General features: G+C 32.1%; 7 protein-coding genes and 1 long non-coding RNA gene across 12 annotated transcripts; 4 read left to right on the forward strand and 4 right to left on the reverse strand.

Annotated features, from left to right (window-relative positions):
- Window positions 1–4390: 4390 nt before the first annotated feature.
- On the reverse strand, window positions 4391–8087 carry LOC137810549 (protein neprosin). The gene is made up of 7 exons (XM_068611886.2): window positions 7777–8087; window positions 7602–7688; window positions 7184–7396; window positions 6490–6654; window positions 6215–6268; window positions 5947–6093; window positions 4391–5022 (listed from the first exon to the last, which is right to left on the reverse strand). The coding sequence occupies exons 1-7, from the start codon at window positions 7987–7989 to the stop codon at window positions 4645–4647; spliced, it is 1257 nt and encodes a 418-aa protein (XP_068467987.2). The 5' UTR covers window positions 7990–8087; the 3' UTR covers window positions 4391–4644.
- A 12080-nt stretch (window positions 8088–20167) lies between these two features.
- On the reverse strand, window positions 20168–30777 carry LOC137808986 (uncharacterized). The gene is made up of 5 exons (XM_068610131.2): window positions 29479–30777; window positions 29208–29399; window positions 29003–29127; window positions 20518–20542; window positions 20168–20266 (listed from the first exon to the last, which is right to left on the reverse strand). The coding sequence occupies exons 1-5, from the start codon at window positions 30775–30777 to the stop codon at window positions 20168–20170; spliced, it is 1740 nt and encodes a 579-aa protein (XP_068466232.2).
- On the forward strand, window positions 28022–28931 carry LOC150028975 (uncharacterized). Its single transcript, XR_016518417.1, has 2 exons — window positions 28022–28188; window positions 28642–28931. It is a non-coding gene; the product is annotated as an uncharacterized LOC150028975 (long non-coding RNA).
- On the reverse strand, window positions 30777–31838 carry LOC137833398 (putative protein FAR1-RELATED SEQUENCE 10). Its single transcript, XM_090299415.1, has 3 exons — window positions 31710–31838; window positions 30840–31635; window positions 30777–30796 (listed from the first exon to the last, which is right to left on the reverse strand). Exons 1-3 carry the CDS (start codon window positions 31836–31838, stop codon window positions 30777–30779), a joined length of 945 nt encoding a protein of 314 aa, XP_090155541.1.
- Window positions 31839–33805: 1967 nt separating this feature from the next.
- Window positions 33806–36714, reverse strand: LOC137809605 (Pectin lyase-like superfamily protein). Its single transcript, XM_068610718.2, has 8 exons — window positions 36335–36714; window positions 36112–36240; window positions 35633–35800; window positions 35479–35520; window positions 35185–35392; window positions 34748–34829; window positions 34527–34635; window positions 33806–34431 (listed from the first exon to the last, which is right to left on the reverse strand). Exons 1-8 carry the CDS (start codon window positions 36704–36706, stop codon window positions 34027–34029), a joined length of 1515 nt encoding a protein of 504 aa, XP_068466819.1. The 5' UTR covers window positions 36707–36714; the 3' UTR covers window positions 33806–34026.
- An 11415-nt stretch (window positions 36715–48129) lies between these two features.
- Window positions 48130–49011, forward strand: LOC137808988 (uncharacterized). The gene has a single exon (XM_068610133.2). It carries the CDS (start codon window positions 48130–48132, stop codon window positions 49009–49011), a length of 882 nt encoding a protein of 293 aa, XP_068466234.2.
- Window positions 49012–57543: 8532 nt separating this feature from the next.
- On the forward strand, window positions 57544–60896 carry LOC137810550 (cysteine-rich receptor-like protein kinase 3). 2 transcript variants are annotated; one of them, XM_068611888.2, is made up of 7 exons: window positions 57544–58415; window positions 58775–58888; window positions 58983–59122; window positions 59208–59418; window positions 59504–59735; window positions 60098–60240; window positions 60406–60896. In XM_068611888.2, exons 1-7 carry the CDS (start codon window positions 57653–57655, stop codon window positions 60744–60746), a joined length of 1944 nt encoding a protein of 647 aa, XP_068467989.1. In that variant the 5' UTR covers window positions 57544–57652; the 3' UTR covers window positions 60747–60896. The 2 variants fall into 2 exon arrangements, with proteins under 2 accessions (XP_068467989.1, XP_068467988.1); XM_068611887.2 differs by having other exon boundaries at window positions 60098–60242; window positions 60416–60593.
- Window positions 60897–65879: 4983 nt separating this feature from the next.
- On the forward strand, window positions 65880–71013 carry LOC137810551 (cysteine-rich receptor-like protein kinase 2). Of its 4 annotated transcripts, none has more exons than XM_068611890.2 (9): window positions 65880–66113; window positions 66256–66374; window positions 67611–68426; window positions 68553–68666; window positions 69127–69266; window positions 69341–69551; window positions 69680–69914; window positions 70042–70192; window positions 70314–71013. In XM_068611890.2, exons 3-9 carry the CDS (start codon window positions 67664–67666, stop codon window positions 70647–70649), a joined length of 1950 nt encoding a protein of 649 aa, XP_068467991.1. In that variant the 5' UTR covers window positions 65880–66113; window positions 66256–66374; window positions 67611–67663; the 3' UTR covers window positions 70650–71013. The 4 variants fall into 4 exon arrangements, with proteins under 4 accessions (XP_068467991.1, XP_090154331.1, XP_068467990.1 ...); XM_090298205.1 differs by having other exon boundaries at window positions 65976–66113; window positions 70309–70511; XM_068611889.2 differs by lacking the exons at window positions 65880–66113; window positions 66256–66374 and having other exon boundaries at window positions 67121–68426.
- Window positions 71014–71598: the final 585 nt, after the last annotated feature.

Here is a 71598-nt window from a genome sequence, read left to right on the forward strand (position 1 = left end):
TCCAGAGTTGATTAAAGGTGTAGTACTGATCTAGCCCAGGCTAGAATCGCTAGCTCAAGCTAAAAATGCACCGAAAGATCTAGCTTTAGCTAAATTGGCTAGCTTTAGCTAAAGTTCATTATATAAATTTTGAAACACAACTCAAAAGGAAGCGGTGGAAAAAGATTGGATTTTTATAGAGAGAGATTAGTGAGAGAAGAAGAAGAAACCTGTGTTCTTAGGAGAAGAACTTGCTCAGATCAGTCCTTCTTATGCAATCCAGATCAAGAATGAAGATTGGAGGAGCTGTCATGAGTGGCTAAGTGCTTTCTAACTTGGGATTGAATGTAATCTACTTTGATCAAATGTATTCTTGGTGATATATATATATATATATATATATATATATATATATATATATATAATATTCTCTTTTCTACTTGTTCTTGGTATTTTCATTTCATGCTTATTGCTTGATTCTATTTGATCAATGGAGTCTTGATTTTGATCCTTAAATTTAACTGGAAAGTACCTTTAAGGATGAATGATTTGTTAGATATCTGAGGGATCAGTATTTGAGAAATTATCTTATGAATTTCATATGTGAGGAATCAAGGTGAATAACTTTAAATTATGCATCAAGAATAAGTAGTTTTGAGTATTATATATTGTATTATTCCAAAATACAGATGATTGAGATAGGCGCAATTCAATCCCAAGTATCTTTCTCTATATTTTATAAGTTAATTTTGTTTTTGGTTGAATCAAACCCTAAATCTTTGAGTTACTTTTTGTGAGATCTTTAATTTGATTATGAACAAGTTCTCAACAATCACAATTATTTTCTACACTTTATGAGTTTTATAACAGAACTTCTTAATTAGAATTGTTCCTTGTGGGTTCGACATTCGTACTTTAAATAGTACTATATTACAATTGATTTGGTACACTTGCCGAAAAATATCAACAGAAACAAAAAAATAATTAGTTGCTATATTAATAAATATACTATTTTAGAGACTAAAAAAATTATTGACATCTAAATTAGTTTCTATTATTGATAAATAATTTATAAATTGGTATTTAATTAGATACTAAAGTTTTAGATACCAACTTTAGAATCTAAAATAATTGGTAGCTAAAACTCAGGTAGCTAATTAGAAACCAATTTAGAAACTATTTATCAATAATAGAAACTAATTTGGATACCAATAAATTTTTTTAGCCTCTAAAGTAGTATCTAATTTAGTCACTATAGAAACTAATAATTTTTTGTCTCTTAAATTGGTTTCTATTTAATGATTTTCTAGTAATGTGATTTCCAAATTGAACAATTTATAAGTTTTTTTATACAAAAAATTACTTTCAGATTTTGTAACCTGGAAGACACTCTTGGATTATACAATCTAGAGCACACTTACACATATCGAGAGACTTTTTATGAAAAAATTACTTTCAGATATTATGTAATTCAAAATTATAATAATATTAATAATTTAATAATATTAATAAAATAATAATTTTAATAATATTAGTTATATTATTAATATTATTTATAATAATAATAAATATAATTATAATAAAAATAATAATAATTATAATTATAATATCACAACAAAATTTGTTTGATATAATGATTAAATATTATTTGTTCGTTAAAAACACTACGTATGAGTCCATCAAGAGTTTATTGTTAATACTAATAATAATCATAAATTATGAACCTACAAATTTTCCTCTAACGAGTTATTTCTAGCATACTAAGTTAAAAATTAATCTCACATAAGTAATCTCACATATAATTATTTATAGTTGAACTAATGATTTTTACATATTAAATACGAGTTTCATGCTACATAAATCGTTACTAAAACATGTGAATATCTCTTTAAAAGACCTTTAGAAAAATGAGAATAATTCTCCTATATATAATTAAATCATTCATTTTTTTTTTACATTTTAAAACTTTATTTTTCATAGTTTTGTATATAAATTTTACTAAATAAGTTATTTTTAAATAATAAGGAAACCCAATCTCATTTTATTAAAATCTTGAATATGAATGTAATTTATTAAAAGTATAGAAAAGTGAATGTTTATTAAAAACTTAAAAGGATGAAAATGTCATTTTATTAACAAAATATAAAAAATGTGCATTTATTTTTAAACTCAAAGGGTAAGAATTATTTAACATTATTTTAACATTACTCAAATTATTAAATAATATTAATAATAATATAATTATTATTTAATTTGTTCCACTATTTTATTAACTAAATTTTAATTTTTAAAATTAAATTATTTATTTATTTAAATATTAGATAATATAATATAGTTTTTAAAATTATTCTCAGTAAAAAAATATATAAAATTTGTGATTTAATTAAATAAATTCAATCTAATTCAATGAAAGGTAAGTTGAGTTAAATGTAGTCTAAAAAAATTAATAAAAAACACAATTCAACTCAACTTGAATTTTATTTACTAGATGAATGGTAGATTTGTCCAAATTTAACATGTATATATATACCCTTGACCCTATGACTAAAATGTATAAAATAGTGTATTGATGCCTAGATCCAGCAATATTGTCCCTATAGTCCCTACATCTTCATATGCATTGAGTTTTTATTTATGTGCTGCTGCAGAGCTCATTTACTTCTTTGTCTATTAAGTCAATGATCATTATCATATCATTAATAGCTGGTTTTGTTTAGCATAATTAGTTTCATATTCATTAACATGGCTCTACATGCAATATTCTATTATAATTAATGACTATACTAAACTACAGTATTCATGACCTCAGTATACTATAACATGGATAATGTTTTATTACAGTTTATACAGAAGGAAGAAAGATACAAAAAAGAAAAAGAAAAGTGTAAAATAATATGAATAATTAATTATTATTATAGAGTTGGCGGTTCCACTAATTACGTATTTCCTTACTTGAATATATATAAAAATTAGTGTTGTTCTTATTGTATATTTGTTTAAAAATTAATTATAAAGTCACGAGCTATATAAAAGATGAAATAAATTATGCTAATTTTATATTTTATCTTTCTCATTTTTATATATAGTATTGACAATGTAAAAATCATATAATATTTTTAAAATATAAAACACATAGAGGATAATTATTTTAAATGCTTTGGAACATTCCAACTATTTTCTAATAGATTACACATTCTGTAGTTATGTATATAGCTTATAATTTTTTTAAATATTCTTAATGCATAATTAAAACTTATATAATACATAAACCCTCAAAATGCATGGCCTTTTTTTTTTAGATGTTTCTGTGCCTCTATTAACATATTTTCATTTAGGTAGTATAGTTATTGTAATTCACAACATATTTTCATTTAGGTAGTATAGTTATTGTAATTCACAACACAACAAGAAAAACACAACAAGAAAAACAAATATAAGCTAATGAATTTTTTTTTTTATAACATACTCAATATATGAAAATAAAAAATAAAAAAAAATCATATTAATCATTCATAAGAATTCCTTTAAATGTGGTATAAAATTCAATACAATTACATCCTCTAAATATACCACATGTAAATTTATTTTTCAATAACAATAATTTGATTTCATTTCAATCCACCATATACTTTGATTTCATTTTAATCATATTGATATATATATCTATCGTCTTCTAGAAGACTAATTAATTATGCCCCTACCAAAATACTAACATTTAATCCACACCTCTGGGATTAAAAAAACTATTGTATTTACAATAATTTATCATGAATAAAATTAAAATAATTTTTAAATTAATATTTAAATTATAATAATAAAATGTATTAAATAAAATTGAATTTAATACAGTAATATTATTTGATTAAGTAATACAAACCTCATTACATCCATAGTGCCATGATATTGAAATGACATCAAAATAAAATTCATAGGTATTATTAGACAGTGTAAGATTATATTGAAATGCTAATAAAATAAAATAACGTGTACAACTGTTCTTAGATACTCTAAAATCTAGGCCTTCAAAAGAATAATAAACGATATATTTGTAAGATATCAGTTGACTATTCCAAACTTTGATTGCGAAGGTGCAACGACGGCAAATCAAACCTCTAAACTTCGTATATTCAAATACTTCAAACTAAATGTTCTGCAACAACAATTATTAAAAATTTCCAGGAATGTTAGCATCTAAATCAAACACTTTTTAATTTTTTTTTTCCAAAATAACATTTCCATCAATGATATTCCTAAAATGTAAATTCTAAAAATGTAATATCATGAAACAAACGTTCTCTGAGAATAATTTTAACCAAGAGAATATTAGTTCAAATCAAAGGAAGAAACAAACTAGAAAAGAAGCAAGAAACGAGAAAGGTGATTTTAATGAGTTGATAAAATGAGGAAGGAATAGAAAAACAAGAACCGTAATATATTTACTATTTCTCTTTAAAGATTTACACAAGAGTCCAGGTGGTAATGGTATAATCAATGGGTGACTAGTTAGTAAAAAAGAAGAAAAAATAATCTTGATCAACAAACAAATGTAAATTAAATATAAGAATAAATGACCCCATGACCCAAGCTTCTTGAATGCCCTTGAGAAGGAAAACCAATGTCACCCAAACCCAAAAATGACCAAATATAAAAGAAAAAAAAAATCCCTTAGGGACATCTCACATTTCTCCCAGGTCCACCATAGTAAAAGTAATTCCCCCAAACATTATTAATCCCTCCTTGAATGTCATAGCAATTGGGGTGATCGGCAAGAACCCTAAGATTTGACAAGGGTACCAAGTTGTTGTCCCAATCCACAACTTGCATGTTCCGAAAATATGAAGCTTTTCCAAACCCTTCACTTGCAAAATGTCCACTACCCATTTGGGTAGAAGTGTGAGACCCTGATTGCCTTGAATTCACCACTTCTCCTCCAAATTGCACCATGCTTGCATGATCCCTTAGGTGTGTGAACAAGAATGATGGCCAATACCCGACTAAGATTCCGGATCCAAACTCAAGCCACCAATTCCCATGCTTTGGATCCTGCACAAAAAAAATGAAGCATTGCACCAAACCTTCAATGTCACCTTTTCTTGCAACTACTCAAAGATAGACATAATTATGAATAGCAACATGTTAGCCAGGTTGGTAAGTGAAACGGGTCAAAAAGAGGGGAAAAGAAAGGTGGCGAATGTTGGGGGAATAAGCCAGTTTTTAGGGTTTTGTTAGAATAATGGTAAAACGAAGAGGAAAAAAAAAGTGAAAGAGAATCTTGAAAAGAAGGGGAAATACAGTTCATTATTAGAATTCACAGTGCATGCGTGTAATGTCCCAAAGTATTAAAGTGAGTAAAGTGGCATGTTAACTAAGACATGACACTGTACAAAACTTTGTGCACCATCACTTTATTCTTCCTCTTTTTTTAGTTACTATGATCTTCAGTTTCATAAAATTAAAAACAATTATCATGCCATGAAATGCTTTAAATAATCTTCCCTTGCTTCTTCTACTACTCTATATCGCAAAACTCGATGCCATTTGCGACACTTCCCAAATATGGAGACCCCATCATCATTCTCTATTTTTTTAAATCCATTTGTTTTTGGTTCGTTTGGGCTTTTGACTACGAAACTTGAACACTTTTTTTAACCAACAAATATTCAAATCGAACGGTAGGAACAGTGTTCTGTCATCAAATCTTTTATCCTTTATCTGGGACCCTCAACCCATCATGTATGCCACAAAAAAAGATTAACCTAAACTAGGATATAAATAAACCCTAAGTGGCTTAATCCGTTTTATATGACAAAGTTTAGCTTTTTCAGTCAACAACAAAAACCGCGCATAATCACCAAAACAAAAACTAACATAAAGTAACCCAAAAAGAAACAAATCGAGACTTCTACATCAAGTTGTCGCTAAATAATTAGTTTTTATGATGAATTTCGTAATGAAGCACCAAATTACCTTCCAGATCAGCAAGCTGATATCAAATTGTCCACCACCATAGGAAGAAGTTGGAGAGATTGCAGCTCCAATAGCAATTCTATTGTTAGTTTGAACAAAACCAGAGCACAGTAAATTGTAGCATCCAGTTGCTTGATATGCATCACTCTGTAAATAATAATTAGAAATAAGAAAATAAAAAAAATTTGTTTGACTAAAAAATTGTACCATGATGAGAGGTTATTAATTTATGATCTGCGATACTTTTGTGTTGAATGAGTTTTCTTACCGTCCAATAAGTGAAGAATCTGGGGTAGGTGTCCCCATAGAGCTCAGGGCTGACCTGCAGCAAAATGAATTGAAATAAGTTTGGTTATCGAAAGCTGAAAATTAAATTGAGTGATGAAAATGAATGGTAGGTAGTTGAGCATGGTATCTGTGTTTTGAATGCTATTGGTAACGAAAAAGGATAGAGTGGTAGAAATTATTGAAAGAAAATGAGTGTGTTTGTGTAAAGAGAGAATTGATTAATTAAGGTGCAGTAATGGGTGAATTGAAACTTGCCTGCCAACCAGCTTCAATAGTGTTGAGATCATCCCCAAATGAACCAGATATGACCCACATTTGGGACAGGCTGAATTCATCTTGATTTGTCACACGGGGTGCCCACACGTTTATGCTAGCCTTTGCTCCGTAGTACTGTTCTCCACTCACATACCCAACTGCATGCTGTGCAGTGCACCAGCAAACACTATTGTTAGGTTTGCAAATATCTCAGGATCAAACTATTTGTTAGCTCAGTTTGAAGAGTTGCTAGAGGAAATTATATATATATTTTTTTCTATGTCAGAGTTTAATCTTGATGTTGAGTTAAGGTAAAGGTAGCTGCAACATACATACATACATACACAAGGATGAAAAGGCCACTTTCTTTGGAGTAAGTGAAACATTACTAGCTGAGGAACCATGGAATTCTGTGATTGCCATAAATAGGAAATGGTTCAAGTTTCACAATCGAAAGAAAGGAATGAAAATCCAGCTAATCAAAATTTATTGTTGGCGCTTTCATCACTATTCTTAGCTTCATGGTAAAGCATGGTGAAAAAAAAAAATATGCAAAGGTTGAAAAGCAAAACACTTTACTCCCTTGTGTTTGCCTTAATAGTTTCTGCTTGACTTGTTTGTTAATGCCTTCCTTTGGTTTGGTAAAGGAAAAAAAAGAAAGATAAAGAAAAGAAAAGAAAGTTTCAGTGCATACCTCATGACCATTGCTGTTGGTGTCCCTTCTAACACGCCTTCTTATTTTCCTTCCAAATCTGCTCACAGAACTAGCCCTTAACATGTCTTGTTCTGTTGTTCTTCTGATTGGAATTGTACCTTCTGGACATGACTCCCCTAACATGGTCCATAGCTGAAAATTCTCACTCAATATGTCCCTCTTGTTATGACCTTTAGGCCTTTCTGGAGGATCCTGCACATGAATCAACGTCTGCACTTTAATTCAAATTTCTCCCTAACTTCAAATGATAAATTCTGTGTAATTTAAATTTCTCCCTACTTCAAATAATATATTCAAAGAAACCATGTAGTCCCGAAGTTTGAGAGATTATTAGTATTTGACTATCCATTAATTAAAAGAAAAATCTAAGAAATTGTCTGAGACAATTATCAACTACCAGTGGTTTGTGTCCCTTCAACATAGGATGATCAAAAGCTGGTTGCTGATGAGACACCACACAGTCTATTACATCCCCGTCAGGACTCTGCAGGCAGCGGAAAGAACTTGAGCATGTTACGGTTAAAAACAGGGGAGAAAACAAGGGATGTGAAAAGCTAGAAACTTTGTCTGACCTGAATTGTCTTAACAGAGGGCTTGTTGATTTGCTGAAGACGAGTTCTTATGATGTTCATCTTGTGGACCTCTTCTTGCGGCTTAAGAGTCTGGTTGGCAACTGGTGTGTTGCCCATTTCTGAGGAACAAACAGGACAAAGCAAAGAAGCAACAAGAAGGAAATGTACAAGTGTGGAAATGATTGGGGAGCTCAAACACAAGCTAAAATTCATGCTTGAGAGATCTCTCTTCCTTGTTTCTATTGACAAATCCGTGTGAGTTTGTTCACATTGGCCTTGTCTTCTTGTTCTTGCATGACCAAAACAAAAGTGTGTGTTCCCAGGCTTTGATTCTGCCAAGGTAAACACGTCTCCCACCAAATCTATCCAACACATGGTGAGTATTCTAAGAAAGGCTAATTACTCCTTCACCATCTTCAATGTCTTGGAAGCACACAACAACTTCCTTCTATTCTCTCTCTGACTCTCTCTTGGAGTTTAGTGCTCAAGACTTGTGAAACTTGGGTTTTCTTACTGACAACTTGAGCTTCCAGGTGCTACCTGATTAAAAAAAATGCACAGGGTTGGGGTTTCTTCAAGTTTTGACCATGTGGGGTGGAGTACTTATAAATGCCAGAGTAGTGATGAAATCATGCCGAATTTAAAAATTCCAAGAAAGTGTGTGCGCAAGGAGGGTGCATGAATCATGGCTCATTAAAAAAAGTTGCGAGAGTTTTTTACACAGTTTTTTTTTTTTTTCCTTTAGTTACTATTTTGGTCTTTAAGGAACGTAATTATCACGGTGTCCATTAGTTTGGTTGTTCAATTGAATCAATACCAATAGGTTCATTAAAATGGTGGTTTAATGTCATTTTGAACATTAAATTAGTTCTTTAATATAATACCCGTGTTTATGATGAAAGGGCCAAACCATTGACTTTTTTAACATTGGAAAATTAAAATTAAGAGTTTAATGATACTTTTTTTGTTCAAAGTGAAAAAGTAAAGATTTTTGTTTTCAAGTAATAGGAATGCATTGGAAAGAAACTGCAAAACGAGGTTTTTTGAAATATAAGAAATGGGTTATGAGGAGCAGAATTTAATGATGTCATTTTGTGGTGGTCAATCATGAGGGTAGTTTATCTTTTACTGAAGAACAAATGGTGGTAGGGCGTTTCTATTTTGAAGTAAAAATATTGGAGAAGTAAGGTTGTATGAGAAAAGGTTAAAAAATTAGACAGAGAAAATGTACTTGAAGGTATCCAAATTGGTCATAAGACAGTTTGGTGGGAGGGAAAGAGAGGAAGAGATATCAAAGTCAGAGAGATATAAGAGGAGATGTTTCCGGTCTCCAATACAAGAACTGAAACTTTAGCTTTTGTGGTGTTAGTTTTTTGGGGCAAAATGGGACTGATGATTTCTGTTATTCTTTACTTTGTGTCTCAGGACTCAGAAATTACGATTGATTTCGGTTCTCTATTTGCTTTAAGCCACTTGCTTTCCCACTTCCCAAGATCTTCTATTATGACTCAGCTCGCTACTACATTTTTATTCCCTTTCATATACCCAAATTTCTATTCTCTTCAATTCACCCTATTTTGATAAGTTGCAACTTTGAAAACAATCTTCTATCTACTTACACCAAACTAGATAGATAGAGCGATTAATTATCTGCTAGATTATTTAGTATTTTTTACGTATCTTTATTTGAAATCATAGTATTTGAAAGTCGTATCATACTTTGATTCAACCCAGTTGAAGGAAATCAATCAATTTAAAAGAATACAACTTTTCAGCTGTTCATATATCTCTGATAATAATAATTCTTTATAAGTATTTTGAACATACGATGTTTGACTAATTTTCATATATTTTAATTAATTCAATTTTCTAATTTCAGTCAATGACACTGAAATTTATATAGTTTTAAAAGACTACAAAGATAATTTTTGTAATATTATTTTACAGATTTACAATCTTATTTTTAATAATTTATATATAGTTACATTTTAAATTTTTAAGCGTATACTGAATTAAATAAGTGAAGAGTAATTAGAACCCAAGTAGCTAAAAAATATAATTAAAGTTAACTTTCATAGATAATTCTATACTTATTCGAGTCTTATAACTAGTATTAAGATGGTATGATTCACATTTTGAAGTATCTAGTTAAAACTTTAATTTACGTGTTTTTATGTTCCATTTACAAGGCTTTTAAGGTAGTGAGATAGATTATTAAGCGTATGTTTATTTTACTCAAATTTTATTTTTCCGTATGTATTGAATGAAAGGTTTTTTAAGAGATGTCTTTGAAGAAGTTACCTATGACTTTGCATGAGTGAGAGTTGAATTGGTACTAGGAAGGTCCCCAACCTAATTGGCACGCGCAGACATGGCTTTGTGCACTACATGTTTAAGAACAAACTCATGAGAGGCATGCGTGTCATGGTTTGTCCATGGTTTTGGGGGCTCAATCTTTTGTTTGTCGTTAATTAGGTGAACCCCATCCAGAAAATAAAGCCACCACTAATAATGTTTACCAACGTAACTACCTTAATCAAGGACACTTAATCACCAAATTCTTCTTATCTTAAAGGGATGTTAGCTTCTTCCACTTTTATAGATTATAATCATTTTGTCTTTTCAGTTGTGTTATTACTATGGTGCACCCCTAGTAATCGAGTGGCTGGTCAAAATGCTAACCATCACTTTTAACTATCCTTGGTGAGAAGGAAAACATTAAGGAGAATGAAAATTTAATCATGAAAAAGCTATATTTTGCAGTTAATTCTATGAAATTTTTATGGGCAGATTGAATTACACGTTTCTGTAGGGTTAGTTTCCGTCATTCATAGATAATGGCTTACTTTCATTGAAAAAAATTGTACCACTGACGCTCTTCAAAAAATTCTGAATATGCTATTTCCATCACTGATATTTTCATAAGAAAAACTATTTTTTTTAATATTATTAATATTTTCGCATCTGAGATCTTTGTTTCCAAGCTCTGGTGTTAGAACTCATGACAATTATAATTAAAAGTATCCATCTGAATGTTAATATTTCTTGATTTTCTTATTGAGAAGATTGTTTCTCAATCTTATAGAACAACAAATGTGCACTTATGTTAATGATAATGATAATAGCAGACACATTATATTGAGTCCAAGGCAACACAATAACCAAAAAAAGAGGCAAGCATAACACAAATTAATGACCAAGCACTTGAGTGGAATTAAACAAATAGTTTCATTGGAGTAAAACATAGCTTAAGTTACTTACGGAACACATGTCCTCAATCAAAATGATTATTACCAACACTACATAATTGATTTGAGCTAAGACAGAGTATGCTACCCTTCCTAGGGGATGTAGTCCATAAACCTTTGTTAGACATTAGGGACTATGATCCAAGGCTTCATTGGCACCAACACTGTTGTTGTCTTTCTTTCAGAGTGTTTCTCTAGTATCTCCTTTTTGGGCTCTGGCAATGATACCTGCCTACCATTTTGCTAGCAACCTCTTTATTTGTAGCTCTGAATTTTTAAATCCTTTTCTTTTCTTACCTCTCAGAAAAGACCTGGCTCATAGTCACTAACACCAGCAACATAAAAAATTGGAAGCATATGGAGAATCTGGTCCCCTGTGAGTCACTCTCACTACAGCCAATTGGTCGGCATAATAAATTACATAATCTCAGTGAAACTAAAACTCATGTCTCTTACATCCAGAAACATTCAGCTAAGCACTTTACACAAGTTAGTTGAAGGTCAAGAATGAAGATATGTTTGGATAGTAACTATAAAACACAAAAGGCCAAATAAGCTTTCTTCTTCTGTTGTTTCAGTGAAAAATGAAAAGACCCCTCTAACTAACTCATGGACAATTCAAAACAAGGGATTAATTAATTTAATTATAGTCACCAGTTTAATGGATATTATGGACCATTGTACAGCCAAGTTTAGAATTGTACAGCCTTAAAAAGTTTCTGTTTATCTTTTGAGTTTTTCACTCACTATAAATTAAAATTTGCATGTATTAAGACAGTGGAGCCTTCTTTCTCAATTGATGGGAAGGGATGGAGACAGATGTTTTATTTGAGAAAACCGGGGCTTCCACTTGTTTTGATTGCTAATCCATGTTAGGTTTGAGTGCATGAAACATCAATTTGTCACCAAACTTTGAGAAATGGTGTATATATATTGAAAAGGGCAGATACTGAAAAGTTGGCATGTGTCTATATTTCTGAGGAAACAAATTAAGACAAAACATGCCTTAGACAGAAAAATGTAGTTCACAATGTCATGACTCATGAGCAAACAAAAACCAGTAGTGTGGAGTTATTATTAATGTAATGGAAGGCATTCTAGGTAAGAAATTGGTCAATAGTAGATAAGTAAGGAAAGCATGGGTAAATGGTGGATGAGTGTGCAGTGTGAGTGAGAATCCATCATACACAGTTATGGTCTAATTAATTTAATCAAGGTAGTTCAAAATTCTAAATTTGCAGTTGAGGTTACAATATAACACAAGAAAATACTAGTTGAAAGAGTAGAGAAAGAGGGAATATAAAAATATCAATTCCACTTGCAGCATTCACACGGTTTTCCCAAGGTAGACTTAAATATTTAATAGAAATGAATACATATATGTAACGAGGGATGCTAAATATGAATCTATATCAATGGTTGATCACACATTTTGTCAGAGAAGAACGTGTGTGGCTTTGTTTATTATATGTGATGGAATTCCATCATTTCACATCTTGATCAAAGAATGCAGAGTATGGTCATAAACAAAAATTGACTGAGGAAAATATGTACTCAGAATTCCAGGGCAGCAAACAAGAATCTTTGTTCTATTTTTCATATTTTATAAAATTCAAAACAACCTCATTTCTTTAGAAAAAGTTTTACAAAGATGAATTCTTTTTAACCATTTTTGGCTCAATATCCCATGCAGACATTGACATCCCATATGGTAACCAAAGGGAAAAAAAATTGTAAACCTCCGAGTGTGTCGTTATCCTCTGTTGATTTGAAAACTCAGTCACACATTACATCTCTTCTTTTCTTTCATTCCATATAAGGCGCCACATAAGTGACCTTTTTAATGCATTATGCAGTCAGCATTGTAGTGCTCATTAAGGTACTGAGCAACTGTACACTGTAGGTGGTGGACAAGTCAGTGAATCACTCACTTCCTTAACGCTTATATTCTTCTGAAATTCTTTGTGCAGTATTCTAATTGGGTCTAGGCATATAATGATGATGTCTCATAGTTGAAGCTATGAGATTAGGATGAAGCATATGGAAAAAGAGAAAAAGAGAGGCAAAAAGAGCCACTTTGTGTGGTATTTATGTGGCATTTCAGAGTGGCCAAAGCTCCTCTTTATTGACATTATTATATGCAGCTGGAGCGTTCCATGAATTTCTCAAACATATTAATTAGAGTGAGTGTTGTCTAATTATTGGTGAAACATTCTTAATATTAATATTGATATGTGAAGTTAATAAAGAAATTCTATTTACTTTTTACAAAGACAAAGATAATGTGTATTGTGAAATAGAGATTAATATTTTGGAATGAAATTAATAGAATAAATACATAAGAAGAGAATACACATTCATTATAAAAACAACATGAAAATCGACCGAGCGAGGAGATAGAACACTTCGACTCAAAACTGTGTTTCTGCTTCAATTAAATGCTGTTAGAAGCACATTTTTTGTAAGAACAAATTTCAACTACTAAATTAACTTTATATTTATTTATACAATGATTAATTAACTAACTATTAACGTGGCTTGTTTTTAACATGAGTGTTGATTTTTGCCTAAGGTATTGGAGAGGTGATTAAAATTGGTGAGAGAAGGGGTTGAATGTGTACTGAGAAAAGAACTGGAACTGAAAAAGTAAAAGCAGAAAGAAGGTTTAACAGAAATGTTTGTCGCAGAGTAGCCGACCCATGAGACACTTTGTCTAATGAAGACTGGAATGGCTTGACAAGTAACTATTAGGGGTGGTGTTGAATTGGTGAGAGTTCATAGATACCAACAATTTCAATGAGAAATTAAGGTCAGAAAAGAGGCACAAGTCCTAAAGCCAGTTGACCAAAGAATGCAATAATAATGGTCTTTGAAGGTAACATTGACCAATGAATCACCAAAACAACTTCTTCATCTAAGAATGCGTTTTGAGTGGCTCAATTTTCCTACAAAACCTCCAAAAGAGAGTGGCGCATTATGTGATGTGATGTGAAGTGAAGTAATGGAGGAATTCTAAGTTAGGAGAATCTTCTGTGCCTATAGTGTGTCAACATACTTTTTTTTATTAATATCTACTACACTCTCTTTAGAATCTAACTAGCCAAATCTTCCTTATTAAACAAATTACTTAATTTATTTTCGAACATTCAACTTCTTCTAATCTATATTATGGTGTTTTAATATTCTTAACTGTAATGGAAGTTATTTTAAATTTCTCTCACCTCATTTTATAATGTAAATTGACAAAGTAAAACTATCAAAATGTTTTTTTTTATCCAGACTGTTGGATTCCTAAACGTTGATTTATTTCACTTTCTATTTATTGAACTAAAAAATAATTCATAATTCATACAGATTTATCAAGAAAATAATTACTAATACAAGAGACCTTCTAGATTCATTTTATATATAAAAAATAAAATTCAACTTCTAATTTAATGCTTACAAAAATAACCGGAGAAAGTGTTATACTATATTTTTAAATAAATATGTACTGTAATATATAAGAAATAAGGAAAACATAAAAATGTAAGTTCTTTTTCAAATCTTTAACTACAGTAAATATAATAAAATAAGATGAAATTTTATAATTAAAAAAAATAAAGAATAAAAAAATAAAAAATATTTCTCATCTTTAACTTTCAATCTAATAATTTGTTAAAAAATAAAGACATTATTTAACATATTATTAACGATATTTTAATAAGAAATATTATCGATAATATACTATTTTTTATAAAGCACAAATAAATCAGTAAGACTTTTTTTTTATGGGGTACATATAATATTTAGTTTATTAAATAATAAAAATATTGTTTAAAATATTTGAAACAATAATGATGTTCATAAAATTGTATAATTTATTTATTTTTTTAATTTCATTTATAGTAGATTTTTATTAATTTTTCTCTCTCTCACTAATTAGTATATATAGAGTCATAAGATGTGCATACCAATCATTTTCCTCTTTTGAAAGTATATCCTTGCATTTTTTTTTCACTTGTTGAATTCTGATAAAACTGTTACTAAAATTTACTTTTCCAATTTTGAATTTCTCCTATATTTTTCATATCTCTTGTTTTTGGCTATGGGTTATTCAAATATTCAAGAAATAGGTCCCTTGTGATACCATTGTAATTCCTTGAATTTAGTGCTGTATGTAAGTTTGTTACGGCTTAATTTTTATTATAATTTATTATTATTTTTGTTTTGATTCTTTCAATTTTTTATGTTTAGTTTTTAAAATTATTACACTATCAAATTAGTTACATAACTTACTTGATGATTATTAATACACAAATTAACAAGTTAATTATACTTACAAATTAAGATGGGGCGAATAAATAAAACTATTTTACGTTATCAATACATAGTCTATTTTATGTCGTTGTAATCTGTACAAAACTGTAAAGTTCTGATATATATTTTTTTATATTAAAATTTTGTCATTCTGATCTCAAATACTTAGATAAGGTTAATTCTTTTAAAAACTTTGCTTGTTATGTAACCACACATAAACAAAGGAATGTGTACCTCAGGAACTAAAATTAAAAGGACATGAAACAGAAAAAAAAATTAAGAAAGTGAAACAAAAAACAATTATATACTATATAAATAAAGTATTTTTTTCAGTATATAAATAAAGATTATTTAAACCAAGTGCAATTTGCATGAAAAAAATGTCTTAATATGCGCTTCTGGAACTTTAATTGGTCCAAAAGAACTTGCATGTTCTTCTACATTATTATATCCACTCAAATAAAAATATTGTCTCAAAGTAACGTAGTGTGAGAGTTAAATATTTTAAAACAGGTTCCTAGATTTCAATGAAAGATTTTCTTCAGTCTTTTACCAAGGTTAAGATTATTATTAGTATAATCAGCTCCCTAACTTTTTTTAGTGAAAGTGATACAATGATGGTAAGATTTTTCGGGACATTTGCCTCATTTTCTAAGCTAAAAAGGAAGTCACAGAGCATTTTTAACCTAAGAGATACATGACAGTGCATGTCTTACAGATAGAAATGAACTTTTGAGTTTATTTCTACTGAAAAAGTGATTCTATAAAAAGAAGAGAATAAAATCATGAGAAACATTGGTAGGTGCTTAGATTTAAATGATGAATCTCTCTCTAAAATAAGGTTAACTAGACAAACATATCCTCTCTATGTGTGTATACTATTTTTAAAACGCAAAAGTTTCATGAAAGGGGCCAATAGAAATATATTAAGGTTTTCAAGCATGGAATAGTGATGTGTTAAGCAATGATTTTGTCTAAAGAGCTTAAAGGGCATGCAATGTAAACACAAGTAAATCATAGAGGTTGAAAATGTTGTGAACCATCTCATATTATCATGTACTATAAAACAAGTTCATAAACCATGATTTGGGAACGTGATGTGTAGTTCAGAAAGAATGTTTTTGTTTTTATTTTTCTTAAAACTTGTGGTTCTTATATTGCATCATTTGCATGCTAGCATCATAGCTTGACCAACCTGTCTATTAATACTGTACTGCATCATCATCTACACCATGATGATGTTGCTCCAACCATGCACATGATTTAAATAAGATGGTCTTTAAACTGATAGTGTTACGTGGTGAAATAATTATGATTAATCATATGCTTTATTCATGATGCACCTGTGCATACATGTAGAACTGCTACCTCTTTGCAGAAAGGTGTTCAGAAAGGTTGGAGATAGCAAAAGGTTTGGTTTGGAATACGTAAGAACTGATCAAATAAAGTGATAAGGAAGTCACAAAGCATATTGAAACCTCTGCATAAAAAGATTCACTACTGGAAATCAGATTTGAAATAATTAAAATTTATTCTGCTTTATAAACACATATAAGTTTAACTGGATATAAAAGTGAATAAGAGGAGGAGGTATATTGTTGGTTCCAATGAACACTATTTTTTTTAAAAAAAAACATTCTTCTTTAGAATTCTATGCATAAAAAATAATTATACATTGCAAAATTGATTTTAATAATATAAATATTTATTACAAAAAGTTATAAACATGTGACTATTAATATTTTTCAATAATAATTAAATTATTACTAGTACGGTTGTTATCAGTGTTATTGTGCTAATATTTTGAAATATTATTAAAATTAAGTTATTTTATGAGAAAAGTAATTATCACTATTAATTATATATAGCAACAACAATAAATTTTAGGTTTATAGTGATAAATTAGTTGTCACTATTATATTATATCTAATAATAATAATACATATTTTAATCCTTATTATATTTATGATAATATTTTAAAATCTCATTAAAATTATTTTTTGGTGTCGCTTCCAACAATTCTATGTAAGAGTGAACATATGTCAATTCTTTTTACAACAGTTATTAATTTTTTTTATATTGAATAGTATCATTATTATTGGAAATTATTTTGATGCTAAATTGTCGCATATTACTTCCACATCAGAGTAGATAGAGAAATTATTTTAAAATGTTAAAATAACTATCAATTAAAATAAAGAAAAAATACATATAAATATTAAAATATAAAGTATCTATTACATTTTAAATGAAAAAAAAAACACAATAAATATCTAACAATCAACCCCAGCATTATTATACATGAGACCTATTTCTACTTCAAAATATTTAAATCAAATATTTAATATAAAGTAATAAATGGTAGTATCTTTAAAGATTTTGATCAGGAAAATAAATAAAAAATAATTAATATTTTAGAAATATAAATATATAACTGTAAACATATTAATGACAAATTTTAAAAATAGCAAAAGAATATTTTCTATTTAATTTGATGGAATAATTGAAGAGTTATATCCTCCAATAAATGATAAATCTCCTCGTGGTAAAGTAACTATTTGAACTCTTCATCTCTCTTTTAATATCTTATTTCATTTGATTTTGTTGAGTTTTTATAATAAATTATTAACTCAATTAATTGACAATGAGATTACAATTCATTTTAATATTGAATATTCATCTCTTCTCATTTTTGGATAATGGTAGTCAACTTGATCACTTTTAACTCTAAATCATTTTTTTTTTTACATTTTTCACTTAATTTTGAACAAATTGCTTCTTGGTTATTTTATTTTATTTTGCCATTGATATATTGCACATACCTTGTGAATGATTTGGTTTTGTTCCAAACACAAATTCAAAGTATTTTATTAGTGGGACATGTCTTTTCGATTTCTTCTCCTTACACCTCATCCACAATCTTCAAATTGTCCTGTAAAATATTTAAAGAGAATAATTAACATTATGAGTATGTCATAACATCAAGATAAAGGTGTTATGAATATGATTGAAAATAAAGGTTCCAAACATAAAGTAAATTCAATGTTACTATGAAATTCAAAAAGTAACCACATAAAAAGACTATAAAAAAGCTCATAACATTCCTATAAAATACCTTCACAAAGTCACTCTACATATATTACTAGGACTTTGATAAACTAGATAGTCTACAACCTTGGTTTATTTTTGTCTTACCACCTTTTACATAAGAACAAATACAAACATTTGTATAAGTTGGTGTAAGTGAGTTTCTTACAACCTTTTACATAAGAAAAGATACAAACATTTGTACAAGTTGGTGTAAGTGAGGAAGTGAAGAGTTGTGGAACACTGTCCTATACAAAGACAAGAAATGCAAGAGGTGAACAAATCCAAATGCCTCATGGGTTCTGATACTCTAAAATAGTTCAAAGTATTGAAAGAAAAAAAATCCTCCCAACCTCACATAGTTCAAAGTATTCTAAGAAAAAAAATATTAGTTGTTTTGCTTAAAATATTAAAAAGATGATTTTATTTAAAATAAATTACCATTTAAAACATTTTTTTTTATCTTAACAATGTAATTATAGTAAATGAGGAATGAATCTTGGGAGAACATATTTTATAGAAATTTAACTCTAGTGATTTAGCTTAGAAATTCGTATAACATTGGGTTCAAAATGTCAATTATCCTCCCGTATGCCATATTTTTCCATTCTAGAAACTCTGTAAGTTAAAACTTGATGAGAAAAACATAACATCTCTGTTTCACAAATTGTATAGGATAGATAAACTCCCTCATATTTTCTCCAATTTAAAAATTGTTAGAATGTATGGCTGAAACAAGAGGGGTGAATTGTTTTCGCAAGATTTTCACAAAAAATGGAGTTAGATTGAAAAGATCGATTAAATCAATCAATTCATTTATTTGTTCAACTTGTTATTTAACAAATTAACAGTTTTGTGAAAAATATAAGCATGTTGTTTTTACGAAACAACTGATTGTTTTATGCAGAACACACATAACAAAATATAAATAAGTTTATCAGAGTAAAGAAGAGAGATTCACACAAAAATTTATACTAGTTCACTCGTAACCAAGAGCTACATCCAATCCTGCACACCATTGAGAATTCACTAAGTAATAAAAAACATATTACACCACAACCAAGAGTGTTGATCTTGAACCCTTCAAGAACACACAACACTCTTAACAAAAACACAGTTTCCAAAAACACTATCTGAAATTGTTTTACAACTCAACACAAAATTAAAAGAATGAATTAGAATACACCTATTTTTTACACAATGGAAGAACAAAAGATGAAATAACCCAAAATTCTATTTCACACAGAAACAATGATCCAAGACTCAAAGAATGATTAAAAGCCCTTTGATCTTATCTCTTGAAAAACGTTTTCAATAAACTCTCTTCCTGTCTTTAAAATGATCAGAAAACTATCTTTATATAGACTTTAAAAGATGGTTAAAAGAGTTTGATCATTAAAAGAAATTTGTTAAAAACATTTAAAAATAGTTTGAAAAACATAACAGACTTGGATCACAACTAAGTGCAAGTTAACAACTCAAAATCTACCTAACTACACACACAACAACAGATTCTTCAAGCTGGATTTGGAAACCATCTAAGCAACCTTGTTCAAGAAAAATGTTAACCAATTCTTTATGTATCTCATGTAATCAATGTTTTCCTGTGTATTTTATGGCTTCAATGTTTTCCTCTATGTATCTCATGGGTGACTATGTTGAAGTCATTAACAAGGGTAATGATGATAAGTAATATGTATGAGAATAAAAAAATTGATGGAGCTTTCAAATTTAGAAAAATATATGAAATGAACCTATTAGAGGGGGAACTTGGTTGGAGGTGAAATCCTGTTGGAAGTGGAACTTGGTTGGAGGTGAAATCCTGTTGGAGGTGGAACCCTATTAGAAGTGAAACCCTAAAAGTGAAAATCGAGATTACACTACACCTTAAAGAAGAACCCAAATTTCGTAAAAGTTACTTCTGAAGGTGGAACCGTGGAGGTGGAAACCGAGATTACTCTACACCTCAAAGAATGAACTTGGGCACGATTACACAAAAGTAGATGCTTGTGTGAATGATTACATTCTTTTTCAAGGTGATTATTTGAAATCAACATCATGTCTAACTTTTAAATTTCCTTGATATAAGATTTACACAACAAGTTACCCCCACAAAGTTATGCGTTATTTCCCTTTAGCTCCAAGGTTACAACAACTATATGTATCACCTAATACTGCTAAAGAAATGAGGTGGCATAATGATATGCCTTTTAATGAAGATGGGAAAATGAAACATCCAATTGATTTTATTGCATGGAATAATTTTGACTCATAATATCCATAGTTTGGGTAGATTCATGCAATGTTAGACTAGACCCATAAAGTGATGATTTCAATCAATTTGGAGGAAAATTTATGCTAGGGAGGCAATCTAAAGGATATATTACAAAAGTGGATATTTTTTTTATTACAAAAATAGGTAGTTCGACAAATGTGGCACATCTTCATCTTACTAAAGTCGTTCCAAACAAATATGATTTCAATTAAACGAAGAAGAAGTCATGATATGCCGCAACGAATTTAGTATTATAGTTGAATTCGTATTCTTGTTACATGACTTTGTTTTGATTTGTAGTAATTAGTATAAAGAAATCATGCCAAGTAAAGACGACTTTGACATAGAAGTCGTTAGAGAGTAACATGACTTCACTTCAACACTTTAGTTATTTAACAAACCAGAGCTACCTACAATAAGGGCTCTAATCCCAACATGCTTAAACCTAGAGAACCAACAAAGTAGGGATGAAAACCTTGTCGAAGTCTCGGGAAAACATGAAATCGAAGGAAGAATCCTCGTAGAGGATCTCCTTCTACTCGAAATTGCGAGTTTAAACGATGTTGACATCGAAGAAACCTAACTATTTCATTGTTGCGATGTACATTAACAAGCCTTCTCCAGCATAGAGGCTCTCTTGCTTCGAGGTGGAGCAATCGGTTACTAGTGAGGTCGATGACCACAGTGAGGGTCAAGTCAACGTTTTTCTCACATTTGGCAGGGGCTTAGAAGCGGGGTGAAAAGTGACACTGTGGAAATCGGAAATGCAGTCAAAATATGTGATGATAGGAGCGAAATCAAAAAGGGATTGCACACGGTAGAGCGAGACCACAAAGATTACGCATACGAGGAGGATGGAGAGTAGAAGGATGCGCCTAGGGACGGAGGATTGAGGATGTGTAGGTTGAAGAAGGGCTTGGTGTCCATTGAAGTTGTTGGTGAAAAGAGATTGATTTGAATTGATAGAGAAAAATTGGAAGTCAGAAGATGAGAGAGAAGGAGAATAGCGAGTGCAAAACTTGAAGGAGGTATGATTCCCAACCACGGGCACTCCCATTGATTTTTGGAAGCTTAACCACAAACTGGTTCGTTAAATAACTGAGAAGTTGAAGGTGAAGTCGTGCTACTCTCTAACAACTTCTATGTTGAAGTTGTCTTCATTTGACATGATTTTTTTATGTTAATTACTATAACACTAAAATCATGGGAGCACATCACGACTTATTATTCGCTTAATTAAAATCATCTTTTCTTGGAACGATTTTAGTAAAGTGAATTCGTGCCAGCGTGACACGACTTACCTATTTTTGTAATAATTTTTTTTATCCATTTTCATAATATATGCTCCAAATTGCCTCCTTGACGAAAATTTTCCTCATTTGGAAATATGAGCAATTTATACTGTGTGGCTAGTTGTTTTAATTCCTTAGAATTTTCCACCTTGGTGCATGAAAGATTCTTATTTCATAATGGTCCTAAAACTTCTAGGAATGTATGTATATCATTTGATTGATGAATTGAAAGAACATTGAAAGAGTGATGTAGAGACGTATGACACTTCATTGAAAAAACATTTTAATTATATGCATCTATTTTGCGGATTATTAATAATTTTTCCTCATGAAAATTTATTGGATGTAGTACTAAAGGAAAATTTGTATGTCAATGTCCTTAAGTTTACCAAATAAAAAAAACAGTTTATCAAATAAAAAAAACTGTTAAAATTGTTAAGGAAGTAACTAATTTAGCCACTTCATCATTCTTAAAAAAATAATGTTAAAGCTTTAAATGGTACTGCTAAACAATTATCTGGAAATGATATATGGAGAAGATATAGTTCAACAATATCAAATATTTGATTATGTATTTCTAAAAAATATTAATTCAAACTATTGTTATTTTTTATTATTTATTTGCGCATTTTTTAATCTAAATATTAATTTTTTTTTCTCTTAATTAAAGATAGAACTGAAGTAAAATATATATTTTATTTAAAATAATTTTAAAAATTGAAATACTAATTTGTTTCTCTTACTTAAAGATAGAATTAAAGTATTTTTTTATTTAAATAATTAATTTAAATTTAAGTTTCAACATTACATACACTAAAAAAAATCATTAAATAGAAATTAAGTTTAGAAATCAAAATAATTAGTCATTATATTAACTAAATTAGAGATCATTTTATAAACTAAAAAATTATTGGTATCTAAAATAGTTTCTATTATTAATAAAAATTTATAAAGTAGTTTCTAAATTGATATCTAACTATTAGCTACCAAGGTTGTAACTATTAACTACTTATGTTTTAAATTAGTTTCTATTAATCTTTTAGAAACTAATTTAGAATATAAAATATTAGTAACTAAAATTTGGGTAGTTAATTTAGAAACCACTTTATAATAGTCTCTAAATTAGTATCTAATTTAATCAATATAATAATTAATTATTTTTATCTCTAAATTTAATTATTATTTAATGATTTTCTTATGATAATATAATATATTAAAATAAACTAAATTAATTCAACAAACATGATGTGTCATCGTTGGTTACTAATTTTATCTTTAAGCATCAAGTTCCAATATGAATATTATAATTTTTATCTTATTTATTTTGATTTATTTTTAAATTTATAATTTAATAGTAAATGATATAGTTTTTGTAAAATGTGAATTTAAACTACTTCAAGTAAAAGGGAAAATGCCATTATTTTTTATTTTATCCTATCTTAAATAATTTTTATATTTAAATATTATCCTTATAAGATATTAAAAGGTATTACCTAAATAAATTTAGATAAATAACAAATAATATTTTTTTTCCATTTAATTATAACCATTTTGTTATCTTTTTCATATATTAACTTGTTATTTTTCTTACATATTTGTTTTATTAGTATCTTTATATTCATACTTTCATTAATAATAAATATATGCATGTAACATTTGATAAGTTTTGCAAGAGCGAGGAAAGTTTCAATTACCTAAAAATTATGAAAAAAAAAATATTTTTTTAGTTGTATTATTAAAGATGTCTAACATTACATCACAATGTGATGCTATGCACATTAAAAAATAAATGTTTGTGGCAACATAATAAGAACATGGATCTTGAAAGATAAAATATAATATAAATTTTAATTTGATCTTGCACATATGCGCACATGTCTAGAGCTTCACACGATCTTGATTGAAGAAGAAAAATACATATTGTTACACGTATGTTATATAATGCCATTTAAGGAAAAATATAAATTTTGTCAATTTTTAGTTGATTTAAAGCTTTCAAATGGTTATTCATCCAATATTTCTTGATGTATAAACATTAAAGGAGGAAAAATATATAAGATGAAATGTCATGATTCCTATATATTTCTATAATGTGTTCTCTCTCTTTTAATTCATGGTGTTCTTCAAAATGAAGTTTGTGAGACCCTAATTGAATTCAGTTTTTTAAGAGAGTAATGCTTTACAACATTGAGTTTAGACACTTTACACTTGTTGAAAAAAACCCTATAATTTTAACCTTGTGTAAGTTGGAGAAAATACTCACTCCTTCCTTTTTTTTAGCATTAATGGTCCATTTACCCATTCACTTCATAAATGAGGTAAAGATTGCAGACTTAGTGCAATATCGTTGGATGTATCCAATTGAAAGATACCTTCGTATCAAAATGATGTGTTGTTGAAGCTTATATTGCATACGAGTGTGCACGCTTTTGTTTGAGATATTTTTGATGGAGGTGAGATAAGATTAAATAGATATGGGAGAAATTGTTAAGGTAATCTTCATTATTTAAAAAATCAAAGCTAACAAAATTTATGCATTATGAAAAATTGTTATGTGCAAAAAATATATTTTGAGTTAAATGTAGTAGAACAAGATCAAGGTCAAGTAAGAAAGTATATTCTCCAAAATTGTGATGTCACCATTTATTGAGTGAACAATTTTATTAAATTACACATTTATATTATTGTGATTATATATAATGCATTATTACTAAGTATTTTATCACCAGACTACAAAAATAAGAATTGGAGAAATCAAATTCAAAAAATGTGAACAAAGAAATTTAAAATAATATTTTCAATGCTTCAAAAAAAAATGTAAGAATTAATTAAATTTGTTTGACTATTATTATATAACTAAAGTGCATTTACCTTATATTATTTTCTCAACATGTTGCACTTTTGAAAAGAAAATGTGACATAAGAATAAACTATTCATTATTCCCCTAAGGTTGTGGTCCATATTCACGTGTTTTTCAATATACAAAGTTATTTGATAATGGTTGGAGGTCTAATGTAAAAGATTGAGACATGTATTTAAAATTAGAAAATAGTGGATTTTTAGTTAGAGGTGATGAGAATACGAGTAATTTAGATGACTTTGGTGTCTTAACAAATAATATTGAATTAAGTTACTCTAGTAAAAATAAAATTATTTCATTTAAATGTGATTAGTGGAATGTGTATTCCAAAGAGAGATGATACAAGAAAGACAAATATGAATTTATTGTTATTAATAACAAACATACATTGAAGACTAAGGAACCATATAACTTAGCTAGTAAAGCTCAACGAATGTATTATGCTAAAGACACCATAGACCTTAATTAGCTAGTAGTAGTAAAAATAAAACCACAAGATTTTTATGATATGCTAAAGGAGTCTATAAATGAGTTGTGTCAAGAAAACGAAGACATTGACTCAATCTCATTTACATCTAATGTGTCAGATAATGAACACGAGTTTTCATTGGATAGAAATGACTTAACTCAATCCACAATTAATGAAAATTCAATAATGTCTATGTAAGTTATTGATGAAGGTGACGAAGAAAGTGATGATGAAAATATTGATTTAACAAATGATGAAGAAAATAGTAGTATTGATGAAGATGATAACCATGACAATTGAGTATTGTTTTATATATTTTTATAAATCGAACTTTGTTATTAATTATGTTTATTGTGTTTGATGATCTAAATTTAAATGAAACCTATGTATCTATTTATTTCAATTGATCTATCTATATAACTATTATATATAATAAAAAATATAAAGGTATAATAAGATAGATAATTTAATATATTAGCAAAATAAATATTATAATTTTAAAGTGGCACAGTGAGAGTATAGTTGAAATGAAACAACATTTTTTTTAATAGTTACTAATGATATAATAATAATAAAAATTAATAATATGTAAACATTTAATAATTTTTATTAACTATATTCTCATTAAAAATAATAATTTTATCAATGACATTTTATGTTATTGAGTAATTATTTATGACATGTATCTTTTGTTATTTTGAATAAAAAAAATTTGTAAAAAATTAAAAAAATTAAAAAAATTAAAAAATAATATAAATATTGAAAAATATTGATCACTAATTATTAATGATAATGCAACAAAATGAAAATATTATTTACTTATAAAAAAAATCATAAATTCAAAGATATACAAAATTTCATCATTTTTGCCACAGTATAAATATATGTGCGTAAATTTTCTATTAAATATATAAGAATGAATTTATAACATTATTATTAGTATAAATATTTTAATATTTTAATAACTGATAATTTATCAGTAAAAATAAATACACATTAATTTATAAATATTTATTAAATTTTATATTGATTATATTCTTATCATAAGAAAAATAAGAATTATTGTAATTTTTTAATATTAATTACGTAACATTCTTATTTATCATATATATTTCAATTTTTTAATATTAATTATTGTAAATTTTTTAATTTTATTATTATTATAAATTATATTTATGACAAATAAAAAGTTAATCATAAATAATATATAAATCGTAACAAAATTTATATTTATTACTGTAAAAAAAACACATATTACATATAGTAATATTAAAACAAATAATATAGCTAAATTATCTTGTACCAACTCACAATTTCACAACTTGTAGTTGATAAAATTATATATATGAAATATAAAGAGGAATTAAATGTCACTATATACATTTTATTCTATATAACTTAGTTTATAGATAAGATAATTTTAGTTTATAGATTAGATTTTATTATTGACTATATTTTGTTTTCTGTGTTTACTTTGAGAATTTCAGTATGAGATGAAGGTTCAGAATAATGAGAGGTATATTTATTTAAAATTATTAATATTCAGAAATTCTTTTATATTACATAATTTTAGCTTAGATTAGCTAGTTTAATTAGTTTGATCGTGTTAGTAGCTTTATTGAGTTTATAAATAAACTTATAGTAGCATTTTAGTATCTATGTTTGTTTCATGATGAAGACTCTTTCTTCCTGCATGTTTATATCTTCTTCTGTTACCTCCATACACAGTATAAAAATATATTTTTATTCTTATTATGTTACTCCATAGAGTAGTTTATGGATTCTGTAATCCAGAAACTCATTTGAAAAAAGACTTCTAGATTACATAATCTGGAAGCTAAATAAGACTTCCAGATTATGTAATCCGGAAAGTAATCATGCATCTGAAAAAAACTTATAGATTATGTAATCCGAAAGCTAATTACAAATTTGAAAAATGACTTACAGATTATGTAATCCGAAATATTATAGAGGGGCAAGTTTAGAAATTTGAAAATTTATGGAGGTGAGAGAAGAAGGTATGGAGGTGCAGGAAGAAACAGTCCATGATGAAATGAGGACCATTATAACGGCCCACATGGTTAGTAAATAGGCATTTTCTTTCTGCACCCCATAATTTCTTGTTGTACCCTCATAATTTTCAAAATGACCATTACTCTTCTTTAAAATGACTTCCACATTCCAAATTTTTTTCCAAACATGTTTTTCACAATTCATGAAATAAATTCTAAAACATTATTTTAATAATATTTTTGGAATAAAATTTTAGAATGCATGAAATACATTGTAAAATAAATTTTATTAAACATGATTCCTGGACCAGAACATATACAGTACCTTCTGCAATGTATTTTCTGGAGTATGTTTTCTGAAACAAGCTTTTCAAAACACATGTATTCCGAAAAATGTTTTATAGAACAAACATTTTTTTAGCTTTTCTTACTCTTTAACATTCTCCTCCTCCTCTTCTTCCTCCTTATTCTTCTTCTGTGAGGGAGAAGCGTAAGGAGGGCAATTCAGTCAAGTTGAAAAATAGGGGTGCAGGACGCAAAAAGACCAGAAAATAATGTATATTGGCCCATATAACAAAACCCGTGGCCCATTCTATTGAAGGCTTATGCATTACTAGAAAGGGTGTTTCTTCCTGCACCCCCACATTTTTTTTCCTGCACCCCCACAGTCTTGTGCAAAGACAAAATTGCCCTTTAAAATTTTTGAAATTACAACATTACCCTTGATGTTATAAAACCCTAAAAACTTAAAATGATGCTCATTTGTGCGTGGTGGCTGGCCGGCTTCTTCAACAGCAGAGGTCTTCTTCAGTGGCAATCTCTTGCAATAGCTTCTTCTTCCAAATCTCATCCATCTCACATTCATAAAGGTACATTCATGTGTTCCGGACTTTGGTATCCGTTTTTTTCATGGATTGTTGTTTCCGTAAATGTTATTTCACATTCCAAATCACAGAATCCGGTAAGTTTTCGAATTTGGGGATCTGGTAGTTTACCGGATTTGTGGATCCGTTAGTTTTTCGGATGTAAGGATCCGGTAGTATTCCGGATTTAGGAATCCAGTAGTGTTCCGGATTTAGGAATCCGGTAGTGTTTCGGATTTAGGTGAAGTTTAAGTAGAGTCACACCAAAGAAAAGAAGAAGCTGCTGCTGCAGGTTTTTCTGTTGGTTGATAAGCATATTGCTGATTCTGATTGTGGCCATTGCCATCACAGTTGGGATATTATACTATTAGAATTCAGAGCAGTAGTAAGAACTTATTACTTGCTTATTTAAATAATACATGCTCAATTGCAATTAATGTAATTTGTTTATAATTGTAGGGTCTTTGTAGAAGAATAGCATCCACCTTGCAGTTGATTATAGATGATGGTCATCTAACCGAGGATTCACCTGCATGGGAAGGGACACAGACAGCCTTGATGCTAGCCCGATCAGCCACTGAGGACATGTCTGTGTATGTCCGCAAACGACGACACGGACGTTGATGATGATCATCATTTTAGTTGTTGTTATGTTTTTTAATTTCGTGAAGAAAGACTTAGTTTACAATTATTTTTTAATTTGATGAATGAACACTTTGGTTATGAAATTAGACAATTCTTCTTGCGCATTTATAATAGTTAGAGTGTTAACATATTCATTTATCAATGCAATTACAACTATAAATGTCGTCTAATGGACATAATTTGTGTAAACATTTGCATCCGACTAGTATAATATGAACACCATGTTTGGGCAATTGGATAACAATGAGTAGACCATAAAATATCTGTTGGTGGAATCGGGCAACCTTCTTGCAACTGAACCTGTTAAAAATTGTAAGCAATGTCATTAATTATGTTTTTCTATGATTCCTAAAATTCATTGATAATGAAGTTTAACAAACCTGAACAAAATGATTTCCATGAACATGTCCAATACAGATGATGCGGTGATGATTAAAATTTGTTGGAGGTTGGGATCTTAATGGAAAAATAGTCAATGATTGTTTAAGAGATAAACACACAACAATCACATTATATCGATTTGCAATAACGTATCCCATATCTGGTATTGTCATCCACTTATCTGTACTTATCTGCAAACAGAAGAAAATGTAACAAGTTAATCCACTTATACACCTTTTTACAATTAATAACATCATTTAGAATGAATACAATTACCATGTGGTCAACTAGAAGTGAATTTTTCAAAAATTCAAATCGTTCATCCCCGCCAAACAAATCAATATATTCTTCACGCCATTGACAAAGTTCTTTATGCAAGTTCATGCGTACAATAGCCCATGACTCCTCTCCCATACCCAATAATGCACCAACCGCACGATAGCCACAATGACCGTCAGCCTTAACATCAACAATATCAACAATGTAAGGATGAATTTCCACCGGAAATTGTTGTAGCATTGGTATTGATTTGGTCGGAGGAGTCTCTGAAATAAATCCCTTGCTACATTTCAAACTAGATGAACTATCATGTTGTGAAAGAATGGCATCAACATGTTCAAAGTAAGAAGGAATTCGCTTCGTTGATCTACCAATTTTACTCTGACGCCCTTTTAGTGCACCTTTTGTTTTGACTTTCTCCCTTGGTGGACATAAAGATGTGTTATCTGGATAGGCAATCTCACGTAATTTGGCTTTGATGTTAATCTTACCAGCCATGTCAACCTCCTTGAAACGATTCATGATGACAGCCCACTCTTGTTGGATGGACAACTCTGCTGAAGTATCATCACTTGAAATATCTAAAAAGCTTAATCGTGTCCAAATGAGATGCACTGACTGCAATGGTATGCTACCCACACCAAAGGAAGCCAGTTCACAAGCACAAGGAAGGCCATGAGTAGATCTAATGGTGCACCCACAATGAGATTTATCTAAACCAACATATTGAACTCGATCACTCTCTTCTGCAATATACTGCAAAGCATATTTCGATACGAAGCCAAGCAATTTCTTATATCTTGTTACATTGAAGACATGACTCACTACATGCAAACTCTTTTCAAATGAAGATTTAATTGCATTATGTTGCAAGATGATCATCTTATTAATGGATTCCCAACAAAAGCATAAGTCCCCCATTGACGTCTCAAGGATCCTCTTTAAACTCCAATGTGCAGACTCAACCCTGTTACTTGTCGTGTTGCCTAAGTGCATGACTTTATCCGTCCAAGCCTTAACAAACTTTTCTTTATGTGGATTTAACCAAGTACTAATCACATATTCAGTAAATATAGGCCATGGTGAACAAACAACATTAAATGCCTCAACACGATGTTCATAGGACTCTACATTTTCACAATCAACAATTGCTCCCCAAGATTCCATCACTTGATCCCATGCCTCTTTTGGATGAACAATCATTTTACATTTAGCTTTAACATTTTTATCAATGTGAAAACGACATAACAAATTAGCAGCTTCGGGAAACACAACATTTATTGCATTCATTAGAGCAATATCTCTATCACTAACCACAACCTTCGGGTATGAATCAAATCTCAAAAACAAACCTTTTAGCTTCTCAAGGGCCCATACAAAGTTATGATGACGTTCTGATGCGAGTAACATAAATGCAGCACTGAAGGTCACTCCCGTTGAGGTTACACCAACAACTTCAAACAAGGGCATCCTATACCTATTAGTTTTATAGGTACTGTCCATCATCAATACAATGTTAAAGGCATTCAATAGCTTCACTGAATCAGGGTGTGTCCAAAATAAATCTTGCACAACATTCGTCCCTTCTTCAAACCTAGACCAATGGACATACATATCACGCTCAAGTAACATCATCAATTGTTGCATTTCAGTTCTATCACCTCGTACTGATTTTTTGTACATATATCGTGCATTATAAACTTGCTTTATTGTGCTCATATTTTTCTCATTATGCTCTTTCATTGTCAGCAAAATATTTCTAGGCTTCACCGAACTGTCTCTCATGTCCATAAGCATTGACTTCTCACTACATGTGAACCTACCAGCATATGGATGACCAACCAATGTATTTGCCAACTCATGATTATGAGACCCACAAATTAATTTCAATATCCACCCTTCACCACTCTTTACTGGATACCCTCGTAATCTGAAAGGACAACCACATTTCCTAGTTCCACTCTCAGTAACCTGTAAATCCTTCTTATATCGTCTGTATTGACCTCCTCTCTCACAACCTAATAACACAAATGTTTTTCTTTCTCGTTGGCCAGTTGAAGTATCCGATCTCAATATCACAATACAAAAACCAAAGTCAAACGCAACTTTTCTAACCCACTTTAGGAGCTCATCCCGAGTACGAAATACCTACAAAAGTTATCATAACAAATTATTTACTAATTAACAAACAACTTAAAAATACTTTACAAACTTAACTTTACCTCATCTGTAATAAACGCATCTGTACATTCATATCCCTTCGATTTAGATAATGACTTCTCAATATCATCATCATCCCACACATTCACACCATCATATAATTGTTGTTCAAATTCTTCACTACTACCCATGCTTCTACGAATAAAAAAAATAAAACAAAGTTATTGCATTCCGGATCCATGAATCCATAAGTGAAAAAAATCATTCAGGATCCAACAATCCATAACTCAAAAAGACTATTCCGGATTCAGGAATCCATAACACAAAAAAACCATTCCGGATTCATGAATCCGGAATGCATCATAACACAAAATACAATTCCGGATTCATAACTCCATAATGCAAGTAAAGCATTCCGGATTCATGAATCCATAACACAAAATACTGTACCGGATCAACCCATCCGTAATGAAATTTTAGCTTCCAGATTCACAAATCCGGAGAACAACATATTATTGCATTTTACTTCCGGAACACCCCCTCAGCCGGAACACATTATTTCATTTATTCCGGATTCATGAATCCGGAAGGTATTACCGGATTCCGATATCCGGTAATCCCGAAATTTCCATAACCACCGTGTTTCTTAAAAAAAATCTTTACTCTTACCTCTATAACCCAGACAACAGTTCGGCAACGTTGTGTACTCCTCCGCCTTGCTTCCAACAATTATGAAGAACCTCCACAACACTTGAAACCCAAGGATGAAGATGAGCAGTGACTGTGGAAAGTGCTGAACGTTGCCCTTTTCAAATTTTTGCTCAAGGTTAATGTTGGAATATTGAAAATTGTGGGGGTGCAGGAAGAAAAACGTGGGGGTGCAGGAAGAACAACCCTACTAGAAATTTGCATATTCGGGTAACGCCTATGCGTAGATGGCTCACACGTAAAAAAAGATAGACTGTGGACTGTTTTCCTACACCTTCATATATTCTTCTCTCACATTCATAAATTTTTGTATTTCCAAAATTACTCTTCTATAATATTCGGATTATATAATCCGTAAGTCTTTTTTCAAAATTCATAATTAGTTTTCGGATTACATAATCCGGAAGCCTTTTTTTCATATGCATGATTAGTTTCCAGATTATGTAATCCGAAAGTCTTTTTTAGCTTCCGAATTATATAATCCAGAAGTTTTTTTTCAAATGCGTGTTTTAGATTACGTAATCCAAAAACTACTCTATGAGGGTGACACAAAAAAATATAAAAATGTATTTTTATGTTTTATATGGAGGTTAAAAAAAACCTATGGAGTTTTACCTCAAGGTCCATAAAAAAAATTATAACATGAATAAGAATATAAATAAATACTGTAAAAAAGAAGACGAAAAATGGAATGTTCTTATTAGTGAATAAGAAAACCGTAATTATAAAATATAGATTTAATTACTCAATATATTAGCGAACTAGAAAGTAGTATCTAAACAAGAAAATAGATTAATTGATTGACCTTAAAACAACAACTAAGTTAGGTAATTCTATAAGTGAATTGAAAACCTTCAAAATAAAAATTGATAGAAATAACTCACATTATAGAATGAATTTAACATAATTATAATTTTCTCCATGTAAAAAATTATATTATCTAACAGTTATTAGTCTGATAAAATGATTAACTTTTGCAATATTTATTTTCAAAATTATATTTAATGTATTTCTAATAATTGGTTGACAGTAAGTATATTAAGTGTGCATACAAAATAAATTATTTTTATACGACATTTAAAGGGGATGAACCCTAAACCCTAAACCAAACTCCAAGTAGTCTTTAAGAGGTGTTTGATTGAATTTTAGGACTGGTTTAGTTAATTTAAAAGTCATTTATTACAAAAACTTTTTTGGTTGGTTAGTAGTCAGGATTAGCTTGCCAAGTTTCTATTTTTTAAATTAGTGAGAAAAAATTAGATATTATTTTTAATGTTTATATAGATTTCTTTGCTTCCAGTTACTGATAATGATCTTCTCTGTTTACAGTAGAGTTAATTCAATAGGATTATCATTTGCATGAAGTTTGCATGTTTAGGCCTGAAAGCACTTGAAAAAGGCTTAAACACGATTATTTTAAAAACAAAGATGATTCTAACATCAATTTTTTGACCATTTTAAAGAAAAACCTTTCCATGTATTTCCACAGTAACAGGCACCAGTTAAAACACAAATATTTGTTCTCACTTAATACTGAATGAACTAATAAACAAAGTTTATGAGTACATTAAATCCAATGGAAAAATGAAGTACATAAATTTACACCATCATCACCTTCCCACAGTCAAAAAAATTGTAGAAGGGAAGCTGCCACAAGGCTCACATCTGCAATCAGTAACACACTCTATCATGTGACCTTGCTATCCTCTTGATTAATCCACCACCACTTTTCAAGCAATCATCAATGCTTGAAGGTAGCAAGGGGCCTTGTGATTTTCCATAAGAGTTCCAGCACACAGCTTGTTGCAAACCTTTATACTTAGGGGAGGGACTCAGTTGAATGTCAGTTAAATCAACATCTGTGCAAGGTATGGAAGTGCTGCAAGCTAGATGAACAGGTTGTATCCCAAAAGTTCCACTTATCTCATCAAACTTAACCCCAGAAATCACCACAGTGCTTGTGTGGTTCTTGCACTTTTGCTTGTCACAGTAGTATTGGTCTATCATTATTGGAAACATAACATCGTAGACTTGAATTCTGGAAAATGACACGTTTTTAACCATACCAAAGCCTCCCTATTAATTACAAGCAGAATAAAAAAACTCAATATAATGCCAATAACCAGACCTTGTTATAACCAGGCTTACTACCATAATTAAGTTATTAATACCTGCCATGTTTTGATTCTTGCTCCATATAGAGTGTTTTTCATAGAGATATCCTCAACAATGATGTCAGACACACATGCTGCACTCTTGTCCTTCCCTAATCCTCCCAAACTGTGTAAAGAAAATAAAATGTATAAAGAATTATCAGAGTGGTTTTGCTAAGAAAATCACTATAGGAAGATGCCAACTTGGACTAGTTAGGCTGTGCATATATTTTACTTACCTTATACCATGTCCAGGGCCACAATTAATGTGGTGGACATGAATATTAGAGCAACCGGTTTGGATGGATACACAGTCATCTCCTGATAATATAAAAAATAAGAGCAACTATGAGTATTCTAATCTTCTGATGGAAAATATAAAATTTAACATGGGTACTACATAGACTGAATTCAGTTGGGTACCTACTATATCTGCAAACTGTAACAAAAGTTAAAGTTAGTTCATCTGTAAAAATAATTTTATATGCTGCACGTTTCAAAAGTTAGTTGTGGTGACAGTTTACCGTTTTAACTTGAAAAGGGTGTTTCAGCCAATCATTCTTTGTCAAAGTAGTCAAGTGGCCAATGCATGATTTAACAATTTACAAGATTCTACTTTGCCAGCTTGTAGAAATGGAATGTACAGTCATTTAAAATATATGAATTAATCCCTTACCTGTTGCAATGATAGAACGTTTAATTTCCACGTCCTGTGTGTTCTGTAAGTGAATGCCATCAGTGTTTGGGCTACTCTCTGGGGAGGATATTGTAATGTTGTCAACTTCAATCCCCTTTGAGTTGTCAAATTTTAGATGGCACAGAGGACTGTTTATGATTCTGATATCACGAACTGTGACAGAGTTGCTGGAGTAAAATCTTATTGCCTACATATAGTAAATGACAAACAAGGCTTATGAGAAAATTACACACAAAATTGTACTGTATGTTAGATTCTTAGGGGAGATCTTACTGTTGGTTTCATGCTTGGAATATTTTTGGAATAGCTCTTCTTCTGCCAGAATTGATCACGAGTACAAAGTGAGCTATTTGTGTTTGAAAAAATTCAATTAACTTTGTCACACATATATATACTTGACTTTGTTTCTTTTTCTGGCAATTTTTACCTGTATGTCATAAAATTCTGAGGATTTCCACCAGTAATAACCTTGGCCATCAACAGTGCCAGAACCTTTGATGGTGAAGTTCTGCACCCACTTGAAATTTATCCACTGAAACAAACTGGATGTTGGCCAAGAAGATATTTGAGGAGGTGCCAATAGAGTTCCATCTATCTGTTACAGTTAAACATATACAACTTTCAAATGCCTTATAAAATATATTTTGTTATGCTATCCCAAATTATAGTTTTTGTTCTACGGCCTCTTGCAAAACATTATTTTGATACTGATACCTTCTTTATGTATATATACGTATAAAGATTAAAAAGATTAAGTAAACTAAGTTTTTCTCATAAAATCATAAGATCAAGTGTATAAAATGAATTTAATTATATGAAGTTGAGTTTATTTTATTTTCTATTTATAGGAATGTTTATGCAAATAAAACTGAAGTTTGGAAACAACATGAAAAAGAAAAGTGAAACCTGAAGAGTAAGGTCAGGCATACAAGGGCCTTGTAAAGTAACAGGTTTGATGAGGAACTTGAGTTGTGCTGGAATTTTTACTGTAGCACCAGCAACTTTACATGCACCTTTCCATGCAGCTACAAGTGCCTGGTTTATAAACATCATCAACAATCTTATAATTCTAGCAATTAAAACTCACTTTGTCTTTAAATTCTTAGCATGCCTTTATAAATTTATTTACCTCTGAATCATCAGAAACTCCATTACCCTTGGCACCAAAAGACAAAACGTCAAACATGCTCCCTTGAGAACCATAATAAGGAGGAGGGGTTGGTGTTGGACGTGGAGAATGTGACCCTCGACCGTGGCCATTGCCACTGTGACCATCTTTATGATTGTTACGTTTGTGAAGATTTTTCTTCCTTGCTTCCACAGAAACGGTAGAGAAGGTGACAAAGATAATCACCAACAAGGAGAGGAAAAAGAGTAAGGAAAAACTTCTGTTCCTCTTCATTCCTTCACGGCCCTTTTGTTTGTCTGATAGAAATTCAACACTAGCAACGAGTTCTAGGATCTTGAGGTGGTAATGTGCTTCGTACAGGGAAGTGATCATATATAGTGGAATATGACGGAAAATAGTGTGTTTGATTCTAATTTTTTAGTGAAGCTTTTGAAAAAATTGCTCAATCACTAATGCTTAAGATAAGGTGAATTAATCGAAAGAGAGGTGGATACCCTTGTGATATAATATGAAGATTCCCATAAGTATGACAGGAGCAGTGTACTTTAGAAAAGTCATATGTATTTGTTTATATTTTTTATTCTTTCTTTCATCATACTTTTGTTCAAACAAGTGCTGAACAGAATTTCATGGTTGTCCCTCTGCACTCAATATTCTTGCTGCCTGTGAAAAAATGCAGAGGACACAACAAACTATTACAATTTTGAGTGTATGTAAGAAAATCTCCTCTTCTTACCATTTTTTATCATTTTCTTATCGAGTATTTGTTGGGTTTATCAGGCCACCCGTCATCGGGCTGTTATCGGACCACCCATAACATATATCTTCACGCACGAGTTGGTAGTCTCGGCGTGAGAGTGTGTTAGAAATCCCACATCAACTAGAGATTAGAGCCTTTCATAGTATATGAGTAGGTGCAAACCTCATTGAGCCGGTTTTATGGGGTTGAGTTAGGATTAAAGCACACTTCTTAACATGGTATCAGAGCACCGACCAAATTCAGATCTGGGGTCCTCATAAAACCAGCACGAGCCCTCCTATTTCAGTCCAGTTTACCATTAAATTTTGGGAAGAATGCGTTTTAACCGCCACATATATCATTATTCGCTTGCCATCACCTTTTGAGCTACTATATAATCAACCACCTTCACTTTCTCACCTAAAAACTTTTGGTTGCCTCGTTACGCAACTGTTGTTTCACCTAAGCAAAAGTTTGATTCGCGCGTCCGACAATGCATCTTCATTGGTTATCCTCACAGTAAAAAAACATACAAATTATTTGATATAGATGCAGACACTTTTTTTACAAGTCGGGATGTCATCTTCCATGAAAGTGTTTTCCCATTCTGCCAACAGTCACAGACACAATCCTCACCTCCATTACAAGGTATTTTGCCCACTATTGACATTGACTTACCCACTCCTGTCCAACATTCACTCGATCAACCTTCTTCTCTCACTCATCACAATACACCTGAACCTCCATCAAACCAACCTTCTTCTCCTACTCGTCACAATACACCTGAACCTCCATCAAACCAACTCTCTTCTCCTACTCGTCACAATGCACCTGAACCTCCATCAAACCAACCTTCTTCCCCTACTCGTCATAATACACCTGAATCTCCAGTAGACCAACCTTCTTCTCCCATGCCAAGAAGTCAGCACCCATTACCAAACCTTCTCCAACCGACCTTCCTGTTCGACGATCCAGTCGCACATCAACCCCACCTCCCTGGCTTCCAGACTACGTAACGGGATCCCAAGCCACTCATTCGACCACTGCCCAAGACCGACCGAATGGAACCAGTATCCTATGCATCATTTCTTTCTAATTCACGATTTTCTTCTCCACATAGTGCATATCTTGCTAACATCACATCCACCAAAGAACCTCACACTTATGTTCAAGCTATCCTTGATCCAAATTGGCAAAAAGCAATGGACGAAGAGTTTTCCGCCTTGCAGCTAAATCAAACGTGGACATTGACACTGTTACCCGCTGGGCAGAAACCCATCGGATGCAAATGGGTCTATAAAATAAAGTACAACTCAGATGGTAGTGTCGACAGATATAACGCGCGCCTTGTCGCAAAGGGGTACACTCAGATTGAAGGTGTCGACTATTCTGAAACTTTTTCACCAACAACAAAATTAACAACTTTGAGGTGTCTCCTCACCATTGCAGCAACCAGAAATTGGTTTACTCACCAACTAGATGTGCAAAATGCCTTCTTACATGACACATTGCATGAAATTATTTGCATGGACTTGCCACCCGAGCATCATCGACAAGGAGAACATTGTATGTCGATTTAACAAATCCCTTTATGGTCTCAAACAAGCATTTCGAACATGGTTTTCAACATTTTCTCATGTGATTAAATCTGTAGTATTTCAACCGTTCAAGACATATTATGTGGATGATATTCTTTTGACAGGAAATGATTTGACATAATTTCAGCGTGTTAAAGATTGTCTATTACAACTATTTCACATTAAAAAATCTTGGAGACCTAAAATATTTTCTAGGGATTGAATTTTACCCTTACAAAGCTGGTATTTACATGTCCCAAAGAAGAAAATATGCGCTTGATATTTTGCAGGATACGAGACTCAGTGCTCATCCAAACAAATTTCCAATGGAACAATACCTAAAACTCACACTAGTTATTAAAGGATCTAGTCAAATACAGGCGACTTGTGGGACGACTGATATACCTCACGGTTACTCGACCTGGCATAGCATTTTCGGTTCGGACCCTAAGTCAATATATACCAGATCCACGGAAACCTCATTGGGATGCTGCAATTCGAGTTCTAAAGTACATCAAACGATCACCAGGACAAAAATTGCTATTGCCATCCGAAAACAATCTGACATTGACAGTTTATTGCGACTCAGACTAGGGAGTATTAAGGAATTATTGCGACGCAGATATTTTTACAAAGGCACTAGGCAAGAAACGGTTTTTGACGCTACGACACAAGTTGGGGTTCATGATCTTCACCTACCAACTTGACAGGGAGTATTAAGGAAATAATAATTATTAAATTATATGCAATTATTGTATGCAATATTGTACAATATTGTACCCAATTATATGCAATTAATTTAATAATGATAAAATCTCATGATTAGTATCCTACCTACCTAATTAGTTTGTATTTTTGGAGGGAGAAACTCCATATATATTTCTTATACATGAAGTTATATAACCATACACATAAGAAACATCTCTTCTTACATTTTTTATCATTTTCTTATATGCTAAGACTTTTCCTACAAAATTATGTTTTCTATAAGTTTTTTAGTTTTGTAAATTTCACGAAATATACCTAAAAATTCTCATCAAATATGAACAATTTGAGAATTGTAATAAGCTCTACTTTAAGCAGGGCCAAAACAACTCTGCCATCTTTAAGTAGGTCAAGAAATTTAGCTTATCCTTCCAATGTCACTATTCATGTCCCTCCAATTCAATAATATCAGTAATCCAGCACAAAAAAAGTACGTGTGAGAGAGAAAATTATTTTGTTTTAAAAGAAAAAATTTAGATTCTAAATTTGGTAGAAAAACTTGATAGCTAATTAGATATTAATTTAGAAATTATTTAATAATAATATAAACTATTTTAGAAAAAAAAATTATAGTATCTAAAATGGTCTCTAATTTAGTCACTGTAACAACTAATTATTTTTTATCTCTAAAATTGATTTCTAATCAATAATTTTCTCGTATGATATATACATAAATATTATAAATATTATAGTAGGTGACACTACTTAAAAATATCCATGTATTCACTTGTCCATTAATTACTTTTATAAATTTAATCATAATATTTTATGTGTTTGATGTTAGAATGTAATAAATTATGGCTTTCGAAATACAAATATTCATTATTCAAGGTTGTCATAACTCATTTTAAAGAAATATAATACTCTTCATTAACATATTTTAAAACATCTTTATCTAATGTTTAGATCATTAGAATTGATAACTGGTAAAATACTTCGTATCTTGTATTAACTATATAATAAAAAATAAATATTATATATATAATTTTTCATAAAAGTATGTGAAAGTAATATTTTATTCAACCAACTTTTCGATATAATGAATCATCATAATACAATAAAATCATTAAATAAAAATAATTTTGTGGTTATATTGATTAAATTAAATATTATACAATAAAATCATTAAATAAAAACAATTTTGTGATTATATTGATCAAATTAAATATTATTTTAGAGACTAATTAGATACTAATTTATAAATTAGTTTATAAATTTTATTAATAATAGTATTTAATTTAGTTTCTAAAATAATATCTAATTTAGTCTATATAACAACTAATTATTTTTTGTCTTTAAAATTGATTTTTATTTAATGATTTTCTTATAGTGCAATATTTAAGAGCTAAAGAAGATAATTAAGGATAAAATAGTTAACAAAACGATCTTAATTGATTATAGTATTCTGGAACTGGACAAATATTGGAGGTTTCAGTATCCGGTTTGTGCCGACTGATATGACAAAGTCCATTAAATGCTACAGAGGATTAGTAAGCCTAAACCGTGATCAAACATTAGGTAATGTGTTTTTAATTATGATCCAAAGACTAATCAAACCCAATAATAATGGCTCATGATAATCATATAAATAGTCACAAGTTTAAAAAAAAAAAGTTACGTCATTATCATGCATTAATTACACCGAACACCCAATATTGAGAACTTACTTGAGTGTCAGATTATCTTTTGCAGCTCCATCCAACCGAGAGTATACAAAGGAGTGGAGGCCATTGAAGGAGAAGGAGAAGTAGCAAAAGTGATCCCAGGAGAAGCAATTTCTGAGTGAAGTGAAGAGGGGAGGAAGGTGACCGACTAGAGTAAAAAAAGTAATAGTTCTCTCAGTTATAAAATTCCAAAAGTATATTGAGTAAATGAATTTTCGACAAACCCAAAAAAATAAACTATCATAACTCAAAAAATTTCAAAAAAAAAAAAAAAAGTAGCAGAGAACCTTCACCGAACTTAGGGCACTCTTCTATTTAATATTCTCATATGCATATATACAAATATTTTTTTACGTTAACCAGCAAATATGAATGTTTTATAATTGATTATAGCTAAATAAAAAAAATTATAAATCAGAAATGAATTAAAAAAAATATAATTATACAATATTTTATACAAATCTGTAATTTATTATATGAAATATATTCATCACAACAACAACTTAGTGTATCAATAATTTAAAATTATATGCAGGTATATTAAATGTGGTACGTGTCTAAAAATGCTTTCTCAGTCAAGTAAAACATCTGTTACTCATTAAGTAGGATTAATTGTTGCATGGAATAGTCAAAGAAACTCTCCCTGTATTCTATAGTACTACTAGTAAAGTATTAAGTTAATGTGCATAAACAGACCAATATTTTATACTTACCACATTTTCTGTTGTTAATCATTAGTAGCATAATAATATTTTGTTGGAAGTATTATAGTCCTCCATTTGTTTGTGGGGGCGGCAAATAAATAATCTTTTCATTCTTTATCAAAATAAAAAATAATAACCTTTTCATAGGCTAGCTTTGTTGTTTTTACATATAGGCTCCTTTTTCCTTAAGATATATAGCACCATTTCACCATAATTATAAGGTTGATGAGGATCATGCAATCATTTGAATAATTGGTTGTATTGGCAATAAATTAAGGGAAAAGCTTACCCAATTATATAGCAACAATGGATCACCAGACTACTAAATTAAACGCTTATCTTCTCCGAAATACCGGCTTTATTGTGAGCAGGAGAATGCTTCTAATTCCATTCATTGCTATTCCCGGGATTTTATGTTGCAGACAAATAAGACTGGACCATTAAAGCACTCACTCTTAATTAAAGCATCATTTTACATGGAACACTAAGCCTCATTTATCTTAACATAATTGTTATGATACTATAATTGTGAAAGAGAAGTTGCATGCTAGTTTAACTGCTTCAATCTGATCTTACCTGGAACTATAAACTGTCTCAAAAACAGATACCTAAAAAAACTACTTCATATGTCCAATTTGATTAATACACTATTAGAAGACAAATATAATAGTATTCATCGTAGGTTTATAAGATCCATTATATATGGTGATTGTAACAGCTTGGTAATTTACTTATGAAAATGTTGCAATATGATTTCCAAATCAGATGTTGTTAAGTGTATTTCTGTACTCTATAGAGGTGCCAATTCATTTATTCCCCCAAATTGGTATAACGAAAGGTCATGATTTGTGCAGTAACAGATGGTATGGAGTAGCATATCAGTGGTACTAAAATTATTGAATATTGACTGAATTGGAAGTGTGCATGCTGAGGGTTGCTTGCTGGATAGGAAAATTGCAGATGCTGTGTAGAAAGAAAAGTAATAGTTCAGTTAATTTAATGGTAGCTTTATGGTATTGTATATAGAATGAGAAAGTGGTTTACACGTATATTTAGAGGATAAAAAACCAGTTTGTAGCTGAATGAAATTGTGGAGTGAGCCTAAATGGAGACATAATTGGTTGTAATGTCCAGCTACTAGTTGTTTTTGTCTTGTTCTAGCACGCGGGTGGGGCCACTCTTCTAACACTGCAGTTCTTTAATTATATATATGTTATGTAGTTTAAATAATTAAGGAATACTCTCCTTTTGCATTGCCTCTTCTAGCTGCCATAAAGGTGTTATATTTTCCACACTTTGATTCATTTCTGGAACTTACAATCCTATTTCCTAATGTCAGTTCCAAGGAAACTTCTCATTAACTCAACCATACTGTTATAGAATGTGTAATTAACAAGAGTATGTAAACATGGAGACTTACAGAGATGACAGAAGGATATGTTAGGTGGTTTTAGGGAAGAAAGAAAAAAAAATAGAAGATGATTTTTTGAGCAGTTTAGTAGGAGAAAATAAGAGTATTTAGCTTTGTAGAAAGTAAAAAGAGAGAGAAAAAGATAATGTGTAAAGCAAGGCTTAGGTGCTCAAGCATTCTTTTTCTAATTAATAATAACCATTCAGTACAATTTTTTTTATTAAATTTCAATCAAATTTAAAGATTAAAATAATTAATTACATATTGATTAAATTAAATATTAATTTAAAAATAAAAATTATTCATATTTAAAATAATGTTTCTATTATTAATAAAAATTTATAAAATAATTTTAAATTGATATCTAAATTAATTATCTAAGTTTTAACTATTAATATTTTAAATTTTAAATTAGATTTTTTAAAAAATAATAGAGACAAATTTAAAATATAAAGTAATAAATAGTTAAAACTTTGGTAACTAATATCAATTTAAAAATTATTTTATAAATTTTTATTAATAATAGAAACTATTTTAAATACTAATAATTTTTTTAGTTTATAAAATAATTTTTAATTTAATTAAATAGTAACTAATTATTTTGATTTTTAATTTTTATTTAATGATTTTATTCTAATGACTATGGTCAAATAATAATATTGAATTTATGAATTATCTGTTCAGTTTGTAATTATAAAAAATTAATATTATGAAAGTAATTTAAATTATAATTTGATTTTCTTGAAAGGACAAAATTAAGAATTATTGAAACAAATATTACTAGAATTTTTTATATTTTGTTAGAATTTTTTAGAAGATCTTTAATAAAGATTTGTAAGTGATGATTTTCGTACTTTTCTTCATGCGGGATTGTGATTTGTAAGTAATTCCTCAATGAATAATTAGTAATCATAAGATTTAAAAATTCGGAAAAAATTTCCGCAGAATTTTCTAAAAAAATCGATAACCTTGTGTTTCTTTATATGCAACTACTGTTTACACATATAGAAAGAAGACTAAGTCATCTCTTTGTATTTGATGATTTGTAATGAAGTGAAATAGAAGATTTGGAGAAAAATGAGTATTGAGGTTCCTAGCGGTTGTGGGTAGGGATGAAAATGTGGACTGGCTCGTTCTGTGCATGGAATGTGGGCTCATTTCACAGACCCGCCCTCTATAAGAGATAGTCTGCGAGCTATCATGTGTAAGGATTAATTATAAAAATTATATTTTTAATATTGAAAAATTAAAATTTTATCTTGTATTCATTCATTCAATTAAGATAAAAATATAAAAAGAACTCAAGTATGAGGAATTTTAGAAAGCTTGATTAAAAACAATTAACATTTTGTTTTGCATCTTTTCCTTCTATATGTATGTAAATGTATTAAGGTATCTTATGTTTTGTTATAAAATATTTTAATGAAGATGACTAAGTATCTTATTGAAATCTCTTTATATTATTTTTTATTAACAAATTTTAAATATAAGACTTTACTTAAAACTTAATTCATGTCACTCTTAATATTAACTTTTTTAGATGGATAAAATAAAACATTCATTTTTTAGTAGATTAAATCCAAGCTTTTAAAATAAAATAAAATAAAGATCACACGGTAATAATGAGTGAGTGTACGATTTTTTTTTGGCAATTTCTTCCTGCACCCCTACATTTTTCTTCCTGCAACCCCACAAGGTTGTGCAAAGACAAAATTATCCCTATATAAAACTGTACAATTTTTTTTTTGTATTCTGGATTATGAAATCCGGTAAATTTTCGGATTGACACTTCTGGTAAAATTTTGGATTGGCGCGTCCAATAATCTCCTGGATTGGTGCTTCTGGTAGTACATGAATGACAGTGTTAATCCAAAATAAAAAAAAAATGGAAAACATCCATAATTGAAAAAACTATTCTGGATCCGCCAATCCGTTATTCAAAATATGCATTTTGGATTCAGAAATCCATAATTGAAAAAAATCATTCTAGATCCACCAATCCGTAATAGAAATTAGGCTTCCAGATTCAGCAATCCGGAAATCAACAATTTATGCAAACTTTGCTTTCAGAACACCCCCTCCTCCAGAAAGCAACATGATTCACTTCTGGATTGTTGAATTCGTAGCACAATCCCAGATCCCGAATTGAAACAACAGGTAAAGGTCAGTTTTGGAATTTACAAAATTATGGGGGTGCAAGAAGAAAAATGTAGGGTTGTAGGAAGAAACTGTCTTTTTTTGGCAGAAAAAATAAAATATTTTTTATTTACGCGGACAAACGAGCCAACCTTCGCCCTGCTGTTGACTCGCACTGGCTATGAATTATGCAAGGGCAATTTCTCCTTGCACCATATCAATTTGATTGTGCACGCAACAAAACTTTTAAAACCTCATTCTGCTCTTGTCTTCTTTGTTTTGAAAAAAGGTGCAGAGCCGAGGTGCAGAAAAACTAGATGTTCGTTTGAGGTGCAGAGGAGGTATTGTTGGTATGGTGATGGTGAGACTGTTTCACTCTTAATTCCCATTCACATTTTTGTGAGGTAAGACAACACATTCATCTTCGTTTTTTTTACTCATGCTTTATGAATTAGTATAAATACTGGTAAATTTGCACAACAAATATAGGAAAATTTGAGTCTCAACCAACAACGACCCAATGATTTATAAACACCAAATGAGAACTTAAATTCTTAGTATATTAGATATTTATAAAGTGAAAAATAAAGTGATAATGAAAAATGTACTGGTAGGCTAAAACCGAGAGGTTTAGGCCGAGAATAACATGCTAAGTAACCAAGAGGTGATAAGGCTAAAACCGAGAGGTTTAGGCCGAGAATAACATGCTAAGTAACCAAGAGGTGTTTAGACCGAGAGCATAAAAGATATACATAAAAGAATAAAACAAAATATAAATATTATTATAAAAATGAAACCCAATTAAGATAAAAACCTGCATGAGGGGTGTGCAAATAATAAAAAGATGTAGAAAGAAAGTCCAAAGGTAAAGGAGAAAGCCCATTAGAGAAACCCTATAAATAAGAGTTCAGAGTAAGAAAAAGGTAAGAGTGAATTTTATCTGATGAACATTATATCGTTTCTGACTTTGGCATCAGAGCGACTTGCAGGTACACCCCCCCATCTGTGGAAAGGAAAAGCCGAGAAGCACCCAGCCGAGTGAGAAGCCGAGAAGCACTTAGCAGAATGAGAAGCCGAGAGCACCTAACGTGAGGAGAGGTCCAGAGTATCCGGCCCACAAAGAAACAAAGAGTCCAACCCAAGATTGAAAGATTTACAATTAATCTTGTCAACCTGCTTCGAGTGTTCTTGGTCCCTGTTGTAAGAACATTTTGGCGCCCACCGTGGGGTCGAAAGTTAGTTGAAAAGGGTTAAAGACAAGATGAGTCAAGGAGGAGAACAAGGTGGAGATCGGGAAGACAATGTTAACATGCCAATGGCAATGTTGGTCCAACTGCAAAAAGAATTCGAGATGTTAAAAAAGAATAATGAAGAAGAAATAAGTATGTTGAAAGCTGAAAATGCACATATGAGAAGGAAATTACAAGAGGAAACAGTTTTGAACTCATCTTTTGAAACCGTTCAACCTAGAGCACAAATGAATGAAAGACTTCATCATAACGAAAGTTCCCAAACCAAGAGGAGATTGCTTGAAAACTCTGGGGTTTTTACAGGAGCATCCTCCAGAAAGCATCCGTTTTATGATGTTATAGTTAATACCCCATTACCCGACAATTGGAAAAATTTGACGATTGACAAATACGATGGAAGTACAGACCCTGATGAACACATTGCAATATATACCACTCAGATCAGCTTGTATACATGGAATGATGCTGTTATGTGCAGGGTGTTCCCTACAACGCTGAAAGGCGCAACATTAAGCTGGTTCACGCGCCTACCACCTTTGAGTGTTGATTGTTTCGATACATTGGTGGAAAAATTTGGTGCTCAATTTGCAACTAGTCGCCCTCATCATTTAACATCAATTGCTTTAGTGAACATAAGACAAGAGAAGGGGGAATCATTAAGAATGTTCATGGAACGCTTTGGAAAGGTCGCCTTGGGTATTCGAAATCTCAGCCCAGAGGTTACCATGCACCATATGATAACAGCCTTAAAACCGGGACCATTTGCCGACAGCCTTTGCAAAAAACCTACAACTAATCTGGATGAATTAAGGCAGCGAGCGTCAAAATTTATGCAAATGGAAGAACTAAGAGAGTTCCGAAACCAGGTAAGGATTGATGGAAGTGAGAAGAAGGTGATAGAAAGAGAAAGCGGACCTATGGTCAGAAGAGCCCGAGAAGAATTCAGAAGTCGAAAATTCCAACAATACACACCTTTGAATACAAACAGAGCAAGAGTTTTACAAGAAGCTATGGCAGCAGAAATAATACCACCACCAAGAAAAGCAAGAACACCAGAAAGAGCAGATCATACCAAACATTGCGAGTATCATAAAAATCATGGTCATCATACAGAAGAATGCATTGGGTTGAAAGATAGAATAGAAGAATTGATTCAAGCAGGGCAGTTGAAACGCTTCGTCCGAGGAGGAAATGCAAGAATAAGATTAAGTCCTGAGAAAGGACAGAGAAGAGTGGAAAGATTTGAAAGAAGAAAAGAAAAGAGAGTTGAAAAAAAGAGATGATAGAAGGGATGGAAGGCTAGAAAGAAGAAGTGATAGGGTTTATCAAAACACCCAATCAGTAAGGCGGAGTAGGGAACGAAGTCTGGGAAGGCCGGTCAGAGGATTTATAAACACAATTTCAGGAGGTTTAAGAATCCTCATTGGCAAGAAAACAACATTGGAGAAGTATCAGAACCATTAATCATATTTTCAAAAGAAGAACCTTGCCACCAATGCTTTTTACAGATGAAGATTTTCAAGAGATAGATCCCGATCACGACGACCCTATGGTAATAACGGTAGAAATAGCCGAATATGCCGTCATGAAAACCTTGGTTGATCAGGGGAGTTCAGTTGATATTCTGTTTTGGGATACTTTCAAAAGATTGCATCTAAGAGAAGAAAATATTGTACCTTTCCGAGAACAGATCATTGGCTTCTCGGGGGAAAGAGTTAGTACGAAGGGGTACATTGATTTGATGACCACATTTGGAAGAGGTAATAAAACTAAAAAGATCAAAATCAGATACTTGGTGGTGGATGCTTCCACATCATATAATGTGTTGTTAGGACGATCTTCTTTGAACAAGTTGGGGGCAATAGTTTCAACACCACATTTAGCTATGAAGTTCCCAACAGAAAAGGGGGAGATAGCAACGGTCTATGTCAATCAGAAAGATGCTCGAGAGTGTTATGCAGCAGGTTTAAAGATGAATTTGAAAGCAAACCATGATACTGAAAGAATAGTGGCAATGGCCGATTTAGACCCGAGATTAAATGATGAAAGGATAGAACCAAAAGAAGAGACCACAACTGTGGTATTGGGTCAAGACGAGAAGCAATGCACTTATGTAAGTGGGAGTTTGCCCAAAGAATTGTTGAGTAAATTCATCACAGTGTTACGTAACAACAAAGACTTATTTGCTTGGAAACCATCCGATATACCTGGGATTGATCCGAAAGTAGTCTGTCACAGATTATCTGTATGTCGAGAAGCAAGACCGGTATCTCAAAAAAGAAGAAAGTTGGGAGAAGAAAGACGAAAAGCAGCAATTGAAGAAACTGAGAAGTTAATGCAAGCTGGTTTCATAAAAGAGGCTCAATACACAACATGGTTATCCAATGTGGTACTTGTCAAAAAACCGAATGGAAAATGGAGAATGTGTTAAATAAAGCTTGCCCGAAAGATACATATCCATTACCCAACATAGACCGATTAGTGGATGGGGCATCTGGACAAGAGATGATGAGCTTTCTTGATGCCTATTCGGGGTATAATCAAATACAAATGTATGAACCGGATGTTCTGAAAACAGCTTTCACCACAGATACCGCGAATTATTGTTATAAAGTCATGCCCTTCGGTTTGAAGAATGCTGGAGCAACATATCAAAGGTTGATGGACAAGGTGTTCAAATATTAGATCGGAAAGAACATGGAAGTATATGTTGATGATATGGTTGTGAAATCAGGGGAGATAGAGAAACACTTGGAAGACCTTGAGGAGGTGTTTGCACAAATAAGAAAATACAAAATTCGGCTTAATCCAGAAAAATGCGTTTTTGGTGTGAGAGGTGGAAAATTTTTGGGCTTCATGTTGACAAACAGAGGTATTGAGGCAAATCCTGATAAATGCGAAGCAATAATGAAGATGGGAAGTCCAAAGAATTTGAAGGAGGTACAAAGACTAGTGGGGAAACTGAACTCATTATCAAGATTTCTACCAATTTTGGCCGAAAAAACCAAACCAATAGTAAACTTGCTAAAAAAATCTGAAACCTTTGAGTGGAATGAGTGATGTGAGCAAGCCTTTTCTCAAATCAAAACTATAGTGGCCGAACCACCAATCTTGGTTAAACCAGTGTTAACCCAACCTATTATAGTCTACCTAGCAACCTCAACTGAAGCCATAGGAGCAGCCTTGATACAAGAAACCCCAGAACAGAAACCGATATATTTTGTGAGTAGATCCCTACAAAATGATGAAACCAGATATCCCAAGATTGAAAAAGTTGCCTTAACACTGGTGTATGCCGTGAGACGTCTTCGACCATATTTTCAGAATCATCAGATAATTGTGAGAACAGATTATCCAATATCTAAAATTTTGAGAAAACCAGAACTTGCAGGTAGAATGGTGACGTGGTCGATGGAGCTTTCAGAATATGGAATCAAGTATGAACCAAGAGGACTGATCAAAGCCCAATCCCTTGCGGATTTCATTATTCAAATGCCGACAACAACACAGCAGGAGCAGTGGACATTGTATGTAGATGGCGCGTCAAGCAAAAGAGGAAGCGGAGCAGGGATAGTACTTGAAGGACCAGATAACTTCCAGGTGGAGATGGCGCTAAGGTTTGAGTTCAGAACATCCAACAACCAAGCTGAATATGAAGCTCTTGTTGCAGGGTTACTATTAGCCATAAACATGGGAGTCGAGAATGTCATTTGCAAAAGTGACTCTCAACTTTCAGTGGGACAGGTGCAAGGACAGTATCAGGTAAAAGATCCATTATTTATGAAATATTGCCATAAAGTATTAAATATTATGCAATGTTTTAATAAGGCCGAAATGAAATATATTCCGAGAGAATTAAACATGAAAGCAGACTCATTATCCAAGTTAGCAAGCCAACAATGACAAGGGCAACATAACTCAATCATACAACAAACTCTCAGTCAGCCAACAGTGAGTTTGGAAGAATGCTTCAATATTGCAACCTCAAAAGATGAATGGATAAAGACGTACATAGAAGTAATAAAGGGCCAAGAACAAGGAGTTGAACCGGATGCAGAAATGGCAAAGAAAGTAGTTAGTTTTGTGTTGATTGGTGATGAACTATACAAAAGGGGATATTCTATGCCTTTGTTAAAATGTCTTTCAAAAGAACAAGCCGAATATGTAATTAAAGAACTCCATGAAGGAATTTGTGGACTACATTGCGGAGCTCGAACAATGGCAACAAAGGTTTGTAGAGCTGGTTACTATTGGCCAACAATCCGAGAAGATTGTGAATTTTATGTTAAAGCATGCAAAAAATGTCAGGAATTTGGAAGTTTAAAGCATATACCAGCACAAGAGTTGCAAGAAGTTGTTTCTCCCTGGCCATTTGCAAAATGGGGAATTGATATACTTGGCCCATTCCCACTTGGACGAGGACAAACCAAGTTCATGATAGTGGCTGTCGACCACTTTACAAAGTGGATAGAAGCAGAAACATTAACTAAGATAACAGCTCAGCAAGTCCAATCGTTTGTATGGAAAAATATAATATGTCGATTCAGAATCCCACACACCATTATAACTGACAATTGCCGACAATTCATTGACAAAAAACTTATGGAATTTTATGCAGATTTGGGAATCAAGTCAACAAACACGTCGGTTGAACATCCGCAAACAAATGGACAAGCTGAAGCTGCAAACAAGGTTATTCTCGGCCAGTTAAAAAAGAGGTTAGGAAGCGCTAAAGGTCTATGGGCTGAGAAGTTACCAGAAATATTATGGGCATACAGGTGCACACCACAAACATCAACTGGAGAAACACCATTCAATCTCACATATGGAACAGATGCAATGTTACCAGTAGAAGTTACTGAACCAACATTACGAAGGCAAATGGAAGATTGGAATATCAACAATGAATGCTTAAGAACTGACCTTGATCTTATTGAAGAACTTAGAGAACGAGCAAAAATAAAGGAAGCAGCAGTAAAAAGAAGAGCAATGAAGAGGTTTAATGCAAAAGTAAAGTTAAGAGATTTTAAGGAAGGGGATTTGGTCGGGAGAATGCGCACTGATGCTCGAAAAGATCCACGACATGGAAAGTTGGCATCCAATTGGGAAGGACCATTCAGGATAATGGAAAATTTACACAATGGAGCCTATAGATTAGAAACTCTAGAAGAAAAAGTAATACCAAATACATGGAATGCAAGTCATTTAAAGTTCTATTTTAGTTGAGACAGAAGATGTAAGCAAAAAACTTTTGTATGCATACTTATCATCTAATCAAGAAGAATTACCAAGTAACATCATCTTATTAGACTTTCATCCTGATGGCATTTTCATGAAGTTCTTCTTGAATCAATGTAGAGTATGGGGCGGAAGCAATGAATGAGAGTGAGCAAGATCCTCCTAAGAGTGGTGTTGATCTTGTAGGTGCATGATAAGTGTGGGTATTGAGTGGTTCGGCCAGCTCAAGGGAAAAGATGAAGGAATTGAAGTTTAGAGCCTAGGATTCTAGGAAGAAGCAAAGTTTGGCACAAAATGGCAGCATAACTTTACTCACAATAAACTTGCAAAATACATGAGATAGCCTCCCTATTTATAGGCTATTTGGGACGTAAAACCTAAGCTAATACATAATGAAATGTAAACCAAATGAAATGCAAGACTAGGCCATGTGCCATGACCGGTCACACCTAGCAAAGTTCTAGAATGTTTCCTTCAAATGTGCTTTCTACACTACCCTATCTACTAAGTACCCCTATTGGGCCTTCATGTACCAATTACAAGGCTTTCCCAAACCGTAGCTTGATCCATGTGTGGTGAGCTAGACGGTCCTTCTAGATGCTCCTTATGTAGCCACTCCCCCATCATGGCCTAGACGCTCCATTCTTAGGCTAGACGCTCCTCTTTGAGTCTAGACGCTTCTCTTCATAAGCTAGACGGTCTTAGCCTTGGAAGCTTGGCTTTCATAGTGTGGTGAGCTTGGGCCCTCTTCCATCACATCCTTTCCTTTTCGGCCTTGGATGTTTTCACTACAGGTGAAATCCCTCCCGAAACAATATTTACATACTTCTTTTCGGTCTTGGATGCTTTCACTTCAGTGAAATCCCTCCCGAAAAAATTTACATCATTCTTTTCGGTCTTGGATGTTTTCACTTCAGGTGAAATCCCTCTCGAAAAAATTGTTTACATAATTCTTTTCGGTCCTGGATGTTTTCACTTAAGGTGAAATCCCTCCCGAAAAAACTGTTTACATAATTATTTTCGATCTTTACCTCAATGTCTCAACTCGCTCACAAGACATCTTCAAGGAATGGAGAAAAACCGACAGGATCAAAACGTCTAATTACGATCTTATTCACGCTTCAAACCTCGGAAACTAAAGGAAAGAGTTAGATCTATCCAAAATAAATTAAAATTCAAGTCCCAAGCTGGTTCTTATATTTTGATTAACTAAGAACCAAAACCAAAACCGAGAGGTAAAATTCGACATGTTAACTATAGTTGGTTATCTAAAGTTATCAACTAATGAAATTACGGGTAAAGTACACATAACTTGATATTATACATCCACGTTTTTAGTTAGTCTCCTAATAATTGCACTAAGTGGGAAATCCTCCATTTTGCATTGTAAAATAAAAACCGAAAAGTAGTTTTATGGTTTTCAAGTAATAAAAACCGAAAGGTAGTCTTGTTACTTTAAAGTAATACAAACCGAAAGGTAGTAATTACTTTAAGATAATAAAAACCGAAAGATAGTCTTGTTACTTGAAGGTAATAAAAACCGACCATAAATCTTATTGCTTTAAGGGTATAGGCACCGAGAACAATAGTTAAGCATTTGTAATTTAGCATTTAAAGCATTTAACTAGAATAACCGAAAGCACAGTCCCAATAGCATACGGCTGAAAGGTTTATTATACAACCAAGAGGACGAAACCAAGAGGTTTTGATAACATTCAGTGAAATGCCGAAAGCAAGAGGCATAACGTAATATCTAGTAAATAACAAACAAAATAACTCAAATTAAAAAGGGGAGCAGTAAACTTTAAATCTGATAAAATTCCAAAAAGAGATTACATAAAGAATGCAAACATCCATATATAAGACCAGCATTCCAAAACCAAATCATTCTCGTCATGTAAACCGAGAAGCTATAAACAAAACATTAACATCTATATCCCCCTAATTTTCGATATTGATATCCTCAACATCATTATCCGGAATCTCATTAGCAGGAACTAATTCACCATTATAAAAATCCTTCTTAACATCAAAATTCCCTTCATCAATAGGAATCTTGTAAAAATATTTTGCTTGTTGAAGAGCCTTCTCAAAACCAAGCTTATGTTGTTCAAAAATAAAGCTTTCGGCTTCAAAAACATTAGTCCTCAGCTGATTTATCTCCACATCCATAAGTTTGATGGTGTTTTTGTCAGAATCATTCGCAGAAGATAACGCCGATACCTTTTCGTTCAAGAGTTGATTTTCTTTACACAGTTGAGCATTCTCTTTACTAAATTTCAAGTTCTCATTCTTCAAATCAGAAATTTCCTTTCCAAGACCTTCTATTTCAACTTCTTGTTCCTTTTTCTGCTTTTTCATCTCTTCTAACTGCGAAGATAAAGAGCTCATTTTTTCTTTGTACTCAGCAAGATCATTCTTCAATTTGTCAAACTCAGATAAAGCCACACAGTTTCCATTCTTCTCCTTCATCATCTTTCCAATCAAAAGATTTCTACTCGACAATTCAATAACAGAATCCGCCAATGAAGCAGCATCCATAGTTTTTAGCATGTTGTAAGACGATTCACTAAAAGACGTTTGAACAAACTTTGCATATTTAGTTGTAGCACTAAATATCGTTTCAGAAAGAGGTTCGGAAGAAACATTTTCACCATGGCGATGGCGCCGAGAAGACGAATGCGACCTCTTGCTACTTCTATCGCGTTTTTTCGACTTCTTCGAAGGACCGGCAACATCAACATTACTTGTCGGTTCAACCACTTCAACATTCACAACAGGTTCCACGACTTCTTCCACCACAGGATTCACCACATTCTCACGACGAGGAGTTACATCACCCACCTTGTTCAGCAATTTCGAAAAGTAAGATCGAGCTTTCGGATTAATGCTTGCCATCAAAGTTGAAAATCAATAAAAAATTTAGCAAAGTTAAAAAACTCATCCTATAAGGCAAGAAAATGTAGAACAACCACGTACCAATAAGATCTTCTCGAGGACTTGATGAAGTATACAACTGTAACAAGGCGCGAGTGGGAATTTGGTACGAGAGGCGACTAAAAACTTCGATAACATGACGATCAATGAAAAGATATCAAGTTAAACTTCACGGGATCTCTCGTCCAATACAGAGGAAACTTTGGAGAATCTCCATTAAAAAAGTACTCTCTTCCTATTGGCTCTATCAGAATTTTGAAAAAACTTCCCTTAAAATCCTTATATGACGACGTAAAGGGCTTAAGAAAACACACATTGGATTTGCTAATAAGGGATAGCCATCCCGGCCGTTTACCCGGCCGAGAACTATAATAGTACAGAAAAGAAGAGGGACTAGGAGAAAGTGATAATAGTTTACACAAAATACTAAACGCTTGCATCGCAGCCCAACCATTAGGATGAAGCTGAGTAGGAGCAACATTAAGGAAATTAAGAACGCCTATTTGAAAGTTGTTCAAAGGCAATCGAATATGAAGATCTCTAAAAAAGAAAGCATAAAAATAAAAAAATTCATAGCTATCACCTTCTCGGCCATGGCAAACATTATCAACATCCCCAACACGCCGAAACGAAATGATATCATTGTCAATATCAGAGTTATAAATTTGAGAATGGGAAAGAAAGCTACGAAGTTCGTTAGCAGAACGATACTTCGAGAAAAACTCTCGGACATTGGGATTAACCCACTGATAACCTGGACGAAGATTTCTCTGAGGCATAATAATTTCAAATTCTTGAGGAGCATCAACAGTAGGAGCTCCATTTGAATCATTCATACAAGATGGAGTAGCAGATGACGACTTCGAATCAGGATGAACTTCTTCTCGAACCACTCGGCCAGTTGATTCACCACCCGCGCTTGAGTACTCATCAGTAGCAGAAGAACTCGAAAGAGACATTACCTTTGCAAGAACTGAATGGAGATCGACAATAAACTTCCTTCTCGACAGCAACAAAGCTCACACAAAATCATAAAAGATTGAATGACAAACCTATTTATAACCCAAAGTAAACCCTAGAGTTTGAAACGTTGCAAAACATATGAAACCGTTCAAAAATATATCATCTAACGGTCAAAATAGCAAGTTCACGTCAAGTCATTTAAACTCAGCAAAATAAAGCACGAAAACCAAAGCATTTCATATCAAATCAAATCAAATGTCAAAACTATTATATTATATTAAGACACAAATATTTTTGTTTAAACTTAAATAAAATATTTCTGTCTCGGGGGCTAGTGTACTGGTAGGCTAAAACCGAGAGGTTTAGGCCGAGAATAACATGCTAAGTAACCAAGAGGTGATAAGGCTAAAACCGAGAGGTTTAGGCCGAGAATAACATGCTAAGTAACCAAGAGGTGTTTAGACCGAGAGCATAAAAGATATACATAAAAGAATAAAACAAAATATAAATATTATTATAAAAATGAAACCCAATTAAGATAAAAACCTGCATGAGGGGTGTGTAAATAATAAAAAGGTGTAGAAAGAAAGTCCAAAGGTAAAGGAGAAAGCCCATTAGAGAAACCCTATAAATAAGAGTTCAGAGTAAGAAAAAGGTAAGAGTGAATTTTATCTTATGAACATTATATCGTTTCTGACTTTGGCATCGGAGCGACTTGCAGGTACACCCCCATCTGTGGAAAGGAAAAGCCGAGAAGCACTTAGCAGAATGAGAAGCCGAGAGCACCTAACGTGAGGAGAGGTCCAGAGTATCCGGCCCACGAAGAAACAAAGAGTCCAACCCAAGATTGAAAGATTTACAATTAATCTTGTCAACCTGCTTCGAGTGTTCTTGGTCCCTGTTGTAAGAAAAAAAAAAGTAAAAAGTTAAATGGTTAATTAAGAAAAAAATGGATAGAAAATACAAAATATGAATGTGTTGGTTGAGTCATATTAGTTCATAGAGAAGATTTATAATCTAACCATATTTAATTCATGAAAAAATATATTTTTCGAAGAAAATTAGAATATATATTTTCAGGAGGTGTCACTCTTAGATTCATTATTTGCTGGGTTTCTTTTAGACATTTTATCCAATCTTAACCAAAAGTATCAGTGCGTGTTGCATACGAATAACCCAATCTTAACAAAACTTGAACGTAAAATTCTAACGTGAATATGAAACTTGAACGAACGTCCTATTTTTTCAATTTGACAGTTAAATTTTTTTTTTTTATCAGCAAAAAGTAAAATAGAATAAAGAAGTTACTTCAACCCGTATACATAAACCCGTGAAATGTGACACTATATCCTATTCCGGTTCAGACATTTCTATGCCTCATACAAATTACCTTATACAACTTTGCTGAACAACTTGAAATATGCACGTGATTCCTAAATTGGATGCCAAACGGTGCACACAATTCTATAAGGCCACAATTCCCTATTTGCTCTTATAAGGCACCATAAAATGAGATTATGCAGATGCTGTTTCTGTTGTTTGTAGGAGGATTTTGGGACTCCTCTGTAATTTGACAGTTAAATAAATTATTATTTTATTATGATATAATACTTTATTTTATAAAACAGTTGTAGAAGAATTGTTTTTACTATTAAACAAACTTTATTTTTTTTCTATTTCTTCCATGAGAAATGTCTAAAAAGTTTGTGTAAAAAGGAAAGTTTACAAATACAAATATGGAACAAGGAACAACACTGTTACAGATTGCAGTTAGGACAAAACACACGTACTTAGCCTCAACAATTGACTTCAATGATGCTCGCAACACGGTTTCTTCCTTTTTCAACACAGTTTCTTTCCTTCCTTTCTTGTTCACACTTTCTGTATTGCACTGCAACAAGAGAAACAATCTATTGCTTCTTCTGATCACTACAATGTCCCTTGCATCGTTTCTGCTTGTCTTCCTTTGTTGTGGTGCTCTTCCAGCTCTAGCTGATCCAAGAGCCACAGAGCTCGCAGTGATGTGCACAAACACAACAGCACCAATGCTTCAACGACAAGCTTTCTTAACAAACTTCTATGATGCCATGGAAGCCTTAACCGATTTGATTACAAGCCAAAGATATGCACTTGTGGTTAAAGGGACTACTCAAAATGAAACTGTATATGCTTTTGGTGAGTGCATGAAAGATCTGTCCAAACCAGATTGTGATGTCTGCTTTGCACAGTGCAAGACACGTGTCCACAGGTGCTCTCCGTTTCAGAGAGGCACTAATGGGGGCATGTTTTTCTTTGATGGGTGCTATCTTAGGTATGATGGCTACAACTTCTTCAATGAGAGTCTCAGTCCTCGGGATAGGACTATTTGTGGAACTGAAGATTTTAGAGGGAATTGGAGTGTGTTTAAGGCCAATACTGTGGAATTGGTGAGAAATTTGAGCATTGAAACACCAAAGAATGAAGGGTTCTCTGCGGGGTATGTGAGAAGAAGTAATGTGACTATTTATGGGTTGGCTCAATGCTGGAAGTTTGTGAATAGCAGTTCCTGTCAGAACTGTTTGGCTGAAGCTATCACTAGGATTGATTCATGTGCCCCAAAAGGAGAAGTGAGGGCCTTGAATGCTGGGTGTTACTTGAGGTATGCTACACACAATTTCTATAATAGTTCAAACAACAATCCACCTCAAGAACATCGAGGTGAGTTGGTGCCACTGTTGGAAGATTTCAGTTTTCTTTGTTTTAGTAGATCTCTTCTTTTGAAATGATCGATATCACAGTGAAGGCAATCCTGTTTTGAAAAATTCTCCTTTTTTGAATATTTCCTGAACTCAAACTTGAAATTACTATTAAACTGGAACAACTTCATAGTAGTTAATCTTGCACTTAATAATTCTTTGTTTTAGGAGATGATTTTGGGGTTTTAAGGAAACTTCAAAGTACACATTTTATCTTTTTTAATGTTTTAATATTTCAATTCTTAACTGTACAAAGCAAAGATCTTCATGACTTGTTCTGTATTCTTAGAAACCATAAAGTCATGTGTTGATGTGTGCCAGGACACAAAAATTTTGCTATAATTGTGGCTGCTTCATCTGCTTCCTTGGCTTTCCTGCTGATTGTTTCAACAGTGATTTTCCTTGTGTGGACAAATTTACTAAAGCGGAGGAGAGGTATGTGTAATATTTTGGAATGTAGTAGATTGGTTAATTAGATTTTTTTAATGGTTAAACTTAAGTTACTGATATTGTGTTGTTTTTTACTCAGAAAGAAGACAAGTTGGTGTACTTTTGAACACAGTGATCAAGTCCAAACTAAATATGCCGTATGAAATTCTTGAAAAAGCCACAGATTACTTCAGTGATTCCAATAAGGTAGGAGAAGGGGGATCAGGGTCAGTTTTTAAGGTAACATCTATCCTCATCTTTTTTTTTTGCACCAAAAAATGTTCCTGAAGGATGGGCTAACAGTGTGCTATGATATCAAATATAGGGAGTTCTGCCAGATGGAACTACCGTGGCTGTAAAAAGACTTACTTTTAACACATCACAATGGGCAGATCATTTTTTTAATGAGGTCAATTTGATCAGTGGCATTCATCACAAAAATCTAGTGAAGCTTTTAGGGTGCAGCATTACAGGACCTGAAAGCCTTCTTGTTTATGAATTTGTGCCCAATCATAGCCTCTATTATCACCTATCTGGTTGCAATTTAATAATGTTTATCTATCTTAACACAATCTCTTTTAATTGAAGTTAATCACTAATGTGTCCTTTAACCTGCTCCAGGTAGAAGAAATTCTCAACAGTTGACATGGGAAGTCAGGCACAAAATCATATTGGGAACCGCAGAGGGTTTGGCCTATCTTCATGAAGAATCACAGAGAATCATTCATAGAGATATAAAATTAGGCAACATTCTCATTGATGAGAACTTCACACCCAAGATTGCTGATTTTGGACTTGCCAGATTATTTCCAGAAGACAAGTCTCATCTTAGCACAGCCATTTGTGGCACACTGTAAGTTCACCATCCCTCTAATACCAACGCATGGAAACAATTAACAAGATTAAGCATAGGGGAAGAAAATATCTTGTTTTATAAACAAAGGAATTATAAAAAATGCAGAGTTGATGTAGTACTCTTAAATCTTGCATGCAATGAGTTATAAAAATAGTAGTTAACCGAAGCCAAATAGAGCCATGAAAATTACCTAATGATGTCATTCAATAATTGTTAAGCACATCAGTATATTGCAAGAAGCTTCAAATGGAACCCTTTTGTACAATTTTAGCTCCTATACATTTTTCATCACCTAGTTCATTACTTCATATACTCTTTCCACACTATTATTTTACAGATTCTTTTATATTCACTTGTAGGGGTTATATGGCTCCAGAATATGTAGTTCTAGGGAAGCTAACTGAGAAAGCAGATGTCTACAGTTTTGGAGTTCTGATTATGGAAATTATATCTGGCAAAAAGAGCACATCCTTCGTTCAAAATTCATATTCTATCCTACACAGGGTAACGCTTATTATCATCGTCATACTTCTGTTAGTTTCATATTTTTGTAATTCATGTAGTTGATGCACTCAAAAAGGTTTTTGCTGTTGTTATTGCATACTTATATAATTCAATTGATGCCTTTAACATGTGTTCTTATCTCTCTGACTTTTCTTTTGTCCTTCGGTTTGGAGCCTTTATGGATCAAACAAGCTATGTGACATTGTTGATACAATGCTGGAGGGAAATTATCCGGCAGAGGAAGCATACAAACTCCTTAAGATAGGGTTGCTCTGTGCACAAGCATCTGCAGAGCTTAGACCAGCAATGTCAGTAGTTGTGAAAATGATTAACAACAATCATGAAATTACTCAGCCAACACAACCACCCTTTCTTAATGGCAGTAGTGCAGAATCCAGCAAATCAATTTTACCAGGAAACAGTTTTCATCCTAGATCCTACACTCAGTCTTCAGACGACAGCATAACCGAAAGTCTGATTCATCATAAATGGGTTACAATATAAATTTGAAAACAAAATATAGCACAGTTTTTGTGTTACAAGCATTCCTTGTACATATTAAATGAGAAGGTGCTTCATATGCATTTTCTTCATAAACTGGTTTGGCTCAAAACATATGTATATATTACGCAATCTTGTTATTTATAAACTGTTATTGAACTATATTCTTAAACATGTTTTCTGGGTATTCTAAAAAAACTGTATTCCGAATACATTGACTTTTGAACATACCAGATATTAGTTCATCAATAGAATAAGACTTGGTTCAATTAACAAGGAAATGAACTTCATCTTAGGTGGTGTTGGAAACTTTTAAAGTCTGTAAAATTTAGCATTTTAGTGTTTTTCTTAAAATTATAGTTTTCTCTAATTTTATATGCAATTATTTAAATATAACTATAAGTAAGCTCAAGTTAATTTGAATTTAATTAAATTATTTTATAATGAATAAATTCAAATAACATGAATAAAAAAATTAATAAATTTTAAATTATTTTATATTAATTATATTTTTTGAAAAATAAAATAATTAATTGAATTTATAAAATTTTGTAGAAAAAAACTTCAAACGATAATAACTCTTGATAGATAACTCATATTGAGATGAGTTAAAAATAAATTTTTTTCGAAATGAGGTAAGTAATCTCATGGCAAATATCCGAACAGAATTAGAGATACCAAAATTTCAAAAAATCAACCATTTACTAATAGCTTTTTAGTATTTTTTACACACTTTTGTATATTTTAGTCTTTTAACACCATTTATTTAATACAAAAATAACTAAATCGTTCTTAATTTTATATAATTTATCAAATTAATAATTCAATTAATTATTCCAATTTTCTTTTTTAAAAAAACAAGCAAACTTTAAAAATAATTAAATAAATGTAATCGACTTAACAAAAGTCATCTAATCCCCACAACTAATTTTAAGTGAAATCGTGAACCTATAACATGAGTTCAACGTTAACATCTCTCTGCATTGAAGTTGCATGCTCCATTCACAAGTTCTTCATATGCAGTCCTGCCAACGAGGTATGACTTGTCCAAAACAGTAATGATATTTTTGTTTACCCAAATTCCTAATAAATGGTGCAAATTGCACCATTAATGTGGAAAAGAAACCCATTTTTTCAGGTTAGACAAATATTGAGTCAAGTAAACACCATAATGTTCCATTCAAAGTTTACCAAATTAACTTTGTTAAAATATAATATCTTTTAGCCAAGCCATTAATTTATTTCCAAAACATATTATATTATTTTACCATTTTTATTTATATTCTAGCTTACTAGAATATCAAACTTAGTGGATGAGATCCTCAATGTTGTCTAGCATTTAGGTTGTGTTTTGACTGGGGAGAAAATGTATGAAGATTTGAAGGAGTGGATGTGTGATAATTTGAGAGAAAAGTGTGAAGAAAGTTAGTATGTATGGATTGAGGTATAGTAGAATAAATTTGTGAGGAAAGTTTATTGAAGTTTGCGAGTGATGTGATGATTGTGTGAGATTTTTTAATCTTTTTAAAATGTGTAAAATGTAAGTTTACAAATTTACCCTTGTATTTAAAAATATTTAAATGATAAAATATGAGGTATTTTTGTGTAAATTTGAGTTAATTAAAATATTGTAAATTATTTTCGCTACGGTTGAATAATTATGTTTGGAAAAATAAACGGCGTGAGACTATATATTATGGGTGGTCTGATAATGACCTGATAGTGGGTGGCTTGATAAGCCCAACAAACACTCGCTAAGATAAATTCTAAATGATTTTGATACCATATTAAGAAATGAACTTTAAGCCTAACTCATCCTCATAAAATCGACTTATAAGGTGGGGTTTGCACCCACTTATAAATTATGATATGTCATAATCTTTAGTCGATGTGGGATCTCCAACAAGTATGAAATATCATATAATATGATGTAAAAATAATAGAAATAAAAGGTATTATTATATATATTATTGCATGAATGACACATCTATTCTATAAATGCAATGGAGAAATGAGTGGGCACTGGAAGGAGAAGCGATGCGAACTGCCACATTTGAATGCCCTCCAATGTGAGTAGGACACGTGGACTTGGGGAAGGGAGAAAGACAGGTGATGAGACGAGGAGCAGAGCATTAAATGAGGATGCAAGTGCCTATAAAGTGATAAGAATCAAATGATGAGGATGAAGTTGCAAAAGCCTCATTGGCCTACACCTGAGGTTGAGGGCATGTAAGGTCATGGGCTCAACCCGATGGTGACCAGCTTATGGATCATTTTTCGACCTCCGACTCACCCAAGCCTCATTAGCCTATGCCTGAGGCTGGGGACATGTAAGGTCATGGGTTCGGGCCGATGGTGAGCAGCTTATGGATCGTTTTCCGACCTCCAACTCACCCAAGCCTCATTAGCCTACGCTTGAGGCTGGGGGCATGTAAGGTCATGGGCTTGGCCCGATTGTTGGTCATTTATGATCGTCAACCGACCCATGTATCTAATGTAATGGTATAGCGCAAGTCATGGGATCTCAATAAATTAGCTTTAACTACCCAATTAAGGTTGAATCATAACTGTAGATGGAGGGGTTGGGATTTGGTCTATATATACCATGTGACACTGTATAAAAAAGATCATCTAATATACACAGGTAAATGGTATACTTATCCTATACCATCTTGAATGCCCTAAGTTAGAGGTCATACATACTTTTGTCTAGAACAATTGTGTTGTTTATTGAAGTATTTAAATGATTCATATTTATCTTCTATTTACTCGTATGGTATTATTAATATGGTCACTATCCTATAAAATTGTGCATAATAGGTTATAACTTTATAATTCATGGCATCTTCATCCATGAAGAGGTAGAAAACCCGTAAAGGTAAAGCTCCAGCACATGATGTTCTAGTTCCCAATTTCCAAGCAACAGAGATTGAGGATGCTCTAGATTATTCACATTATTTTAGTTCAAAATGTTAGATGGTGGTGTATGAGAAAAATTTTCACGGGAAACTAGTCTTATCATCGAAAGCGATGCATTTTCCATTGTTTTTTGCACCAACATTTGAATTTCCAAGGATTACAACTATTCCTTGGTATGAAACTTCCATATTACGAGGACTTGGTCAAAAAAATTTACACAAATCTAAAGTTCACAGTAATTGACCTTTCTATTGATATTAGCTCACAACGGATTGAAATAAAGGTTTGGATGAACGTGACAAATCTGAGGTATGATGGTATTAAGTTAACCCTTGGTACCATCCTTGAGGGAGTAAATTATGATCGAGCAGTGGCACTGTCATCCATGATTCGTGAAGAGGTACACGGTGAAAATATTAGAAATGTAGGTAGTTTGACTACGAATGACATGTTGTGTTCTCAAAGCAGTAACTTCTCACAAATGTTGAATGAAGATATTTTCATGTTATGGTGCATAAAAAATAATATATTGATTAACTGGCCCATTATATCATGCAACACATGATGAAATGTCGAAATAACAACATACTTCTTCCGTACGCCATTTTGATAACACAGATTGTGCAAGTATATGGGTTGGACTTGTCAAACGATGCATCAATCATGCTAGAATGGAATCACTACTTCGAAAAGAAAAGTATGAGGAAGTTGAATATCTTCCAATTAAATGGTGTTTGGCAACTTAGTAGGCCTGACGACCAAGACGAAGAAGATGATGAAGATCTACCATTTCTAGAAGAACATGTTCAAGGTGGTCTACCTCAACCCTCATTATGCACAAATGTTAACCCAAACTTGGGACGAGATTCAAAATATTCAGGAAAGTAAGACGAGCATGAGGTTCATATGAACACACGTGTAGACATGTTTGACACTCGTTTTGACAGAATTGATGAAAAGATTGACTAACTAGAAGATTGATGAATCAAATTGAACATCGTCAACGACAATGATTGTATTAGATTATGTTATTTTTATTTTTCATGTTCAACATTGTTATAGTATTGTTATAGTTTTTATTTAATTTTTATAACTAGTTTTATTGGTAGCCATTATGATTTTATATTCATTTTAATACATTTTTCATTAATAAAATTACATTGCATTACAAATATTAGTTATTAAATAATTTAACTAACACAAACATTATAATAAAACGAAATAATAATAATTAATAATAAAATAAAATTTTAACACAAAAATATATAATTATTTAAAATAAACAAATTATATAATAATAATTATTATTATAAATATAATAATATTATTTACATTTAATACAAAAGTATTTTCTAGTTATAATTTTTAAATTATTTATTTCTATATAAAAATTGACAATTTTTACATATATTAAAATTTTTGCATGTAAATTATTTTTTCGAAATTAATTATTCAACTATATCATATTATACTACTATTAATTTGAATTCTTTCAAATTTAGACAAAAATACATAATATTTGATTATTCTATTTTTTAAAAGAAAATGGTAAATTTGTAATCTCACATTTTACATCTTTAAGAAAAATAAAAATATCCACATCATCTCATCACTAAGAAACTTTAATCATTTTTTCTCACAAATCCATTCTAACATATCTCAATCCAAACACACTTACTTTTTTAACACCTTTCCAAATTCTCACACGTTTAATTTCTCAAATTCTTGAACTTCCACCCTTCCATTCAAACACAACCTTAATAACCAAGAATTTGAGTGCCGTGTGTGTGGAGAAGCAGGGATCTTTTAGGAACCAAAATTCACGAGAAACACCTTCTAACCGTCAACGCATGCAAGTTTCTTCCTTTAACCAAGTTTCTCACTATTCTCAAACCGTACACGATAAGTTTCGTTTTTTTTAATTAAAAGTTACCATTCATACCACTTCTCACCATACACTCTTTTTCTTAGTCCACTACAATACTTCAAGAAGCTTTTCCATTTAGATTTTTCGCAAGAGTGAGTTTTTTTATCAGCATTCTCAAGAGTGAGTAGTAATGACATTGTTTCATATAATATCACATAGGATTTGAAACGACATTTGTGTTACACCAACATTCGTTTTTACAGGGTAACTGAAACATTAAAAATGCAGGGCAAGATGGTAAATTCATAGTATGTTGCCAACCTCAAAAATGTAGAACGATTCAGAGGTATGATGTTACCTCGCTGCTTCCATACACTACTCCTGTTGCTGTCATACTATTTTTTACCGATGCAACTCTCTGCATACCAAAATACTTCCAATTTTGAAACTTACATACTCAGTTTTGGTGTCAACCTTCATTGACTTGCCTTCCCGTTAAATCTTTCAATTCTCTCACACCAACAACTTCAATTCACTTCCCATTTTCCAGTGCTGCTTCTTCTTCTATGCAGATCAAATCATAGGTAAGTAACAATTTCCTCTAAAATTCTCTTCCCACCTTTCCTATTTTTATATTCTTGCTTTCGAGGTATTGTAAAACAAACTAAGCGACATCTACAACAAGACTTATTTTTGGTTCACTCTTCTTTTTTTGGTTTTCTTCAGACTGTGTCGTTGATCACTGGTTTGGTTCGTGTGGGATGACATGAATGGTTGTTGGCACGTGCGGGGTCCGTTCTCAGTTGATAGATAATAAATGGGCTAGGTTTTGTTGTGGGGCAAAGGTTTTTATTTCAAAACCCACTTTTTTTATTTTTCTTTATGTTTGAATGGAAAAGTATATGGGAAAAATTATCTATTATTTCATCATCTTCTTTTTATTTAGGTAATGTTGTACACTGTACTTAAAATAATAATAAACAACTTTAATTTAGTTATTATTTTTAAAATAATACTTTTTTACATTTAAGATATTTAAAAAAAAAACATATTTGTTATTGTATTTCATCTTCTTTTTCTCTCTTTTCTTCACACTTTTTTTCTTCTTATAACCAAACAAAACGCAGAACAAGATTTAATTTTCATAAACAAACAACATAGAAAGGAAAATATTTTACTGCACTGTTTGTGTTTCTCAGAATTCCGTAATGAATTTCTCCTTCAAAACTATTCAATTTAAAAAAATATTTGCTAAACAAGTCTTTTAAGAAAACATAAACAGCTCACAGAAGCTTACTCATTCTTTTTCTAATCTCCTTCAACCTCTCTCCCTCACTTTCATACTCCACTTTGTGTCTCACACCACCTCCACCAACGGTCTTAACAATTTTATTTTATTTAGCTGCATTTTTTAAAAGTTCATTAAAAATGATTGTTAATAAATTATTTATTATTAATCCAAAGTGGGGCCTGGGGTGGAGTCACCTCATTTTTCAAACAGTTGGTCCGATACTTAATATTCATCAGCATCATTCATACGTCATGTAAGTGTGATCAAGTTTAAAACTGTAGTATTTTTTTGCATCTGTGTAATAAACAAGGAAAAAAGAACCAAAATCTACTTTTCTAATAGTGATTGCCAAAGCAGCAGTACTTTCTTTCATTCTTTGAGACTTGGAGGATGGCACATAAAAGGGAATTACCGACTTGAGATTCTGCCCTCTTCTGTTCACACGTTAGAGGTTACTTTACTTTACGAATGTTTCACTTCCAAAGCCCCTCTTGGTCTTCAACTTGCCTTTCTTCTCAGGAACAGATAAGTTTTGGAATTCAACCTCACATCATGTGACATTAAATTTGTGATATAGTTGTTGAAACACGTTGTGACCATTTTAGCTTAAGCATAACAAGCAGTTGCACCTTCTTTGCTGATAAAAACAAAAAACAAGCAGTTGAACCTATTAGATAAACTTCTTGCTTGTTTCTGATTCACTAACAGAAATCGTAAAATTTGAACATGGTATGACTTTCTTTATCAGAAATACCACACAAATATTCTAAACCCTCCTTTTTTTTCACAGTTTCTAGTGAATAGCCCACCAGAGAAATTTATTTTGATTGGATCGTTCTAAAAATGAAGAAAGTAGTCTCTCTCGTCTTTTTATGCAACCTTTCTCTTCTCATCAAATTACTACTGCTATCAAAGACTGTTATAGCAGAACCAAGGGACAAGACCGTCCTAGTAACATGTGGCCATGTACCAGGGCACAATAATACTATCTTTGTTCCCAATTTTATTGCAACTATGGATAAGATCAGTGATGAGATGCGCAAAACTGGCTTTGGCACAGCAGTTGTAGGGACAGGACCTGATACTAACTATGGCCTGGCCCAGTGTTATGGAGATCTTTCATTGCTTGACTGTGTACTGTGCTATGCTGAGGCACGCACGGTTCTTCCCCAGTGCTACCCTTATAATTCTGGTCGCATTTTCCTTGATGGTTGCTTCATGAGGGCTGAGAATTATAGTTTCTTTAATGAGTATACAGGACCAGGAGACAAAGCTGTATGTGGGAACATGACCAAGAAGAATTCAAGTTTTCAAGCAGCAGCAAAGCAAGCAGTTTCAAGAGCAGTTCAAGATGCACCCAACAACAAAGGATATGCTAGAGGGAATGTTGCAGTGGAAGGAGCAACTAACCAATCTGTTTATGTTCTGGCTGATTGTTGGAGAACTTTGGACAAAAGGTCTTGCAAAGCATGTCTTGAGAATGCATTTTTTTCCTTATTGGGATGCTTGCCCTGGTCAGAAGGGCGAGCGCTCAACACGGGCTGCTTCATGAGGTACTCAGACACAGATTTTCTTGATAAGGAGCAAGAAACTGGGAGTTCAAGAGGTAAATAAATTGTAGTTTTCTTCAAGATTCGTAATGGACCATCAATCTGTGCTAGGATGAAGAATGAAAAAAGTTTAGAGAGCAATGGTGAATCTTGAGTATAGTTCATTTTGATGACTTGTGCAGGTAATGTGGTAGTAATAGTGGTTGCAGTAGTTAGTTCGGTGATTGTTTCAGTGGTTGGAGTGACTATTGGAGTTTATATATGGAAACAAAGATACATTGAGAAGAAACGAAGAGGTAATTGTCTTATTTGATAACTATGTTTATTAGCTAGAGAATGAGAAACCTAAAATATTTTATTATCACTTTCATTCCCCCCACCCCAATGGTAAATAACCGAAACCGATCATGTCGCCGTTTTGAGCCAAACCAATTCAAGCTGAGCTAACTGAACACACTTGAGATAAGATTTTCTCAGTAATTATTTCTTCATTCAAAAATTTCAATCCTTAAACCTTAAACCTTGCTTAGAAAAAAAATATCTTATCTCTTAGACTACCAAATATTGGTTGTTTCTGCTGCGTATTTGTATGATAGTCCTTGTCCTCTTAAACAAAAATAGTATTTATGAATTCTTTTATCTTTGAAGACATTCTTCACCTTGTCTATAAAATAAACAAATTGATTAATCATCACGAGATACCACTCAACTATGTGAAGGATATTTACCTATCTCAATGTTCATTCTGGTTTCTAGGTTCAAATGATGCAGAAAAGCTAGCAAAATCACTTCAGAACAAAAGCTTGAACTTCAAGTACTCTACATTGGACAAGGCTACTGGATCTTTTCATGAAAATAACAAGTTAGGGCAAGGAGGATTTGGAACAGTTTATAGAGTACGTCTCTTCTCTGAAGATAAATATCTCCATCATTGTACAAATCAAAGCACTCATACAATTTGCTATTGCAGGGAGTTCTAGCTGATGGAAGAGAGATTGCTATCAAGAGGTTATATTTCAACAACAGACATAGAGCAGCAGATTTCTACAACGAAGTCAACATAATTAGTAGTGTGGAACACAAGAATCTGGTCAGACTGTTAGGATGCAGTTGTTTAGGACCTGAAAGTCTGCTTGTTTATGAATTTCTGCCCAATAAAAGTCTTGATCGCTTCATTTTTGGTAATTACTGAAATCGTGCAGTGGGCTTGACTACTCTTTTCACCTATTCATCTCATTTTGATCACAAAGTGATTATAAATATATCATAACTTGAACTAACTTTAATATTTGTCAATTTAACACGACAGATAAAAACAAGGGCAAAGAATTGAACTGGGAAAAGAGATTTGAAATTATCATCGGGACAACCGAAGGATTAGTTTATCTGCATGAGAACTCTAAGACAAGAATAATTCACAGAGATATAAAAGCCAGCAACATCCTGTTGGATGGAAAGTTTCGTGCTAAAATTGCAGATTTTGGTTTGGCCAGGTCCTTTCAAGAGGACAAGAGCCATATAAGTACAGCCATTGCAGGAACTTTGTAAGTATCTTTGCATAAATCATTGCATAGTTTTGAAAAAAAATAGTACGGGGGAAAGAGCCTGGTGCTATTGCAGGAAACTGAAGCATATTATAACTGAGATGACCATTTACTCTTGGTCCTGCAGGGGGTATATGGCTCCTGAGTACTTGGCTCATGGTCAGTTAACAGAAAAGGCAGATGTATATAGTTTTGGAGTGTTGCTGCTAGAGATGGCCACTGGTAGACAGAACAACAGGAGCAAAGAATCCGATGATTCAGACAGCTTAGTTACAGTGGTTAGTAGCAGATTCTTTGGTTGTTTTCTTCTGACTGTTGCATTGATTGTGGTTAAGAAAATAAATTACTGACGGAACAATTCTGTTCTTCCTTTTATCCAATATATTCTGGCAAGATCAGGCATGGAAGCATTTTCAGGCAGGGACTGCCGAACAATTATTTGACCCAAATCTAGTTTTACAGGAAGACCACAACATCGAGGTTAAGGATGAGATTTTAAGAGGGGTTCACATAGGACTTCTATGCACCCAAGAGGTCCCTTCTTTACGACCGATCATGTCAAAGACGTTACAGATGCTAACAAAGAAGGAGGAGAATCTTATTGCTCCCTCTAATCCACCCTTCCTAGATAAGAATACCATGGAACTTCATGACACAAATGGTGACCCATTTTATCCTCTTAATGAATCTGATTCCATCGCTACCATGTCCCGTAGCTCAATTTATCCCAGGTGACCACGAGAATGCAGAGAAAATCCCTAACACTGCATGTCTGCAGCACAGCTTGTTCGCAAATAACTTGGTCTGCCTCATACCTATGACACTTAAGGTCGCTGATAAAGCATCCAATCCTTTGCTATTTGAAATGCATACTTCAGACAAGAGGAGCTTTAAAGCCAAATGTCCAATACGGCTACGGGAAGCAAACAATGCATACTATACAGTTCCATAGTAACATTGTTATACAGTTATAGATTAATTTGATTTCCATAACAGCTCATAAATACTACTACTTTTGGATACAATTATTATTTATTTCATTTGCGAAAGAATAGTTTTCAATGGGAAAAGAATGAAAAAAAGATTATAAAGCCTTTAATATTTTGATCTTTAATGAGTCCAATTTAAGTGAAGATCATATGAAAAAATATGAAAATGTGATTGAAGCATGTCCTTGGAACATTTAACTCTGCAAATAAAATTATTAAAATGCTAGGCGATAGCTCAGCTACTGTTAATTCAATAGTAACGCATATGGATTAACAGCGTAATTTATGTTTTTACAACCTCAGTTCGGAGTCATCCACAAGGGCGGTAAATCTGTTTGTAAAAAATCCATAAATCTGAGGCCTCCACCAATCTCGTAATGTCAGGCAGCAGAAAATCCTACTTCTAAGGCAAGTTTCTCCAATTCCTTCCCTGCATCACAGGAAGGTTCTTAAATTAGTGAATCAATCTTTATCAAAGTTCTACCAGCAATGAACATAATTTATTTGTCGCATTTGTTTGTTAATCATTTTCAATTATTATACACAATTTCGAACTGCATGATTATCAACTAGGAATGACAACTGTACCCTAACCTAATGAACACCTGCAAAAAATAACCAAGATAGATAGAGGATTACATGTTAAATGGACATAGGTGCAAAAATTGATGACTAAAGCACCGCACCACACACCA

This window comes from Phaseolus vulgaris, chromosome 2, assembly GCF_051622355.1.
Source record: "Phaseolus vulgaris cultivar YP4 chromosome 2, ASM5162235v1, whole genome shotgun sequence".
In the NCBI taxonomy this organism is placed as follows: Eukaryota; Viridiplantae; Streptophyta; class Magnoliopsida; order Fabales; family Fabaceae; genus Phaseolus; species Phaseolus vulgaris.

What these genes read in the sequence shown, in the direction of transcription:
- LOC137810549 (XM_068611886.2), bottom strand. Translation starts at nt 7,989, where the DNA reads ATGAATTTTAGCTTGTGTTTGAGCTCCCCAATCATTTCCACACTTGTA. An exon ending in CCTCTGTTAAGACAATTCAG is followed by an intron (nt 7,689 to 7,776) that starts GTCAGACAAAGT and finishes CGCTGCCTGCAG; the next exon opens with AGTCCTGACGGGGATGTAAT. An exon ending in TGAAGGGACACAAACCACTG is followed by an intron (nt 7,397 to 7,601) that starts GTAGTTGATAAT and finishes ATTCATGTGCAG; the next exon opens with GATCCTCCAGAAAGGCCTAA.
- LOC137808986 (XM_068610131.2), bottom strand. Translation starts at nt 30,777, where the DNA reads ATGAATGCAATAAATGTTGTGTTTCCCGAAGCTGCTAATTTGTTATGT. An exon ending in ATGGAAATCATTTTGTTCAG is followed by an intron (nt 29,128 to 29,207) that starts GTTTGTTAAACT and finishes AATTTTTAACAG; the next exon opens with GTTCAGTTGCAAGAAGGTTG. An exon ending in TAACGCATAACTTTGTGGGG is followed by an intron (nt 20,267 to 20,517) that starts GTAACTTGTTGT and finishes TTTCACTTTTAG; the next exon opens with GGTTTCACTTCTAATAGGGT.
- LOC137833398 (XM_090299415.1), bottom strand. Translation starts at nt 31,838, where the DNA reads ATGGGTAGTAGTGAAGAATTTGAACAACAATTATATGATGGTGTGAAT. An exon ending in ATGCGTTTATTACAGATGAG is followed by an intron (nt 31,636 to 31,709) that starts GTAAAGTTAAGT and finishes TAACTTTTGTAG; the next exon opens with GTATTTCGTACTCGGGATGA. An exon ending in GGCCCTTGAGAAGCTAAAAG is followed by an intron (nt 30,797 to 30,839) that starts GTTTGTTTTTGA and finishes GGTTGTGGTTAG; the next exon opens with TGATAGAGATATTGCTCTAA.
- LOC137809605 (XM_068610718.2), bottom strand. Translation starts at nt 36,706, where the DNA reads ATGATCACTTCCCTGTACGAAGCACATTACCACCTCAAGATCCTAGAA. An exon ending in TGCCTGACCTTACTCTTCAG is followed by an intron (nt 35,801 to 36,111) that starts GTTTCACTTTTC and finishes TAACTGTAACAG; the next exon opens with ATAGATGGAACTCTATTGGC. An exon ending in CAAGAATCAAAACATGGCAG is followed by an intron (nt 34,432 to 34,526) that starts GTATTAATAACT and finishes TGTAATTAATAG; the next exon opens with GGAGGCTTTGGTATGGTTAA.
- LOC137808988 (XM_068610133.2), top strand. Translation starts at nt 48,130, where the DNA reads ATGGTAATAACGGTAGAAATAGCCGAATATGCCGTCATGAAAACCTTG.
- LOC137810550 (XM_068611888.2), top strand. Translation starts at nt 57,653, where the DNA reads ATGTCCCTTGCATCGTTTCTGCTTGTCTTCCTTTGTTGTGGTGCTCTT. An exon ending in TCCACCTCAAGAACATCGAG is followed by an intron (nt 58,416 to 58,774) that starts GTGAGTTGGTGC and finishes GATGTGTGCCAG; the next exon opens with GACACAAAAATTTTGCTATA. An exon ending in TTTACTAAAGCGGAGGAGAG is followed by an intron (nt 58,889 to 58,982) that starts GTATGTGTAATA and finishes TTTTTTACTCAG; the next exon opens with AAAGAAGACAAGTTGGTGTA.
- LOC137810551 (XM_068611890.2), top strand. Translation starts at nt 67,664, where the DNA reads ATGAAGAAAGTAGTCTCTCTCGTCTTTTTATGCAACCTTTCTCTTCTC. An exon ending in AGAAACTGGGAGTTCAAGAG is followed by an intron (nt 68,427 to 68,552) that starts GTAAATAAATTG and finishes TGACTTGTGCAG; the next exon opens with GTAATGTGGTAGTAATAGTG. An exon ending in CATTGAGAAGAAACGAAGAG is followed by an intron (nt 68,667 to 69,126) that starts GTAATTGTCTTA and finishes TCTGGTTTCTAG; the next exon opens with GTTCAAATGATGCAGAAAAG.